General features: G+C 39.2%; 1 protein-coding gene across 1 annotated transcript; it reads left to right on the forward strand.

Annotated features, from left to right (window-relative positions):
• Nucleotides 1-3,883: 3,883 nt before the first annotated feature.
• On the forward strand, nt 3,884-40,818 carry KCNS3 (potassium voltage-gated channel modifier subfamily S member 3). Its single transcript, XM_058179133.1, has 4 exons — nt 3,884-4,015; nt 13,896-14,057; nt 15,584-17,106; nt 40,106-40,818. The coding sequence occupies exons 3-4, from the start codon at nt 15,633-15,635 to the stop codon at nt 40,141-40,143; spliced, it is 1,512 nt and encodes a 503-aa protein (XP_058035116.1). The 5' UTR covers nt 3,884-4,015; nt 13,896-14,057; nt 15,584-15,632; the 3' UTR covers nt 40,144-40,818.
• Nucleotides 40,819-72,089: the final 31,271 nt, after the last annotated feature.

The following is a 72,089-nucleotide window of genomic DNA, read 5'->3' on the forward strand; positions in this document are numbered from 1 at the left end:
ATTTTGTTGGAGAAGTCTCATTTGTCTCGTTTTCCCAGGGTACAAAGCCATAAATCAGAATTTACTATCACAACAGCTTGGTTTGCACATAAGTCATAATGTGGTTTATTTGGTTTTGGCTAAATGTACTATGTGAATCCAAATGTTGTTTGTAAATCATGATTTATGGCTCGGATTCTTGTATGACCCCAGCCAGTTGAAGTTTAGTCCATAAACCTTAGTTAAAGAAATTGTATCAATCCATCCAGACGGAATTGATTTCAGTACAGAATGAACCTAGAAAGGGTATCACCTAAATCTTTAGGCTCCTTTTAAATAGGAAATAAGGGAGAAATAAATTGACTCAGATGTCTAGGAAGCTGGGTTTTTTCCCCTCTACTGTGATCCAAATAACCTGTATGTGCTTCTAATTGTAAGCTATTATAACATAATCCAAATTGCCCTTTTCGTCTAACATTTTTATTAGCTGTATTTCCATATTTGTGCAATCTATTAATTTGTTTAAAAACAGATGTTTCAGATTTGAGTAGTATCAGTTCACAACATTGTTATTGAGACTTATAAAGGCATTATATTGGTGACACCCACGATACACAACAACAACAAAAGGAATAACTTGGAAGAAAATTTTAAAAAATTGGAAAAACATAGGAATAGAATGAAAGCCATGCCAGCTGAGTGAATTTGGGCAGGTCACTCTCTGTCAGTTCAACTATCTCGTAGGGTTGCTGTTGTGGGGAAAATAGGAGGAAAGGAGATTAGATATGTTTGTTGTGCCTTGCTTATAAAAATAATAAAGACTGGATATAAGTAAAAATACTCATAAAAGTAAATGAAAAAAAACCCTGAAGTACAAATAGTCCTTGACTTATAACCATTTGTTTGAAGTTATAATGAAAAGTGACTTATGACCATTTTTTTTTTTATTTACATTTATATCCCGCCCTTCTCCGAAGACTCAGGGCGGCTTTCACTCTTACAGCATCCTCATGATCACATCAAGAGTTGGATCCTTGACAACTGACTCATATTTAGGACGGATGCAGTGTCCTGGGGTCATGTGATCACTTTTTGCAACTTCTGACAATCAAAGTCAATGGGGAAGCCACATTCACTTAACAATCATGTTATTCACTTAACATCTGCAATGATTCAATTAACAATTGTGGAAAGAACAGCTGTAGAATGGGGCAAAATTCACTTAACTGTCTTGCTTAACAACAGAAAATTTTGCACTAAATTGTGGTCATAAGTCAAGGACTACCTGTATAACTTTGGATCCAGTTATCACAGTTGGGAGTACTCTGTCTGCAATAGCCAAATGACTACTAAATAATAATAAAAAAAAGAGATACTGGGAACTCTAACTCTACTGGTTGTCCAGATATATGGTCCTGCCATAGCTACTTCTAGGAATCAAACTGTTTTGTTATCTTTTTCAATGTTTTTTATTTTTATTTATTTATTTATTTTGTCAAGTACATATTATATATAAGTATAAGCATGAATTGAATACATAAAATGAATACAATTTAAAGGGAACATTAGGACAGGGACGGTAGGCATGCTGGTGCTCTTATGCACGCCCCTTGTTGTCCCTTCCTTGCAAGCTGAGGCTTGGTTTTTCATTTCATAAATCCATGCACACGGCAGATACTACAAAGTAGTTTGCAACCCTTCAGCCCACCCCATGACACTGAACAGAAGCAACACACAGTAGTCTGAACTTTCATTTTCATTTCATTTCATTTATTTGATTTTTATACCGCCCTTCTCCCGAAGGACTCAGGGCGGTGTACAGGCAAATAAAAACAAAACAAGACACTATATATAAAATGTAAATTAAAAAACTTATTATAGTTTGCCTAAAAATTTAAAAATATATAAAAACTAAAACCCCGTTTAAAATTAATAATAACTATAAAATCCATAAAAATTAACCCAGCTTCTACATCTCTGTCCAGGGAAATACACAGTACAGAACAACTGAGTTGACTTTGTGTGGCTCATTCTCTGCCTTTCTCCTAGATATGAAAGATGCATTCTGCCTGTTTCTCCCTGATAAGAAGAAAACAGGGGGAAACAGAAACTTCCATTATTTATGGAAGAAAGTAGCAAATCCATTAAAGAATCTTAGGATCCAAATACTTCACCCTCTCCCTAATCAACCCTATTTTCTAGAACATAGAAATATGAATTCCAGGTTTTCATCTTCTTAAACTTGGGAGTGTTCGAAAACCTGCAGACTCCAATCCCAATCCTGCCCTGGTGAACCTGGAGCACCGTATAGCAGCCCTTCAAAATTGCAATATTTAGAATAATCTTTCTGAAGACTCTTCGCTTCTAAAGCAGTAGCAGTTCCCAACCTTTTGAGCGCCAAGGACCGGTTCCCGCGGAGAGCGGTTTTTCCGGGAACCGGTATCGGGGAGGGCTTGTTTCGCGCTCTGCCTGCATCCCCGCGCGTGCGCGGATGGGGCTTAGCCGGCTTTGCGCGGCCCGAGGGTTGTGGGAACACCTGCTCTAAAGCAAAGAGAGGGAAATGAGCTCCGCTGGGCAACGTATTTCAGTCTTGGCAGTACAAAGCAGCTCTCCTGGACTTCATGCCCTCCAGAGCTGTTGGATAAGTTCCCATTCCACAGCACAGGGATAATAGGACGACGAAGTTGAAACACAGGGAGAGGTGCCAAGTTAAGGAAGAGTGGAATAGATTTCAAGAACTGTGGGAAAAGCCGGTTGGAATCTCTTGTACAATCTGATTCTTTTGGCAACCTGAACATTTCTGAGTGATGTTAATATTTTTAATCTGTTGGTTAAAAACAAATACTTGAGGCAGAAGCTGGGGATGTCCACACATTCCTTATCCCTCAAACAAAACCAAGTGCCTTAAAAGCATTTTTCTACAGGTGCCACATGATGGGAAAGGCCACTGGATCCCTCCCAAAGGTATCCTAACCCAAAGCTATTTACAAAGTTAGGCACCTTTGAGGGCATCAGGTTGGATAAATAATAAAAATCTAAAAAATCTAAATAAATAATAAATAATAATAATTTCTCAGCCCTACCTGCAGATGGCTGGGGAAGACTTTAACCCCTTCTACATTCAACCCCCATCTTCTCCCACTGAGCTACGTTGGGAGTTTCCAATGGGCACTCTCTAGTTCAGCCTTCTCTCAAAGGTGCTTTTTCAGGAGGCAACTGGACTTTTTTGTTTTTTTCTTTGAAGACCTTTCGCTTCTCATCCAAGCAGCTTCTTCAGCTCTTGACAGGATAGTGGGGCTCTGAAGAAGCTCCTTGGACGAGAAGCGAAACGTCTTCAAAGAAAAAAAACAAGAAAGTCCAGTTGCCTCCTGAAAAAGCACTTTTGGGACAACCATGACCTGGACGATTGAAAACCTCTCCAGACTCTTTAGCCCAGCGTTCGTTTTTGTATTGTTCCCAATCTGGCCCTTTGATTGCAGCAGAAAGGGATTGCACATATATCTTATTTATCATCTTTCCCGTTATTTTATTTCCTTGAATACTGGAGTCGGGTGTGTGTGTGAGAGAGAGAGAAAAAGAGAGAGAGAGAGAGAGAGGTGGAGGACATAACACAAACAAGTCGCCCTGCACCATTTTATATAGCAGCCTTTCCCACCAACCTGTTTAACACGCGTTGGACTTCAACTCCCATCATTCCCGGTCCGCAAACTTGTTAGCCGTGCTGGCGGAGGAGCGCTCCCATCCCCGTCGCGTTGCAAAAAAAAAAACACCGCCCGGGGAAAGGGAGTTCTCACCTGCGCTTCCCCGCAGGGACGACGGAGGGTGGGGAGGGGAACGCCACCCGAAGACGGCGGGAGGGAGGAGGCCCCGCGTTCCTCAAGCCCTGCCCTTTTCCTTGCTTCGCGCTCCTCCTCTCTCCCCCCCACTGCTGCACCGGGACGTCTTTCAAAGCTTCGGGACGCCCGTGTTGTTTAGGCTCTCCGCTGCGGCGCCCACCGAACCCTCTGCTCTGCTCGATTCCGTGGCGCTCTTGCAGGTATTTGCAACCCTCTGTCCCCAACGTCGGCCTGGAGAGGTTGCGCGCTCGGGCTCTTCTCCAAAACCCTCCGAGCTCTCGCTGCTGGGCATCCGCAAACCAACCCGGAGCCGATAGCGCCAAAGTTTCGGGCCACCGCTTCATCCCCCCCCCCACACTGCTCCCCACATCCCTTCTTCTATAGTCCCGGGGCAAAGGAAACTTCGCTCCGTGCGCTGCTGCTGCAGCTCGGCGCCCCCCTTCTTCGCGGCTTCTGGCGCTTCCAAGTTTCCCCGGCACCGGCGAGTGCGAAAGGAGCCTGGGTGTGATTTCTTTTTCCTCGGTTGGGACGTCCTTCTTTATACCCTGTCGCAAATCGGAGATCTCTTTATCGATGAAGGAGGAAGCAAGGAAAGTCGCGTCCGGTTTTTATACTAAGCTAGCAAATCGGAGCCTTGCCCGGACGGTGCATCTGGGGACGGGGATCTGAAATCTCCGCTGGGACGGCCTTGGATTTGGTTGGGACGTCGCCCCTTGGCGTTGCAAGTGTGCGCTGGGCTTACTAGAGGAGGCGCGGGCTGCAGGGTAGCCTACTCTTTTATCTAAACCCGTCGCTTCCCAAGGCTGAATTTGAGCTAAGTTATTCGTGTTTTGAAGGAGGGTTAAAAGGCGGCGCCGGAGGGGGAGGAGTGTCAGTTGGAGACGGACCTTTTCTTAAAAACCAGGCATTTAAAGTACCGTGCAGGCACGGTAGAATGGGGATGAAGAAAGTGTGTGTGTGTATGTGTGTGGTGTGTTTATGTGTGTGGAGGGAGATGCTTTCTTTTACTTTGAACAATGGTGGTCGCTTCCTTGCAAGATATTTACCTTCTAACTTGAAACTGCTCCAGCCAGAAACGTCTGTGGAATTGGACTGTTCCTATCTCTGGTTGGTGGAGAGAAATGTTTAGGATTCCCAGCAAGAGTATTGTGCTCCCTTCTGCTACGGTGTTGTAGCTCCTGAAAGGCTTGTTATTTTTTTCAAGGGAAGAAAGTCACGCTGCAGAGATCTATTGTATTTTTCCCAAATATATTTTTTATAGGAGTTTAGATTGATTTCCTTTAAAGCATTGTTTACAACTGCAACCATGCGCTGATCCTTAGCCTGTTGGCAGTAATAGTATTAGAACCCTAGACGCAGAATATCCTTTTCGGATCAAGAGTTGGTTTGCTTTTTAGAACATCTTACTTGAATTTTAAAAGTGTGTTTTGGAAGGGTTTAATGTTTTTTATGGTTCTTCCCAGAAGGGAGAGTTGATCAGTAATAAACACATCAGTGGTCAAAGTCTTATGTAAAGAGAAGTATGGGAACAAATTTCCACAAACAAAGGAATAAATAGAGCAGAAATTTCAGATGTATTAATTATAGACTATGGAATGAGCTTGCTGAACAATTTATATTTCTATAATGTGACCCATCAGTGAGAAATTGCAGTATCTGTTTCTGCAAACATTGACTCTTGTTCTGCCTCGCTGTGCTGAATCTTAGTCCAGTTTGTCAGCAAAACTGGAAAGTCATTAATTACAAGAGTACAGAAATATATTTCAATTCATTTCAGCAAGAGAAGAAACAAGGGGGAGGAGAGCTGGGTTGATGATTGCTGTGGATTTGTACCTGTGTCTCTGTGGTGGAATTGGGTATTATGGTAGATGTTTTATATGTCCATTTAAAAAAAATAATTAAACTGCAACTTATATGCTTTGTTGGTAAAAGCAAGTGTGGTAGAACTGGAGGGGATTTCTAAGACCCATATGCCTTGTTACAGTAGTAGTATATTGTTATGCCTTGTTAGTTCTTAAAAAGAGCAGTTGTGATGTGCATGTGTTCATTAGGAATCTGAAGCAATATTGTAGCCAAGAACATCATCAAAGGGCATTTTATGGGAAAACAACACAGGAGGGACGAATAAAATTTGTTCTCATCACACTGTGGTCCTAGTCTGGGTTCTTGCCCATTCCTACACTCTGGCTTCTTTTGGATAAGAAAGAACAAGCTGGATGTCCCCCTCTGTCTTCCTTTACAGATGTTGAGTTATAGTTTTGCCCAGCATCTGTGACTGGTTTCACTATCCAGACTAAAAGTCAAAGTTTGGGTCTTTTAGAAATTCCCAAGTGGCCAGCAGAGATATTTGTGAGTTTTTCACATGTGTCTGAAGTTTTAGTGGATTGCAGAAATTGTTGTGGAAAATTGACTTTGCAGGTAACTGCATAAGATGGCCTATTGCTGGCTGTCTTGCTGAACTTGCTTTCTGACCAGTGATGACAGGCTGAGAAATTTTTGCAAGCTCATCTGCAGAGTTATGCAACCTGCCAACCTCTGGGCCAAGGATCCAGAAACAATCAAACTTTGCAGCGAGACATTCCTTTCTACCTTTGTAAAAAATCGGAAATGGATTGTTTACATTTGGCTACAGAATGCATTTTTCTATGTATATCGAACCAGGATTTTATTCTACTCTCCCACCCACTCACCCTGGAACAAATTTAAGAGTCCTTATTCATTGCAAAGAAATCCAGTAATTCCAATTGTATACCTTGAGGTTTACTTCTAGACTGCTGCATGTAAATTTAAGACTCAGAATCCAATCACACATAGCTTAAGTCTGATTGCAAAACAGACAAATTTAAAGAGCGAAAGGTAGATGTATTGTTTATACCTGTTTAAGGGGTAGCCTTGTTATTTAAATGTGTAGATGTACCTTATGCAAAGGAAAACATTTTCACTTCCATTGCAACTGAAATTAAGAAATTTATACTTCACTTCAGAAAATAAATGTTTAATTGGCTCTTCCAGAGTATGCAGAATTAAGTGTATTCTCTTTAGAGTCTAGGGAGTGAAGCTGATAAGTGGGCCCCAAAACAAGTGCCAAGTTCTGAGTTGCATAATCTCATTGTATGTAGAAGCAGTGAGAAGCCAAGAATAATCTCAGCTCCTTCTAATTGAGTACTTAGATTTGTTTCATGGACATGTTTGGATACACACACTGAACTTTAAGTATACATTTACTATTTTTTTTAAAAAAAAAACAACATACATTGAACATCCTCCACAAGGTGTAAGTGATTTAATAATAACCAGAAAATGTGTGTAATGCTGGGCTGGAATTATTTCCTAAAATGAAAAGTAATATAATGATATAGTCCTGCTGAATGCATACTGTGTGGGGAGTAAGCTTCATTCAGCTCCACAGATTTCTTAGTAATAATGATGCGGAGCTTCATTTATTAATTTATTTATTTTTATTTATTTATTTTTGTCACAATAATATACACAAGCATCACACAAAATGATTATATAGTATATAAACATATATATGAGGAAATATAAGGAAGTATAAGCATATATATATATAAGAAAAAACAATAGGACAGGAACAGTAGGCACGTTTGTGCTCTTATGCACGCCCCTTATAGACAAACTTTGTAAAGAAAAAGAAAATCAACAATAGTGATCTGGTGTCAGGAATAAATTTTACTGAAAGGAGAAAAGGGAAAAGAGAAAAAGAGGAGTGAATGAATGAGCTGATAAGATGTTTAAAGAATTCCTTTCTGACTCTTTATTTCTTACTGTACTTTTCAATGTATAAAAATTTGAAATTGGAAGTAATAAAAGAATGGTAATGGACTATAAAACCAGGACTTTTCTTATAAATAGAAGGTGACCTTTAAAAAAGATGGGAACATCTGATTTGAATAGTTCTTTAGAGACAAAAAGTACACAGTGTAGATTAGTTTTTGCCCTGTCTTGACCCCCTGAGACACACAACTTTGAATCAGGAAACATTCCCACAATTAAAGTTCAAAACACAAGCCAGCATGGTCCAATTGAGGAAGATAGAGAAACTGAATGAATAACTGGCATTTGGCCCTCAGGGTAATCCTAATTATTTAATACACTCTCCCAGAGCAGTGAAAAGTCTTAATGTCCAAATCAATGTCACCTGGGAAGTGTAACCACGTGAAAGCTATTGGCTCCAATTCAGCTTTTGCTGAATCACTTTGCTCAAAGAGAGTCTCACTGCAGCGATCTGGAGGATTAGCTTGGTAACTGATGATATACAGTAATGGCTTTGCAAGTCCTCACAATGCTCCAAAGTGAAAGCTGGATTAGACATTTTACCTTTTCTCTGACAAAGCCTTTGCTCTACCAAGGATTGCCCCTCTTCCTTCAGTCTGTAACATATGGGTTCCACTGAGTCAGAAAGCTGTATGTATAATATCACCCATCATCCAATATCAAATCACTGAGTAGCCAGGCTAGAAATGACTATTGCCAAAGCTACATATAATTTCAATTGCTGTTTGGCTGCAAAGCATCTGTAGAGAGATTGATACCATTCAGGCTTCATCCTAGATGGGTTTATTTGCTTTTGCTATATGTTTTTTTCCCCCAGCAATTTAAACTGTCTGTGCCAAACTGCAGCTGCAAGAATGCTTTCTCCAGCCCGGTGGGATTGAACTTGTACAAATGATCTCCTTATTGTATTGCTGCAAATATGATCTACAAGATGGAAATTCTTAAGCAATATCATTCCACGTTCTTTTCTTTGATTTTGTAAGGCAGGGCAATAAAACAGGTTGAAGTAAATGTAAAATGCTTTTTTCTTCCTTTCTGAAAGGAAAAAACAATGATGCTCACATTTGAAAAGAAAACATTTTGCACAATTTGCTCACTGGTTTGCATAAACTGTTATTCTTAGGTAAGAATAGCAATAGCAATAGCACTTAGACTTATATACCGCTTTGCAGTGCTTTACAGCTCTCTCTAAGAGGTTTACAGAGTCAGCATATTGGCCCCAACAATCTGGGTCCTCATTTTACTGTCCTCGGAAAGATGGAAGGCTGAGTCAACCTTGAGCCTGGTGAGAATCAAACTGCTGGCAGCCAGCAGTCAGCAGAAGTAGCCTGCAGTACTACATTCTAACCGTCACCACGGCAAGAATAAAAAACTTTTCTAAATTGGAGAAAAAATACATTTAGATCAGTGATGAACCTAGAAGTCAGTTTAATCAAGGTTTCATTATGGCTCCGTGACACTTGTGAGGCAATTTCCCAAACCATCTTCCTTTTGCTTTGTTTTTCTCCTCTAAAACTGGGTTTATTATGGTTCTTTTGTTGACTGTGCTTTGTAAATTCTAATTAGAGTGGTATTCTTCCAACTGTATGTCAGCTCTCACTTGTGGAAATTTCAAAGTCTGGCCTTCTGGAAGTTTCAGAGTTTGGCTGACTGAGTGGAATAAGGATGGGGCCTGTCAGAATTTCTGCAAGGCAAAGATGGTGACCCATCATCTAAATAGCAGAGCAATGCTGATAAAGTTAAGAAGATGAAAGGAAAAAACAAATAACATATCTTTGGGATCACAGCCAATAGGAAAAATTCTAACTTCAACCTGAAGTCCAGAATGGGAGCAAAGAAGATGGGGGAGGTAATATTTGCAAAACATTCTGTGTGTAGAACTGCTCATGTCCAAACTGGGAAATTAAGCATGGGTTGAAGTACACTTGGTTTATGTATGGATTCAGAACACGTGCATCTGGCTCACGGGCAAACCTGGCGTAGAGATATTCTGATGTGGAAACAATAGGAAAAAAACCTGCTTGGCAAATCAGGGGCAGAGAGGTTGGATGGGGTTAGGGTTAGCTTGTAGGATTATGGGGATGAGGGCAGAGAAAAGAGGTTTGGAGAAGGTAATGAGAGTGCCACATGGGTTAAGCAAGTATATTGTAATCTTTTTATTCTAATTCCCAAGTCATTAGAACCTTCTAAGCTATTAAAACTTAGTGTTTTAAGAATTGTTGGCCTTGTTCTTCAAGAAGTAGACAAGAACTTTTGAAGAATGCTGAATATTTCATGAACCATTTAGGTCAGGGGTATCAAGGCCCTCGGGCTGCGCGCAGCCCTCCCAGGATACATTTTCTGCCACAACGGCCTCCTCCAGCTCTCTGCATGCAGCCCCCAAGCTCCATTTTCACTGGCAGAGGGCTGCAGGAGGGCTGTCGCAGTCAAAAATGGAGCTCGGGAGCCTGACAGAGTGCTTGGGCCACCACAGGCACCCTGACAAGTGATGTCAAGCTGGCCATGCCCCCCTAGCCACGCCTCCATCCCCCCCCAAGATCATACACAACCCTGATGTGGCCTTCGATGAAAACAAGTTTGACACCCCTGATTTAGGCCATTTAAATTTGAATGGTCCATTTAGTACTTTTGCTGAAAATGGCTACCTTAGAATTAGTGTCAGGTGCAAGCAATCGAAACCTCTCATGAATAGTCTAAAGTAGAAGTTTTATTGTTAGTCACCTATGTTACAGGAATCTTTCCAAACTCACTAATTTTTTTGGAAATGTTCAGATAAGGCTTCAGGGATTCTGGGGGGAGATAAGGCCTGTACCACATTCTGCAATGCAAGGTCTAAGTTTGGTACCTTCTTAACACCTCCTCCTAGTCCAGTGATGGCAAACCTATGGCACGGGTGCAAGAGGTGGCACAGAGACCTCTCTCTGGGCACGCGCACTGTCACCAGCTACTCTTCTGGCACTGGTCTTTGTGGGTGCCAGAGCGCCTGAAAATGGCCCAAAACCATCCTGAAAATGGCCCCCAAAACAGCCCCAAAACAACTGAAAACCGGCCTGAAAATGGCCCAAAAACCACCTTGAAAACAGCCTGAAAAAATGAAAGTAGGTACAAAACTGATTTTGGGACAAGTAGTCAAAGTTACTTAATCTTTTTTATTATTTAATGGTCCCAGCTTGCACTTTTCTGAAATGCCTGATCTGTAACTTGCAGAACTCCCAACTAGTCAAAGAACTACGTTTGATCATAGTGGCTGTCTTCAAGGCAACGGATGGAGAGGAGTCTAGCATTATAACCTACTAATTAGATGTGCTATGTTTTATTCAGGTGATATAAACTGTCAGGATTTATCTTTATTTAGATCAGAGTGCCTGAAGCTGTGTTGGCCCAAATAAAGCCAGGCTGTAGTTGAAGCAATACATATGTTTTGGGTGAATGAGCTTCATACAAAGAATCATAGTGAATATTTGTTTATGGTATATTCTAATGTTCCCTTTTTAAACTGACTGATTCATGTCTTGCAAATTCTCACGTTTCATATTTTGTGGAATCAGCGTTCTACTGTTGGAGGTTGAACAAAATGAAGCTAATGATCCATATATAAATACAGTGAACTGTCTTAAACAAGCTACTCCCACTATATTTTTCTTTTACTACTTAGCAGTCTATTAACCTTAATTAACCTTTTTTAAAACCTTTTTTTGCTATACCAAAGTCACTACAATGTGATGTTAATTTTTTTTTTGTGGGAGCAGCCCTCTCTGGGTGCTCACTAATCTCTTTATAGTATAGGTAGTCCTTGGCATATGACCACAGTTGGAACTTGAATCTCGAGCATTGAGTAGTCATTGAGACATCCATGTGTCCTTTTCAGGGTTTTATTTTTAACATCAAAATAGAACATTTTGGGTCATTGGGAATGGCATATGACATTTCTATAGGATTATTTATTTAGCATATGGCATATCATACACGGACTAGCAATATATATTAACATTTCTTCTAGAAGAGTAGAACACAACGAAATATAAATGTTAAAATGATCTATGTTCAAATACCAAGGCCTAGGTCATCTAACCATTGAAGCAAAGCATCGTTTATATTAAAAATAAATAAATCAATAAATAAATATTGGACTGGTAGATGCCTTCAGCTTACAGCCAGTCATGATGTGATCTACAGTTTGACATGTCATGCTGCGGTCACACTGAGGGGAGGACACTATGTCCCATTTATACAGAGCGCCCTGGCAGACGCCATGTTAGGTGCGAATTCTGTTCAGGATTGTCCATTGCTGATGTGGTAGTTCAAAGCCTGGCACCCTTTTTGTGGGGTCATTTATGTTACCTTTACTGTTTCAGATGATATTGTTTTTGACAAGTCAATGCTCTCTATCACTCCAACATACAGACACAAAATTATTATTATTATTATTATTATTATTATTATTATTATTATTATTATTATTATTATTATTATTATTATTATTATTATTATTATTATTATATTTCCCCCACTTCCCTTATTACTTTTATATGGAACTCAAGAGGGCAAACATACATGATATTCCTTTAAGTCACAACAAGACAAATTTCACTGTGTGGCATGATCATTTTCCTAACAGTAACACCATTTGGAAGGGAAAGTCAGTTACTCACAGAAATAGTGTTTGCTGAACATGACCAAGCAGACCTTAATAGTCATATATCACAAATACTTTAATCTGAATGACTGCATTGAGCAGAAAATTGGATTTAATAACCTCAGTGGCCGCTGCCAACACTCAGAATTCATGATGACTATCGACGTCTGTATTTTTGTGGAGGGATCTAGGTTGTAACATCAACTGCTATTGGTGTTTTATTTGCGTATCATTTATATCACAATAAATTAGAATTACAGAGTAAGAAAATTAAGAACAAGCTGCTACTGAAATTAAACTCCCATCATTGTTAAAGTTTAGAAAGGAACTTAAAACATATTTACCCAGAACTTTTCATGTTCCATCTTTATTTTAAGTTTCTTTTAAGCTTTTAATGTTATTGTCATCTAGGTTTTAGTAATTGTTAGGCTTCCATAGCCAATGAGAGATTGGACAGATTGTAAATTTTCTAAATAACATTTAATTGCAGTGATTATCCTGATATTTGTGGCACAGTGGTTAGAATGCAGTACTGCAGGCTACTTCTGATGACTGCCAGCAGTTTGGGTCTCACTGGCTCAAGGGTGACCCATCTTTCCATCCTTCCGAGGTAGATAAAATGAAGACCCAGATTGTTGGGGGCAATATGCTGACTCTGTAAACTGTTTAGAGAGGTCTGTAAAGCATATGAAGCAGTATATAAGACCAAGTGCTATTGCTAAGTTCTATTTTGAAGGTGCAATAAGTTAGATCTAGTTGTGGCTATAGGAAATTTAACTCCTGTAAAAGCCAATAACATATGTATGTATGGAATGTATATATTTGGGGGATGTGTGTGTGTGTTTGTGTATACACACACAAACACCACAAGAGTATCTTTCAGTTCCTTGGTGCTTTGTGCCTATAAAAATCTTTATAATCCTAGCTGTTTATTTTAAAAAAAAAAGTCCAGTGACATCATAGTTTCAAGTTGGGAATTTTTATTAAAATACAGCAACATACAAAATTTACCTGTAAATGAATAAAATATTTTTAAATTTTGCAACTTAATGGGTTTTCTAGTCCTTAGATAGGAATTAGGATTTTTGAGCCTTAGGTGAGAATTATGCTATGTAGAGAAAGAGCATTTGGAAGTATGAGTTAGCTAGTAAAACCACAGATTACATGAGGAAATCTGGAAGTAGAGGCAAACGCTTCTGACTTGCTCCATTTTGACTACAAAACCTCAACCATCAAATCACAGCTTCCAGAGAATCTGCATTGCAGATACATACAGTAGATGTGAGAACCTGTGGTTGAATTTGGATTTAGGCATTATTTTGGTTTGTTATTGCTATAATGGTTTCTCTGCTATGCTGTGACATTCCTGTCTGATTTGGTACTGGATCTTGTGACTGATAATTTTAAGTAATTTCAGCTTGCCCTTATGTGGGAATTGAGTTTTGGGAACAGCTCCACAGTTCATGGCCCTAATGGCAACCATGGATCAATTCAGAGGTCACGAAAACCTCTAACATAAATCTTTTGTAACCACATTTCTTGTATCTCTTTTTTCTTATCAACTTTGTTTTCATCACCACTTTTCATAAAAGTGTGTGGGTAATAAAATAATCATGACCTGTTTGTTTTGGGTTTTTTTTTGCCCTCAGGTATCTTTGAATGTTTTTGGACGTGCAGAATTTGGCAGCTTGAAAATTGTCTCAGTTCTGGTTTGGTTGCAGCACCTGAATGCTTACAGATACAATCTGCTATAGTAGGAAATGCTTCTAGAACTGGCAAATGCTTTAAGAAGAGACTTTTTATCTTTCCTGGTAAGTAGCAAAATAAGGATTGTCAGAAATTGAAGAGGAAAAAAAAAAGACAATCAGTTATTTCCCAACCGAATTAAAATGTCAATATTAAGTACTGTCCTAAATAATGTGCCTTTGCTTGTCTTATAGATATTAAACCGGACATGATCACATAACTAGTTTAATATCAAAAACAAATAATAGGAGAGATAAATGGATGCTAAAAACAAGCCTTTGCAGATTATAAAATCTTATCTATTATTTATACACCCACACACAAGTCACTGATGATGTTACCCGATTGGGTAATGAAAATCTGCAAGCAAGCAACCAAGCTCAGAGAGCACCAAGGACGCCACAGTTCAACCCTGAGATAGGTAGGTAGATAGGTAGGTAGGTAGGTAGGTAGATAGATAGATAGATAGATAGATAGATAGATAGATAGATAGATAGATAGATAGATAGATAGATAGATAGATAGATAGATTGATTCTCTTGTTTGGATCCTCTTCTTGGGACCCAAATCCTAAGCATGTTCACATGGGATAAATCAGTTCCATGTGCAGGAGGCAGTCCTGAAGATACCCGAAAGCCAAGCCTTCTAGCTTTTAAAGGTTAACTTCAGTCTTTTGGATTGTCCCTGAAATCCTACATGAAACTAATCCAGTGCCCACAAAACAAGCATTATATGTTTCTCACCTACCACCATGTGGGTATCTGCACTGGGCAGAAATGGCAGCTTCCAGGTCGATTTCCAAACAACCACACATAGAATGTGTTGCAGTAATACATTCTAGAGTGTGAGTTGTCAAGGCCGCTTGCTTCAGATATCCTGGCCATGGCATCCACCTGTCTATCTGTCAATAACTGGGAGTCTTCCAAATTGCAGATCTGCTCTTTCAAATAAAATGACATTTGTCCAGAATTAGAAGAGATCAGGAACCAAAACCCATTCTGGACTTTTTCCTAGTGAGAAAAGAAAAACAAGTTTGCCTGGAAAAAAAACTTTGAATTATCTGAAATATTAATATTAATTCAAGTGATGCAACTGTGAGAGCAATAAAATTACCATTTTGTATTTTTAGGTAGCTGGGTTGATGGAAAAGGTAAGAGAGTGTAAGGCATTCTTTATTGTATACAAACTTGCTACTTCTGATCTAATTAACTGTTTTTTTAAGTAATCTAACAGCATTTCATTGAAAACATTGAGTACTGCAAGATCCAATATGCGCCGGTCACCAGAACCAGAAATTTCATCTTTCGAGCTTTCAGACTCATGCTGGAGCCCATCCTGAGAGAACTTCTCTCTACTGGAATATGTTCTGCTAGAGAGAAGTTCTTTGAAGATAGGTCCAGCGTGAGTCTGAAAGCTCGGAAGACAAAACCCCTGGTTCAGGTGACTGACCTAGATTGGAACTTGCAACATTATTTGCCTTCATTCATGACATTTAGTATTGTTCATAATTTTCCTCCTTCCGTTTTAAATCGTTGCAATGAACACCAGACTAGATTGGATCACCTACCTATGTTTTGTGTTGCCTTTTTAGGTGCAGTGTAATATTATGTGCCTTGCAAGCAGAGCTCACAGTGATCAAAATGGTGTATGGTGAATTCTTCCACAGACCAGGACAAGATGAGGAGCTTGTCAATTTGAATGTTGGTGGTTTTAAACAGTCCATTGGTCAAAGTACATTGCTCAAATTTCCTCATACAAGGCTTGGGAAGCTACTCAGGTGCCATTCAGAAGAGGCTATTCTGGAACTTTGCGATGATTACAGTGTGGCAGACAAGGAATATTACTTTGACAGGAACCCTTCTTTGTTCAGATATGTGCTGAATTTTTATTATACAGGTAAACTCCATGTTATGGAAGAACTTTGTGTCTTCTCCTTTTGCCAGGAAATAGAGTACTGGGGGATCAACGAGCTCTTCATTGATACTTGTTGCAGTAGTTGGTACCAAGAAAGAAAAGAAGAATGTCCTGATAGAGAATGGGATCAAAGAAGCCCAGGTGCAAGTCTAGATTCTTCTGATGATGAGTCCTCTTCCATATTTGAGAAGGAGCTTGAGAAGTTTGATAAACAGTGGTTTGGAGAGTTGCGCAAGAAAATATGGATCAGAATGGAGAACCCTGCGTATTGTTTATCAGCCAAACTGATTGCTGTGTCTTCCTTAAGTGTGGTCCTAGCATCTATTGTGACTATGTGCATTCACAGCATGCCAGAGTTTCAGAAGGTGGGTGTCAATGACAAAGAGGTTGAAAACCCAATCCTGGATGTTGTGGAACTCATATGCATCATCTGGTTCACCTCTGAGCTCATGATCAGATTAGCTGCTGCTCCGAGTCAGAAGAAGTTCTGGAAGAACCCACTGAATATCATTGACTTTGTATCGATTGTTCCGTTTTACGCCACTTTGGCTGTTGACACCAAAGACGAAGAAAGCGAAGATATTGAAAACATGGGGAAGGTGGTTCAAATTCTACGCTTAATGAGGATATTCCGAATATTGAAACTAGCACGGCATTCTGTTGGATTGCGGTCTTTGGGTGCAACCTTAAGGCACAGCTATCATGAAGTTGGACTTCTGCTTTTGTTCTTGGCTGTTGGGATTTCTATTTTTTCTGTTCTGGTCTACTCAGTGGAAAAAGATAATGACACTTCAGAGCTGAATAATATCCCTATTTGCTGGTGGTGGGCCACAATCAGCATGACCACTGTCGGCTATGGGGATACCTTCCCTGTTACCCTTGGAGGAAAGATTATTGGCACAAGTTGCATTATCTGTGGAATATTGGTGGTAGCTCTTCCTATCACTATCATTTTCAACAAGTTTTCAAAATACTATCAGAAGCAGAAGGATATTGATACAGATCAGTGCAATAACACTCCCAAGGAAAAGACAAATGATCTTCCTTATTTTAACATTAGGGATATTTATGCAAAAAGGATGCACTCCTTTATTTCTAGCCTTTCTTCAGTAGGAATTGTAGCCAACGATCAAGATTCAACAGATGCTTCCAGTATTCAAGATATTGATGATGTTTATAACGCAACATCTTTGCAGAATGGTACAGGAAAATGAGTTGAATCTCTCTCTATTTCTTTATGGTTCCCTTCTAATATCAGCACAGCTTTTATAAAGACCACTTAATTCTCAGGGTATTTAACTCTCTGCCATATTAGGGCATTCTTTGCTCTGAAGATGTCGCACATTCTTTACTGTTTAGATGAGGCTTAAGGATAGACAGATGGCGGTTTAGCTTTTAACGTGACATAGGAAAAAGGCATTGACTGTTTGTTTCTGGACTTACATGTATTAAAGTATGGCTTGGATTGAGGTCTGCAGAGAAAGGGAGAATTGTTTGCAAGTAGGAAATGTGCCCCAGTGGAATTCTAAGATGTGGATATTCTTGGAAATGTATACAAGTTCAGATGAAAATCTGTTAATGTGGGTTACAGATGCTTTTAACGTCAGTCATGGGTGCCTGCTAGCACAGAAACTCCTGTTCCATAGAGAGGCTTCATTTCTCAGCCATACTTTCGTTAGTCCCAAAGGTGCTTTTTTCAAGAGGCAACTGGAATTTCCGATTTTTCTTTGAAGACGTTTCGCTTCTCATCCAAGGAGCTTCCTCAGCTCTGACTGGATGCTGGGGAATAAATCCTTCCAGAAAGTTCAGTTGCCTCTTGAAAAAGCTCCTGACCCGGATGATTGAAAATCTCCATAGACATACTTTTGTTAGGTTTCCTTAAACTTACAAAAGCCTCAGGTGTTAATCAGCAACCCCAACTGAAGAGATAAGTTTCATCTCTGCTTCCCATTTAGAAAGTGCAATGCTTCATATTTATCTTGCAACATATGGACATCAAACCTGCATGCCTGATCATAAGAGAGTAATACATTATATCTCCTAAGCCAGGGGTCTCCAACCTTGGCAACTTTAAGCCTGGTGGATTTCAACTCCCAGAATTCCCCAGCCAGCTTTGCTGGCTGGGGGATTCTGGGAGTTGAAGTCCACCAGGCTTAAAGTTGCCAAGGTTGGAGACCCCTGTCCTAAGTAGCCCCTTGGGCTTCTATTATGCTGCTTGAATCTGCTTTCTGAATCTTATAAATCAGATTGCGGTAACAATGGGAATGTCAGGTTGTCAGTTCACTGACTTTGAAATTTTCACATAAAATAGCTATAAGGATCCTCAAAGCCATAGTTTGTTTACCAACCCATGCAATCCAAATCAAAGTCTCATGGTTACGGAGAATAAACCACGTAGTATCCTTTGAATTAGCAGAGCAGAACTATGTAACAGAAAGTGGATTTCAGAACTCTCAACCGACCCACCTTAAAACCTCACCTTTCCATCCATTCGCATGACTTCCATGTCTATTTCTGCTTTCTGCTTTGACTACTGGGGAGAATGGAATAATACTTGGCAACCAAGAGGTTTGGCTTTGGTTACTCAGGAAGAATAATGAGCTCATGGAAGAGCTTCTGTGAAGTCAATATTTTCATTTCAGCACAATAATGACGCATTCCATTGTAGGTCCAAGTTCTGAGCTCCATATTTGCATGCTTCCTACTTCCTCCTAGTAATAGAGCTGCTGCAGTTGTCACTACTATACGTCACAATGCAGCCCATAAAAGCAAAGTTGCTTGTCAGGTTCTAGGTGGCCTCTTGCCTGCTGTTGATCAGGTATCACAAGTTGCTAGCTGTGGCTCCAGGGCCAGAAAAGTATGGAATGGTGGCAGCAGTATTTGCAGTACAATAGTGCCAATTACATGGGTAGTAGAGGCAGTTAATTCATACAGCCTTATTAAGAGTCCCACGGCCTAGCCCCATAGAATTGCTTCCCTTCTTATATGATAAGAAGAACCTGGGGAGAGGACAGGAGGCTGTAGAAATTTTGAGGCTGACCCAGGGGTGAAATGCTCCCAGTTCGGACCGGATCATGCGATCCAGTAGCGATTGGGGCAGGTAGTTCGGAGAACCGATAGCAAAAATCCCTGCCCCCTCCCCCAATGCCCACGCCTCGCTGTTCCTCTTCTCTGTCCCTGAAGCTCTCAGTGGTGATATAGCTGCAAATGGCCTTAAATGACTGCCCTTAAATGACTGCCGTGGCACTTCAAAGAGCCGCACTACAGCTGATCAGCGCTGTAGGCAGCTAGTAGACCAGTGCCACTATTTTTAAAGAAGGTAGACCGGTGCCTGCCAAAAAAAGGCACTTGGTAGACCGGTGCCTCTCAGTAAAAGGCAATTGGTAGACTGGGGTTTCTGAGTAAAAGGCAATTGGTAGACCGGGGCCTTTATTTTTAAAGAAGGTAAACCGGTGCCTCCCAAGTTTTGTATACTTTATTATTTTTATTATTTGTTATTATTGACCATGCCCATTCAGTCACCTGACCACCAAGCCACACCCACCAATTAAACCACGCCCACAGAACCGGTAGGGAAAATTTTTAAATTTCATCCCTGGGCTGACCGTTTTTCCTTCTTTATTAACTGAGCCCTAGTTGTGCCTCTTTTGCTACTCTGGCTCCAGGACTACTTGAGGGAATTTATTCCAGTATGATAAAATGTGATGATCCTTTTTTTCAGTTAGATTGGTTTCTGGTTTGGAAAAGCACAGCTCCCCCCTGCCTTTCCTTAGTGTGGTAGACTTTGTCGAATGGCTGAATAAAAAGTCTGGATGTCAAGTTGTGCCTTTGTGTTGTGGGGAGAGTTTTGTCTTCTCGCCTGTGTACTTTTATTTTGGTAATAGCGACAGGATCCAGGATGATCCAGGAAGAAGCTAGTTCATTTTTTTCTATACTGATAACATGGAAGGCATTCATTAGGAGCTTCTATAAATGGTACGGCCTTCATTATTTATGGAATTCATTCTGATAGATTGACATGAGCCAACCAGTGCCTAAAATCTTGGGGAATCCTTGAAAAATGTCAGATTACCAGATGAGGTCATAGCAAAAGCTTTTAAAGACAGATAACCTATTGCAATATACCTTCTGCAACAGAATGACCAGGTTCCAGTCTTGTATTTGTGGCAGCCAGAGTGTGTGACCAGCTCCCAGCAATTTAGCTAAATACTCTTCTTCTGGTCATTTTGTATCTCAGCCTGCCTGTGTCTGAAAAGGCCAGTAAGTGTTAAAGAGAAGAAACATTATTTATCATTTTAGTAGCAAGGATTAACTAGAAAAGTCAAGGTATTGTAATCTAGCTGAAAGCCCCCCTGCTCCAGTATTTGCAAAAATTACCCCAACTCACAAAACTAAAACAAAAGCAAAAAATAATAGTTACAACTCTATTATTGAATAATAATAAGAATAAGTGTGATGTTTTCTGACTTCCAGTGAAATACATATGTGTTTTCTTGTAAAGTCACCAGACTTAAAGGAAATTACTTTGTGGAAGTTAGAGGGATATTGTGATTATATTTCTCTAAACTGCAAAACAGTCTTCCCCAATCTCATTGGTCCTGTATTCTTGAATTCTAAATTAATAAAGTTAATACACATTGGCTACGGATATGGGGGTCAAAAGTTAACATAGCATAGCAGCACCTTTTGCCAGCTGCGGTTCTGCAAAAAAAATGACAGTGTTGGTGTCACCTTCTCCAGCTGCGTGTTAATAAAAAGAACAATCTTCCTTGGGCCTTGTAGAAACTAAAATGGAGACAATCCCCTTCCATTTTTTTTCATGAATGAATGGTGTTTCTTTACTAATGAGGATAGATATTGTCCCTTATCATGTTGCTACAAGCCTTTCCTTCTCCCTAGATTACAATGTTTAACTGCTGGGGTCACTAAAGATTAAATTTCAACTCAACCACAAAGTTTCCTTAATAACATTGGACCAATAAGGGTCTCTCAGTCATATCTACTTGCAACTTGTTATACTGTAATGGGGGTGGGAGGGGATAACCCTGAATCTTTCTAACTGAAAAGACAAATAATTCATACACATTGGCTCCACCGGCTCATGACATCCCATTGTTACTAAGTACATCTCCAAGGCCCCCAGGCAGAGCTCGGAAAAATTAACCATCTGGATTTGAAAGGGGAGGGGGAGAAAATCCTCTACCAAATTCCATGCCTGTTCTATCAGGAAACTCAAAAGAGTTTTTGGCTGAGCTGACTGAGCTCCCAGCATATCTGGAGGGCAGCAGGTTGAGAATAACTAATTTAGTTTCTTGGTTTTATTCATATTTCACATGTTTCCTTCAGTGATTCCCATATTCTCTCATCTGCACACTAAATGTATAGCTACATAATTGTGCTGGTTGTATTGGATCACTGACCTCTTTTAATTCAAATTACCTGAGCAATTAATATTCATGATACAGTCCACTTCTCAAAATGGTAATTTCTACAAGTGGAATAACATGTTCTGCTGTTTGAAGAGTCTTTCTATCTAGTCAGATTATGCTGGATTCAGTGATACACACATATTATTAATCACTAAAGTTGTCAAATCTTCAGCTGAATTCTGAAAGCTTTTCACCACTTGGCACAACAACACTGTTAATATGTCATAATTTTTAGGAAATATTCCCTAAAAATATTTCCCTTTCGTTCAACTGTCTCCTCCATTAATTTTACATGAATGTATCCACAAATACAAATCCTATCCTCTTGCATAATGTGAGGTTGGCCATTATGTGTAGCTGCTAGCAGGTTGCTCATTCTTGAGTTAGGAGAAGGGTGGTCTTGAGGCAGGATGAACAAGACGCAGGAAGAGCACATATATAGCCTAGCGACAGAACTCGCTTTTCTATAGGGAGTTGTTTAAAGGAGTTCTCACTTACAAAGGAGTAAGTATTATTCAACCATTAATAATAGAAGCAAGATTGAGACTGCCTTTTTGTGCTTTAGATTGTAATAATATGCTGCTGCAGGGACCTTTCCTGCTATTTTAGATACAAGCCTTGCTTTTGAAATGCAGGTGAAATAAGGGGTTCATTATATACATTTATTTTATGGATGTAACTTTTAAGGTTGTTTTGTACAGTATGAACAGATGGAAGTTGTAAATGGTTTACGGGGAATGGTTCAGTTTTTGAAAGCAGTTTGTCGCTTCCTAGGTAGAAGGAGGTTTGCTTTTTCTTCACTCAGCTGGTCTGTCAGTCTGAAAATGCAAAAACCTTCCTTGGTTTCCTTGGTGGTTGTTTTTTAAAGTGAGTTTGGGAAATTTGATTGAGAGAGGCGATGCAATAACTCTTGCTTCTTGAATGCAGCGATTCATTGGGCGTTTATTCCCGGCACTCATCCATAATCTCCTGTGCTTTCTGCAGCAGATGTTGGAAAAGACTGAAATCTATTAGAAATCTGGAGAAAGTTCTTTCAGAAGAATTGATAGCTTTTATAAAACCATTACCTCTTTTTTGATCCTCTTGTTCCCTGATGCTCTCTTTTTAAAAGGCCTAAGTAACCACATTCTGCAATTTGGGTAACTTAACAGGGTTTATAAAAATTCCTGTGGCTGATGTGAAAGGATCCGTTGGGTATGCCTCTTAGCATTATCAGTCATTTAATCGCAATGAAGTGAAAATCATTAAAAAGTCAGCTACATCCTGCATGGTGATCACTTTTCTAAGGTCTCTTTCTCTTTCTGTTGTCTTTGAACTTTTAGGATTAAAAGTCATTTCATCCAGTGGAATTCATACATCAGCAGTCTCCTGCAGTAATATTCATTGTAGAAGCATATAAATTTGAGAATACTTTTCAAAAGAGCCTGAGGAAAATGATTAAGTAAAATCATTAATTGTTGTATTTTAGGTTTGTTTATATTTTTATTACACTTTATTAATATTGTTGCTTAAACGATTCCTCATATGTGTAGGTATATTATTTTGAATAACTTCTGTCACATGCCAGGGAAATCAGGAGATCCAGGCAGTTCAAATGTATAAAGATTTATTGCAAGTATAAGCTCTCTACAAGAATATGAACTATCCAAGCGAATTAGTGGTAGATAAGGAATTCAAGGTGGGCTGGACTTGGATATCTTGTGGCATGAAGGGACTCATGACTGATGACTTGTTTGATTCCTCCCTCGGGCTCAATCTGGTCATCTCCTACAACTTTATCTGGGTCTGTGACTACCATAAAAAAAGTTGTTTTCATAGGAAGGTTTCAGATGTCCTTAAAGTAAAGGTAAAGGTTCCCCTCGCACATATGTGCTAGTCATTGCCAACTCTAGGGGGCGGTGCTCATCTCCGTTTCAAAGCGGAAGAGCCAGCGCTGTCCAAAGACATCTCTGTGGTCATGTGGCCAGCATGACTCAACCTCCTATTAATAAATTAATCCATTGCTAAATAGTGAAATACTTTTGCATTTTCATGGAAAGGATGGGGAATTTTCGGACAGACAAGGCTCCAATCTAGGATATTGCTACACTCAGCCTGTACTGTGATATTATTATCAAGTATTATTCACAATTCCTTGTCTTTTTATGGGGCATTTACGTGTCTTCTTTGAACCTGGAAGCTCTTGGAAAATTATGCATCTAAGTTAAGTGGCAACAGCAGTACGCCCCTGTTTGCTCCATAGTGCCCTGTTGCACTCTGTTGGCTCCTCCTGAACCTAACTGTATATTTTTCTATGGTTTGTGTGATTCCTATGAGCCCAGGAAGAGATTAAAGAGGTGTTGACAATATGGTCTGAACACCCAAACCTACCCTAAAGTATCTTTTCGGCTTCAAATTCAAAGCCAAAATTTAAAGTACATCCCTCTTTCAGATTTACCTTAAACAAATATTTAATGTTATCTTTTCCCTCTTTTCATTATCGTACTTGTTGAGTACTGCATAAGATTTGAAGTATCTTGATCTCTTTGGAGGTCCGCCATAGTGGGGCTTTATTTATTTAGGGTTTTAAGACTGCAATATAAGGTTTTGAGAGAATGGGAGATGATACCGCACTGGAAAGTATCCAAGAATACATTTTCCACCATTTTTAACCAGTGATAAGTAATTGCTTTGGGAATTTGGATACTCTAGTAAAAGTTATTTATCTTTTGAGCTCGGGCTAACTCACTCATTGAACAGAGCCACATTTATCTCATTAAACAATAGGGAAAAAAATACTTATGAGTAAATTATGATAGAATTGGTGCCTCATCTGCAATTATTTCTGTTCTGCTAGGCTTTCTTTTAAAGACACTGTTATCTCTGTAATTTGAAAGTAGGAAGGGAGTAAAGAATCTCTTTGAAGCTGAATGTCAGGAAAATAAGGTTTTATTATATGCAGTAAATGTTGCTATAATTTTTTTCTCTTTTCCTCTGCCCCACATGCACATACATGTACACACACACACACACATATTACCTTTTTGCTTCCGAGGTTCTAAGTTGTGTACACAACCAAACACAATACAAAACATAGATTTTTTTAAAAAAAAAATCTGGAAACAATAACAAACTATAACAGCACAAATTTACTCCAGCCTAATCACCAAAGATTGTCTGGAAAAGCCAGGTTGCACCTATTCTCCGGAAGGCTACAAGAGTCAGGGTCATTAACTGGTATACTAGACTCCCTCTCTGAGTGTAGCAGATAGTAGTAGTAGTAGCATAAACATCCGAACGTTTTTGCACCCCTGAGAGAAGCATATATCTGCTTCCCAGTTCAAGAGTTCTCTTTGATCGCCATTGGTAAACCCGATTTCCTTTTACATAGAGACTAAAATGACCTGTGGTGACACTCAGATGGCTTGTCATCATTTTAAAAAGTAAAGATACAGATTTTGATGCCAAGAACCCAAGAAGACAGAGGGGGGTTGTCAGCTTCAGTCTCCAGTTACCAACATTTCCCCATTTCTTGCATAGAAATTGTCCCGAACTCTTACATAGTTCCCTACTCTTTGTGGTTGCTTTCTATATATAGACTAGGGATAATTTTTCTTTGGTGTGGTGAGGTTGCATATGTACTGTAATTAATGGATCTGGTACTCTGTGGTCATGGAACCCTTTCAGCTCCCAGACTTGATACATTATGCAGTATCTTCATCTAGCCTTAAATTCTATGAAGAATGCGATGAAACCTGACACTGGGATGACTGACACCCAGACATTTTCTTCTAGGCAGAAGATCACCACCATCAAATCTCTGCTTAGATTTTAAGGACCTTTGTTCCTCTCTGCTCCTGAAGTAGAGATGATGGGCTGCTTATAAGGAGTTGAACCAGGGCTGAAATGCTCCCGAATCGGACCGGCTCGTGCGATCCGGTAGCAATGGCGGCTGCTGGTTCGGAGGACCAGTAGCAAAAATCCCTGGCCCCCCGCCTCTGCTGAGCCGCACCATCTGCAGAAGTTTTTTTTTTTACTTTTAAAAGCCGGTTTTGCTTCAGCCAAAACATGCCTTTAAAAGTTAAAAAAAGCCTTTGAGGATCCCGCTGCTCAGCTGAGATCAGCAGAGCCTTGAAACTTTTAAAAAAAATTTTTTAAAGTCTCCTCTGGCGATCTCAACTGAGTTCCTCATCAGCAGAACCTTACTTGTACTCTTACTTGTAGAAAACAAGTAAGAACATGTTTTCTATAAGTAAGGGTAGAGATTCTAAGGCACTTACCTGATTACTGATGAACGCATGGCTCTTTTTCCAGCCCAAAAGCAGTTTCACTTTCAGTCAGACAGAATCAATCACTTAGCTAATCTATTTCCTCCGTGATCAACTGGCTGGCTTTGCTGGCTGAGGAACTCTAGGATTTGAAGTCCACAATAAAATAAAATATAATAAAATAAACTATTTGTGCAGCTTTCTGAGATTTGGAGTGTTTCTGTAGTGTTTCACTCTAACTACACAAACACACAAAATCTCAGAAAGCTGTATGTGGCATTTTGTGTGTGTGTGTGTGTGTGTGTGTGTGTGTGTCAGTTGTGTGTGTGTAAAGTGTGAAAGTTGGTTGAGCTTTTTGTGGCTGTGTGAAGTGTGAAGTGCAGCTGCTTTTACATTGTGTGTGAGTCAGTTGTGTTTGTTGTGTGTGTGTAAAGTGTGAAAGTTGGTTTTTGGTACCTCTTATTGTTTTTTATACTTTGTTTATTATTTTTATTATTTATTGTTATTGGCCATGCCCACCCAGTCATCTGACCACCAAGCCATGCCCACCAATTAAGCCACGCCCACAGAACCGGTAGAGAAAATTTTTAGATTTCACCCATGAGTTGAACTGTGTTATTCTGCATTGTACAAATAGGGCAGGAAGCTCAAGGTTAACACGATGTCCCTACAGGAAGACACCCTTTATATTAGTGGAGGAAGGTGGAATTCCAGCTGCTTCTTAAAGTGCCACTGTTTTTATCCCCATAGCCACAGATGGCAAGTGCTCTGCCCCATGTGGCTTGTGTTATCCTACACATAGGTAGTCCTCGACTTAACAACAGTTCATTTAGGACTGTTCAAAGTTACAACGGCACTGAAAAAAATGACTTATGACCGTTTTTCACAGTTACAATCTTTGCAGCCTTTCCATGATCATGTGATTAAAATTCATATGCTTGCCAACTGATTCATTCTTACGACCCTTGCAGCATCCCGGGGTCCTATGATCCCCTTTTGCAAACTTCTGACAAGCAAAATCAATGGGGGACCCAGATTCACTTAACAACTCTGTTACTAACTTATCAACTGCAGTGATTCACTGAACTGTGGCAAGAAGTGTCATAAAATGGGGCAAAATTCACTTCACGAATGACTCACTTAACAACAGAAATTTTGGTCTTGATTGTGGTCATAAGTTGACGACTACCTGTGTATCAGTAGAACTCCATGTTTAGCATTGATAGCCTTATTCATTTTAATGGCGACAGGCGTTTATATCACCACTGCCTAAATCCTAAAAGCCTCTCTTGAACTGGGGTGCAACCAGATCTAAAAAGATCCCAGCATTTTCCTGTAGGGACCAACCAGGCAAGGAATCCTCCATTATTAAACATAACCTTTAAGCATCAAAAGCCTGAGAGAGCAGCTGAAAACCACAATTTTTGAGCCCTGTTTTTTTGTTTTTTTGCCATTGCACAGTAATCTCCGCAGATAACATCCCTTTGAGCTGACAAAGTTGTACTTTGTACTGTTCCATGCGTTAGTCCTATTCAGACTCTCCTTGCTATGAAATAACCACCTTTGTTTGGGCTGTGAGGAGCTCTGAAATTATACTGAGATAAATGCCTATTAAACGGCAGTCAGAAGTGTTTTCAGGAGACAGTCACTGATGGCTTGAAATGCTGAAAACAAGGACTAAAAATCACTGCACGCATTGCTGCAGGTTCTAAATTTAGAGGAAAGCAATGAATACATCTATGCTTAATTGTGCAAGATTTATCAGTTTTATCCTCATTGTGGCTGAAAGAAGATGGCAATTATATATGGACACACACAAGGTGTGTGTGCTATCTATCTTCTATCCATCCATCCATTTTAAAAGCCATTCCTAATCTACAGAGCTGAAGAAAAGCAAACCGCCTCCTTGGTTTCAACTCTAGGAGTGAAGTACCTTTTGCGATGTTGCTCAGTCACAATTTCCAGGACCTGTTAACATTGTTCATGATGGCCTAGGCCAGGGCTCAGCAACCCGCGGCTCTGGAGCCGCATGTGGCTCTTTCATCCCTCTGCTGCGGCTCCCTGTCGCTGGTTGGCTCCACAATTGATAGGACTTTTGGTTAGGACAGGTAGAGGAAAAAGTATGTCATGCTAGGAGGAGTCTCTATAGTGGGGGAGCTGGACTTCCAGTCAGCTCCAGACTTGAATGGGGAGGGTACTTCTGGTTAGGACCTTTGGGGCTCTTTGAGTGTTTAAGGTTGCCGACCCCTGGCCTAGGCTGCTGATCAGCAATATCAGGCGGGCCCCAAGTTAGTCATTCCTACTGGAGCCCCAAGGCTAATGCAGTGTCTAGCTGGAAAGAAAGATCTTTCCCTTTGCCTCTTCTCTGGTTAGCAGATGGCCATGTTGTTCTTCCTTGGAGGTAGGAAGTAACAACCTTCCAGGAACAGATTGTTTTATTTTGGGTCCAATCCCAGGCAATTGGAAACTAAAGGTTTTTTGTCATGATCGGTCAATTGCTAATAAGGTTTGCTTCAAGCAGAGGTGGGGAACTATGGCCCTTTTATGAAGATCTGTGAACTTCAACTCCCAGAATTCCTCAGTCATTCCTACCTCCAGTATAGCTGGCTGAGGAATTCTGAGAATTGGAAGTTCACAGATCTTGATAAAAGGGCTGTCGTTCCTCACCCCTTGCTTAAAGGATAATCTCAAATAATGATAAAACTACATTGGCAATTATAACAAATGCTAAAATTCATTGTTGCCCCCTCCCCACTTTCTGGGTTTTCTCCTTTCTAGACCAGGGGTCTCAGCCAGCAAAGCTGAGGAATTCTGGGAGTTGAAGTCCACAAGTCTTAAAGTTGCCAAGGTTGGAGACCCCTGGTCTAGACTACTACTGTGTGTTTGTGCATCTATTTGGTAATGCATGTCATGTTGCCTGCTGTTTTGAATAGATTCTGATTGGATAGCTGTTGTGTCGTCCTTGCTTCCTAGAAAAGTTGGTGCCTGAGTTAATGTCTGCTAACGTTGAAGTGCTGATCCGATCATCACATTAGAAAAATATGTGGTGCATTCAAAGCAGTTCATAATTAATTCAGATGTAAAACACTTGTTACAAGCAGAATAGGCATGTGTGGTTCCAGAAAAGGAATTTTGAAACTATTAAATGCAAGTGAAAGAAAACTGCCCCTATGTATAATTCTGATGAGACTGTTTTTTGAATGGTTATGACCCTATAAACTGAATACTGCACTTCAGTGTTTAGGCCTATTTGTGCAGTTTTAAGTAAGTGAGACAGAATTAACAATATGAAATCTTCAAAAGTCCTTCCTTGGGGGAGATAAGACAGTCTAGAAACACAAAATATAAATAAATGCATAAATAAAATATGCCAATTCCCTCCACAATTGAGAAGTTTCACTTAATGAGCCACAAATGGTGCAGGTCTGGGTTAGATTTACTGCAGAGATTTACCTGCATTATTGTCAGGTATATATTTAAACGCTCAGCTCCATTGGGTCGCCCTGACCCCACCCTGAAGCAAAGGATTACAGAGTCATTAAAAAGAAGAAAAAGTGGCAGGTATATATTCAGTCTGCACCCAGATTGGAGGTTTAACTATCTGCAGTTTTGGGTGATTTTTCTCCCCACCCCATTATCTCCAAAATGCAAATTTTAAACACTTTGTGAAAACTTTCAGAGTTACGCAACGCTAATCTCTAGAAATAACCAATTCTTTTAAAACTTTACTTGGACTTTGTTAACTACTTTGAGAATACTCTATTTTTAAGCTAAAGAAATAGAAATGTTTGGGCAGTAAGGATGAGGAGACATCTGCACAGAATTATTTTCAACAAAAATAATTACTTTTTCCTTTAGATTAGCTCTGTGTGACACTCCATTTGAAGTTCCTGATTTACTTTATCCCTGTTAGAGGGATTTTTTTCTGTTCTGATTGGTAATCATATGAGAATATAGTTGGGGCCGCCTCATCCCAGTTGTCACGTTCCTTTGCGCCCCAGGTAAGGAGAAACATCATCACAAAAGAAAACCATCTGTGTGCATGAAGGGTTTAAAATTCCTGATCATGTAGCGTTTAAATCATAGCAAAAGCCTGTGTGCATGGAATAGTCTTTGCTTAATTAATGTTTCTCTCTGCTGCAAGTACAGAGGTGCTCTAGGAATGCTAATGCCTTCAATACTTACCAGACTTCAAAATAGGACCAAAATGTTTAACCCTCCCCATTCCTGAAGGCCCTAAAGGGATCCTTAGGAGTTGCTTGCAACCCACTTAATCTTTTTCTACTTAAATTGAAGGGAGGAAGTCTGGTTCTTGAAGGCACCAGTAGGCTGTCAGACATTTTCCTTGATACCCACTGTTTAAACATGATTTTTCAATTAAAAAGATTATTTTAATTTTAAAATATACATTACATTATTGCATTAATTTATTTGATTTTTTAAATTAGTTTTTACTGTTTTTAAATGTGTTTTTTATATTCTGTAAGCCGCCTTGAGTCACCATGGGTGAATAGGCTGCAATATAAATTGAATGAATGAATGGATAAATAAATAAATAAATAAATATAGGTGAGTGTCATGCTGTAAGGCTAAATATGAATCTGTAGCATAGTACTTATTTGCAACAGAAATATTATCATAGTGGAATAATGAAATGCCTCTGAGGGTAGGACTAGTTTGACATGTAGTAAATTGGTATTTTTGTGTTTTAAAATGCCAGTCATTTTGTAAGTAGGTCTCTATGCTAGCCCTTTTCTCCATGAGCCAATCCGAAAATTCAAAGTGGGCTCATGGTCTCCCCAAAATGTCTACTTTAAGCTAAATGTTTGATTCTTCCTGCATATGCTAGTTGTTGGATAGAAGTTGGGTTAATAAAGTTAAAGACCCATGTATATCCACGAGTGGATTGAATATGAGTTTAGCTGACTGAATAACAGTCAATTATGTGTGGAAGTAGAACACACATGTGAAAGTGGAGGTGTGATAATAGATGCAAGGCCATTGGACTTATACTGCTTCCCCTCATAAACTGCATGAAAGAAAAAGTCTGGGTTGAGTTATATCACATATCATAATATAGCTATCATCTATCAGCTTTTCCCAATCAGACACTTCCTTGTTATGTACACAGGGCAAGTTCTTGTACAGTATTTGTAGCTTGGAATTCTAGAAGCTGAAGATTCTTCTCCTTCTTCCTCTTCTTCCTCCTCCTCCTCCTTCTTCCTCCTCCTTCTCCTCCTCCTCTTCCTCCTTCTCCCCCTCCCCCTTTCCTGCAGGTGGAGAATCCATTTCTTTTTTTTCCAATTCAGGTCCCTGAAATTTGTCCACACAAAGCAGCCACCATAATACTGGATTGTTCCACTATTCCAAACACTGTCTTGGAAGTAATTTGCATGAGTGGAGAGCATATTCTCCAGTTTTGCTGTAGGCAAGATAAAGTTTGTTGAGTAGAAAGGGAAAGAGTGAATAACATCATGTACATCTTGGAAATTTCCCACTGATGCAAAAACCTCTGATGCAGTCACATTTTCTGCTGATTGTGAGCTCTTGGTAAGAGAAATAATTTTGGAATCGATCTCATTTTGGTTGATGCCAAAATAGCCATTAGTATTGTTTCATTTTATCACTTAGGATGCATAGGGAACTTTTATTAATTGCCAACAAGATTCCTGCATTCTTTGTAAGCTTTAAAATGTTTAAGTCATGTTGCTATGTTTGATTTTTACACCATCATCAAAACAAAGGCATTGTGGGCTGCAGCTCAGCTCTAAAATGAAAAGAAAGAAAAAGAAGACAATATTTGCATATTTTTTCATCTAGACAAATATAAATGTGATGTCAGCCCAGAAAATCACATTAATTTAAATAAACTAATGCATACTGTATGAAGAATACTTATCTTATAAATTATCAAATATTCTAAATATTTGGGTTTCACAAGGAAAATAAACAATTGTAAATGATACATGCAATCCTCACTTAACTGCTGTCCTCTTTACCAACCATTCAGGATTATGACGGGGCTGATAACTTTACAACCAGCCCTCACATTTACAACAGTTGCAGGGTCCCAGCAGTTGTGTGATCGACACTTGTGGAGTTTCACAGCCAGGTTGTGATAGGCAGGAGCCAATGGAGAAGCCTGCAATAAAATTGAAAGTCATGGTCACAAGATGTCTTGCTTCACAACATTGGTTGATTCAGTTAACAATCACGGCAGAAGTTATGGTCGCAAACCCATTGCAATCACATGACGTCTTGTTTAATTGCTGAATAGTTTAGTTGCTGATTTGCTGGAGCCTATTGTGGTTATTAAGCGAGGACTACTCATGTATAAATGGTGAAAAACTAGACCAAGTGGATAATAATGTGCACCTTAGTACCTTCCTAAAGATGAGGAAATGGATATAGAAGCTTTAAGACATGCAAACATGGGTAAATAATAGTGATAGTATTTGATGTGTTGTAAGACAGGAATATTTGTTGAGTGAACATTATATTACCGGTTTCTGCCCATTTATTTTATATGGAATAAGAACTGGGTATGTCAGAAGCACCATAAAAATTGGAAGCAGTGGGAGTAGATACTCAATGTGTGTGGTAAAAAAAGAAGAGACAGAGTTAAGAATGAATGGATGCAGAATGGGTGAAATCCAGCAGGTTCTGGCAGGTTCTGGAGAACTGGTAGCAGAAATTTTGAGTAGTTCAGAGAAGTGGTAGCGGAAATTTTGAGTAGTTTGAAGAACCGGCAAATGCAACCTCTGGCTAGCCCCAGAGTGGGGTGGGAATGGAGATTTTGCACTATCCTTCCCCCAGGAGTGGAGAAGGAATGGGGCTTTTGCAGTATCCTTCTTCTGGAGTAGGGTGGGAATGGGGCTTTTGCAGTATCCTTCCCCTGCCACGCCCACCAAGCCACGCCCACAGAACTGGTAGTAAAAAAAATAGATTTCATCACTGATGCAGAATATATCTGGGCTGAATACAAAATAAAGTATCTGTCTGATAGATACATATTGAGGTGGTTTGGTCATAATGAGAGAATAACCAAAGATCAAAAACAAATACAGAAGAATGAATGGGTTAAGAGGAAGGAGGAGGTGAGAAGGTTGTAGCTGGAAGGAGTTGAGATTCTCTGAAAGAAGTGGGAAATCTAAGGAACAAAAGGCAATTCTTGACATTGTATATAGATGTGTGTTGAGAGCAATAGTTGGAACTTATTCCAAGGGTAGAAATGCATGGAGAAGTATAAATATATAGTATATTTATATACTAAACTATATAGGTGCAGAAGTTGTGAATGCTCCAACACTGGAAATTTTTAAGAAAATGTTGGATAACCATCTGACTGAGATGGTGTAGGGTTTCCTGCCTGGGCAGGGGGTTGGACTAGAAGGCCTCCAAGGTCCCTTCCAACTCTGTTGTTATGTTATGTTAAAGATAAATTATATTTCCTTAGTGTAGGTGGTCCTCGACTAACAACCACAACTGAGCCCAGAATTTCTGTTGCTAAATGAGACATTTGTTAAAGAGAGTTTTGCCCCATTCTTGCCACAGTTGTTAAGTGAATCACAGTGTTGTTAAGTTAGTAACACAGTTGTTAAGTGAATCTGGCTTCCCCATTGACTTTGCTTGTAAGAAGGTCGCAAAGCACTGCGTGCATGTGATGCGCACTTATGTGCACTTCCAAACCGGTAAGGAAGGCAAGTAGATTTCACCTCTGTGTCCAACCATTATTGTGGCATATTTTAAGTGGACACCAATCCTTGTATTTGCATTTCGTATAAAACAGACCATGTAACCATATATTTATTTAAACCCGCTAAGAGTCAACTCAATGGTATATATCACTTCTGTATGCAGGCGGCTGGATCACAGTATAACTGATTATCGGTCCCTGTCAGTCTATATTTATCAGTGCAAAACACTTAGAAAAGTGCTTTGACAAGCGTAGTAGTACAGCTGGAGCTTTGTCCTCCAAGCATTAAAGCAGCCAAGGTTTGCACAGCTGTCTCGAAGACCGAACACCGCCATTTTTCTCAGCATAGCAAAAAGATTCTGTATTCCTTTGCAGGTGAAAGCAGCTGTGAGCAGCTTTTGAAGCTGTGAACCTGGGAAAGGACACATTTGCACCAACAGTTTGAAAATTGGTATTTTATACATGCTGCCATGTATTAAAAATACGCATTGACCGAGAGGTTGAATGTAAGAGTAGAAGGGAAGTTGCCAATAGAAGAGAATATTTGTATCTTAGGGCTGAACTGTGGGGTCCTTAATGATCTCTGAGCTTGATGGTTTTCTTGCTGACGTTTCATTAGCAAACTAAGTAACATCCTCATGGCGATTACCCTCACCATGACCAAGGACCAGCGATGAAATGCACTTACCTGCGCTACCAGTTCAGGAGTCTGAGCGTGCGCATCTCTTCTGTGCATGCACAGAGGGTAAAAAATGGGACATACTGACGTCCTCGCGGGTGGGCGGAGCCTCCTGCCACTGGTGCTACCGGTTCGTGCGAGCCGGATAAATCCAACCAGATTTCACTGCTGCCAAGGACCCACGGAAGGCTTTCTAGTTAAGTGCCCTTCCTTCCAAAATGAATGACAGGAAATTAGATTGCACTTTCCCCTTTGAAATAAACATGTGAAGTGTTTTTTTTTCTAGTGGAGATTATGAGAATGAGGATGAGTTGGATTGCTTTATCCAAGGAACCTTCCTTAAAGTAGGGTGAAGATACTTATTAGTGGTTCTTCTGAGTATGCAAATATCTAATATATTTTCCATTTCCTGGAAATAAAATAATGATGTATCTTAAACTAAATCCTCAATTATTCATTCCCTCTTCCAGATGAATTAATATTTGTATTGTAATCTTAAAAAACCCATAGGAAATAACATGTACAAATTTCAAAAAGTTGATATACAAATATCTCATCCAACAGTTATGGGATATATATACATTCCTTTTAATTAGTTAAATTACTGCACCGAAAAGACAAAAATTCAAGTATGTGAAATGGATATAAATCCATTAAATCAATCAATCAATCAATATATAGATCTATCTATCTATCTATCTATCTATCTATCTATCTATCTATCTATCTATCTATCTAATAATTTATTTATTTATTATTTATTTATTTTGTCACACAGTATATATAAGCATAATTATTATATAATATATATAAGCATATATATGAGCATGTAATAACTATATTAATTGGATATAACGAAAGGAAACAATAGAACAGGAATGGTAGGTACGTTTGTGCTCTTATGCATGCCCCTTACAGACCTCTTAGGAAAGGGGTGAAGTCAATGGTAGAAAGTTTTTGGTTGAAGCTTTGGGGATTTTGGGAAGAGACCACAGAGTCAGGTAGTGTATTCCAAGCATTAACAACTCTGTTACTGAAGTCATATTTTTTGCAATCAAGATTGGAGCGGTTAACATTAAGCTTAAATCTATAGTGTGCTCGTGTATTGTTGCAATTGAAGCTGAAGTAATCTTTGACAGGAAGGACATTGTAATAGATGATTCTATGAGTTAAACTCAGGTCATGTCGAAGGCGGTGTAGTTCTAAATTTTCTAAACCCAGGATTTCAAATCTGATGGCATAAGGTATTTTGTTGTATTTGGAGGAGTGGAGAACTCTTCTTGTAAAATATTTCTGGACACATTCAGTTGTATTGATGTCAGAAATGTGGTATGGGTTCCAAACAGTCGAGCTGTATTCAAGAATTGGTCTAGCAAATGTTTTATATGCTCTGGTTAATAGTGTAGTGTTTTTGGAGAAAAAGCTACGCAAGATTAGGTTTACAACTTTTAAGGCCTTTTTTGCTATGTAGTTACAGTGGGCTTTGGCACTTAGATCATTTGATATGAAAACTCCAAGATCTTTAACAGGGTGGGGGTCATCAGTAAGGTAATGTCCATCAAACACCACTTAGTGTTTAGGTTCTTTTTTCCAATATGTAAGACTGAGCATTTGCTGGTTGAAATTTGGAGTTGCCAAGTTTTAGACCATTCAGATAAAAAGTCAAGGTCTTTGTGGAGGATAGCTGTATTGTTGGTGATGTTAAATAGTTTGACATCGTCAGCAAAGAGAACACAATTACTTGTAATACGGTCACAGAGATCATTAATGGATAATATGAAGAGTGTTGGTCCAAGACCGCTGCCTTGGGGAATGCCACTTTTAACAGGAACAGGATTTGATAGCGCATTGCCAATTTTGACCACTTGTCTGTTTGATAGAAAAGCTGTTATCCAATTGTGTAAGGGTCCTGAGATGCCATAGGATTTTAGTTTTAGGAGGAGTTTATCATGTAGTACTGAGTCGAAAGCTTTACAGAAGTCTATGTAGTTTGCATCTGTTACTTTGCCCTGATCAAGATTTGTAGTCCATATGTTTTTGCAGTGAAGAAATTGTAAATTACATGATAATTTTTTTCAGAAACCAAATTGTTTATTAGAGAGTAGGTTGTTGGTTTCTAGATGGAGGGTAATGGATTGGTTGATAATAGATTCCATTACTTTGCAGGTTTTTTTATTCCATTACTTTGCAGTGTTTTATGCATAAATTGATCAATTTATGCATAAAACTGTTCTTGTAAAATACAAAATCTCTGCCAAAGGGAAACAGTATATATTTTAAATTAGTAAAATAAAATAGCATTTTAAAAAGCTATGATTTTTTAAATCCTGTCTTTGTTATAAAGAGCAGTAATACTTTTCTAATTTCCAATATGTCTCTTGTGGTGCAAAACCCCAGAGAACCACTAGGTGGCAGGCAGTAAAGGATTATAATTTTTTTACCTCTTCGCTGCCATCTGGCGATCATTTAGAATTTTTATAGCTCGGTCTTGATAATCTTATTGAAAAGGGGGAAATGTGATTAGTGTGCTGTCCATTGCTTTCTTTTTAAATGAAAATTAATACACTTAGAAAGAAAATTGTAATGTCTCTAATGTCTGAAAGGCTGAAAATACCGCTTAAGGTGAGCAAAATATAATGAGCAAAAAATTATGTGTGATTAAATGCCTAAAGCTGCCTTTTCTCAATATTTTTCTTAACATTTATTTAGATTAAGTACCTTACATGTCTAAAAATTAATCAAGGCCATCATTCTGCATGAAAACTAATAGAGACAAACAGGGAAGAAAAATAAGCGACTGGCATTCCATAAATATTGCTGTAGGTTTTTAAAAGATGAGATTTATTTTTTAGACATTTATAGTTTCCGGAGGATTCTCTAATAAAAAGGTGGGATGTGGAAACTTAGACATATCGCCCTTCCTATGACTTTGAGAACTTAGTTTTAAATAAATGTCACACAGGATGTGCACTTTATGCAGTCTGTAAGGCTTTGACTGATAGCAGAGTTTTGCACTTGATTGAATCAGCACTTACAAGAGCCAAAATTGACCATTAGGATAAATTGGAAAATTGCTTTGAAATTCTCATGGCTGATGACAACTCTAAAATTAGGTCCCAATTTGTTCAGTGGGCTATGGTTATGGCCTAAATGGCTTTTTAAATTTGAAGTTCAAAAGCAGGGCACTCTGATTCATGTCTAAAACTAAGTAAGAGGACTTTCATCTTTGTCTCCCATGATGAACTGTGCTCTGCATTGGATATTTTCATTGAAGCGCTAAGTCACACATCATTGGAAGCTTTTCCAATGCAACCAGGAGGTGTAAGGAACGTTAAGACAGTGTAGAACCACAGCAGTAAACCGACAAACTGCGTGCCACTGTGGTGCATTAGCCTCTTGCATTTGCTGTTTGCTTTAAAACTTACAATGTAAGTAGTTTTTCACCAAATTCATTGGGGGTATTAGCCCAAGGAATATTGTTATGGTTTGTTGCATAGTTAGCCAGATGTTCGGATTTAACTTGGCATTTTTGTCTAGCTATTGAATCCTTCCCAATTATTATTGTCATTATTTTTATATGTCCATTTCATTTAACTTGGTTAAATCCTATTTTCAGTCTCTTAGTAGGTACATAAACATAGCCAGATATTACTTTGTCTATACTAAATGCATAGTTTTGGTTTTTTTAGCCCAGGACTTGAACAACAGCCCAAGATTAGCATTACATCACCCTAGAATGTTTAAACTAAAGGCAGATGTACACATCGCCCAGTCCAAGATTTTAAGGCACACACAGTTCTGTTCAATAGTCAAGTACCTGTGAATGAAGTAGTAAAGAACTCTCAGGTTGAAGTATCAAATGTCAAAGCTTCCAGATAGCTGGGTAAGCTTTGTAGATAAGACAGAGAAAATACAAGAGACTGGTTATGCCAGCATTTAAGTCGCAATGCAAAGGCTCAGATATTGGAAGTTTTAGGTTTGATCATAGCTGTGAAAGAAAGGCTACTCAAGAGCAATAATTTATATCCGGGTAGATCACGGCTTTTTCTTCCAAAAAGCTCTCCCTGCAGGTCTTTCTGTGGCAATGACATTGTAGGCAGTGGTGGGTTTCAAAAACTTTTACTACTGGTTCTGTGGGTGTGGCTTGGTGGGCATGACAGGGGAAGGATACTGTAAAATCTCCATTCTCTCACCATTCCTGGGGAAGGTTACTGCAAAATCCCCATTTTCTCCTGATCAGCTGGGACTCAGGAGGCAGAGAATAGATGGGGGCGGATCCAGTCAGAATTTTTACTACTGGTTCTCCGAACTACTCAAAATTTCCGCTACCAGTTCTCCAGAACTGGTCAGAACCTGCTGAAACCTACCTCTGATTGTAAGGATATTGTGCAGAATCAAGCCTGCCCAGGGATCCACCTGGCCATTGCTCATCTTGTTCATATGTAGCTCTGTCCCCCAAAGTCACTGGATAATTGGAAAGTCCATTAGTGAATTCACTTAAAAAAAAACAAAAAGCAGAAAGCCTATAAGATTCCTAATATTGTGCTGTAGCTGCAGTCAGTCAAGCAGGATGTTGCAGGTCAGGATAAAATATTGTAAAGTTCCATGAATTTCAGTGGGAACAATTAAGCCTCAGTTGAATTCTCCTCCTGAAATCAGTAGAATTTGAAAGCGTTTTCCAGCGTGAGAAGCAAAGATGATCACCCAGCATAGATCCAATTATTAAAGACCTTCAGATGGGGTTGCTTGACCAATGAAAGTCGTTTGGAAAAATGTGAAATCCTTAATATAAATACCACCCTGGACATGTTTCAAATGATCATGAATGAAACTGTCTAAATCTTCTCTATAGGATTCAGTGGCTCTCTGATTTCCTCCTCCAGACAGGCAATGTTAGGAGCATACTTCTTATTTATTTATTTATTTATTTATTTATTTATTTATTTATTTATTTATTTATTTATTTATTTATTGTTTATTGCAATTTGGCAAACAAAAATGAAAATGAGAATAAGAATAAAAACACAAAGACAGGGACGATGGCATGTTAGTGCACTTATGCACCCTTCCTCTACTGAGGGACTTAAGTATGAAGTCAGTCAATTTGTGACTGAAACTGTGAAAATTTGTAGCTGAGACAACTGAATCAGGTAGGGCATTCCAGACTTCGACAACTCCATTGCAGAAATCGTATTTTTTTACAGTCGTTTTTTAAAGTTTAGAACGATTTACATTGAGTTTAAAGCAGTTGTTCGCGTGCGTATTATTGCAATTAAAACAGAAAAAGTCATTTACCTTTACAGGTAAAACATTACTACGTATACTTGTTTTATAACTGTTGTGATAAAAGTCTACTCTTTTTCTATGTGTGTAGCAAATGTCTCACACACCCATCCCGAAAAAAGCAGAGCGTGCAGTGGAATGCTGCAACGTTATTTTTGTTAGAATAACGAAAGCAGCAAGCTTCTGCAAATGCCCCTTTATCTGACTTTGAACAGCATAATCTGATCTAATATTTCATAGTTGATTTTTTGGCTATATTGCATTATTTGGCAGGGAAAGTGAAAGGGAGCTGATCAGTGCTGAACAGTTTCATTATAATATTATACTAAAACAGCATTTTAGCTACTGTAGCCTCTCTGAATCGTTGTATTTTTAAGGAGGAAAAAAAAAACCTTGTGTAATCTCTAAAATCCAGGCATTCAATAACTAGAAGGAAGGAAGGAGGACTGTGGGATATTCCTATTCTTTAGGGACACAAGGAATGATTAGAACCCCATTAGAGCTGGGGTGGCGTAGTGGTTAGAATGCGGTATTATGGGCTAATTCTGCCAACTGCCAGCAGTTCGATCCTGACCGGCACAAGGTTGACTCATCCTTCCATCCTTCCATGGTCAGTAAAATGAGAACCCAGATTATTGGGGGGCAATATGCTAACTCTGTAAACCACTTAGAGAGGGCTATAAAGCACTGTGAAGCTGTATATAAGTCTAAGTGCTACTGCTATTAGCATGCTAGTGTATTGTTTGCAAGCACATCATTGACTTGTGTATAAAAAGTTGATTCTGAAGAAACCAAGCGTTAACGTTTATATATGTATATATACACATGTATATATGTGTTGTGTGTGTTTGTCTCCCTCATTTAGAACGTGCATCTCTAGTCTCTTCGAAGACCCATCTGTGACTGGACCTATCTGGTTACCTCGGGCACTAAGCACAGCCAAATGAATCCATGTATTGTTGAGGAGACGCTTCAGCAGCCCAACTAAATCAGGATGGTTAAAGGAGCTCTCCCTCACAGCACTAGGGGAGAAGCAGTAAGTGGCAAACACGAGGCACTATTAGCAAATTCCGCTACCGCTTACTGTGCATTTGCTGCTGCGGCTTCCTGCCAACCCCCATTTCACCCTAAGCAAGCCATATGTACCATTAATAGCCTCATTTTATAAGATTGGGCCAGGGAAAGAATTTATACAGAACCCAGCTCCCCCACACAACCTTCTTTTCATGTTCCCTCCTCTCCATGAATTAACAAAGCACCAGCTCTTCGGGACCCTTCAAACGCTTCCCCCCTCCCCCCCCATCATAACTGCTGCCATTGACTTTGGCTGCTGGATGACAATGACAATACTGAGAACTATGTATTTGCTTGCTGCTCTTCCGCTTTTTGTTGTTGCTGTTACCAATGTCAATAAAACCGAAACTTCAGCAGGGCAACTCTGCAAATATCTCACCCAACTTCTTTACAAGAAGGAAGGCTACCTCAACACTAATAAAGTTTTGACATGAACAATTTTCCTCGGCGAGTGTGAGTGTTTTTGCTTACATTTTGTACTGAGCGACGAGAATTTCTGTGGAGGTTTTAAAATGTATAATCTAGGACTATGCAAATGGCTGGATTAGCAGGCAGCCTGAAAAAATACAGAGAAATCTGGATTAATTGCTTTGTGGTACATTTATTTGTTTCTTGTCTGGCCGTGGTATTCTCTGCTGTCTTCTCTAACCCTTTAAAAGCGTCAATATTCTTTCTATCCTTAAAGGCCACTAATAAAAATTATTGTATTTGTGTGATGATGCCATGCACATTTCACCGGTCGCCTTCGCTGTAGATAACCAAGCTAAGTACAGATCGTCCTTGACTTAAAAATCACAATTGAGACTAACATTTCTGTTGCTAAGTGAGACATTTGTTAAGTGAATTTTGCCCCATTTAACCAACTTTCTTGCCACAGTTGTTAGGTGAATCCCACTGTAGTTAGTAAATTAGTAACATGGTTCTTAAGTGACTCTGGCTTTCCCCACTGACTTTGCTTGTCAGAAAGTTGTGATCACCTGACTCTGGGACACTGACCACCATAAAAACGAGTCAGTTGCCAAGCATGTGAATTTTGATCACATGATCACACAGTCACTTTTTAAACTTCGAACGGTCACTAAGTGAACTGCTGTAAGCAGAAAACTAGCTGTATGCCTTACATTGCTCATCCTTCCTAGGGATGCTGGGAATTGAAGATCAGCAATATCCATAGTGCCACTCTGTGAGGAGCTCAGACTTCAGCTGAGGAGAAATAGGTTCAAATCTTAACTGGAGAAGCTCATTTTGTGATTGAGAAAGCCAGCCTACCATAATAGGCATGTTTGTCTTGAGAGGCACAAAGTCAGCAGTTTTGCATATTCCTCTGGCTGTCTACCTTGAGAGGGCTAGCAACAAAATACTGTTAGGCTTCTCCGAAATAAGGCAGCTAGTGTTGTGACCCAGGCCCAAGTAGGTCGTAAGAAACTCAGTCAGTGAAAAAAAAAAACTTTATTTGAACAGCTGAGAATTACTTCATTCCCAGCATCGTTCAACTCAAAACAAATGCCTCCCAACACAAATTCCTCAGTTCTCTCGCAAACCTTGGTCCAATTAGGTAAACTGCCAAAGGCAAATATTCACAAGTCATAAAAATAAAGGCAAGACGTAGACGAAGCAGAAGATGAAGCTATCAATATCGTTTTCTGGCAAAGCTCAAACGCCATTGCTGGTCTGTTTTAAGCCTTATGGGGGTGGCAATAATCTCTTGGCCTTACTCCCGAGTTGTCCTCTGCTTGAGCTGCTCTTGCTCCTCCTGTTCCTCTGCCTCACTACTGTCAGCCCCTGGAGGCTATGGAGTCCGTACCTCACTTCCCAATGGCCCTGGTCTCACCTCAGCCTCATCGCTGCCTGACTCCGTTGCCAGCTCCGTAGGCTGTTGGCGGACCACAACAACTAGGAGATCTGGCAGTGCAACACAATTTTATGATAATGTAGGAAGAGCAAAAATCTCCAAATGTGTCCACAATATCCAGAAGATTCCAGTCATTTGGTGGTATCCAATTGAAGGGGAACAACTCTTCCCTCTGTAGTCAGTCCGTCTATGGGGTGGGGAGGTCCCTGGAAGAAACTTGGAAGAACAGTTGCTCCCCCATCCCATTCCACCAAGCAATCTCAATTCTGCAACGTTGTTTCTGCAACATTGGATTTAGCTCATTGTATGTCACAATGGGAAGTTCCTATTGTATCTTATTGGAATTTTATTTTCATATTACTTATCAAGTCACATACATCATAAAGAGCAGCCAAACAACATTTCAGTCTGATTAAAAAACATGGCCATGGGCAGATGGTGCATGACCACTTAATTGAAAATTGCCTTCTGTTTTTTAAATTTGCATAACGCTAGCGGATAAATAATTACAGCAGCTGGCTCACTTTGTGTTATATGCTGTTGCTTTTTGAAAAATCAGCTCCATTTTCTTTCTTTAATTGTTTTAATTCAATGATGTGTTCATTTCATGATTATTCTGTCTGTGCGTTGAAAAACCAAGATTATGTGCTATCAAAGTTTGCTTAATACTTCGTTAAACCAATGTTTTTAAATCTTGGCAACGTTAAGGTGCATTGACTTCAATTCCTATAATTCCTTGGCCAGCATGGTAGAGTTAAGGAATTCTGGGAATTAAAGTCTATACGTTAAAACAAATAGTCCCAAAAGTTCACACATTAAGCTGTAATTCCAAAATAGATATTGCAATAAATAAAGCTACCATAGGTCATAGGACATAATAGCCTTTCATAAAAGCATTTGATAAGGGTCATTACAGCTTCATAGTAGTTCTACAGTTATTGATTTGAAAGCTAATAGCTGCGTATGTGGGTGATTCCAATCAAAAGTTTTGGCTCTGTAGTGATGAAACTCATAATTAGTTCCTGCAGTTTAGGAACATCACATATTTATGATGACGCTCCAAATTAGTGGCATCTGAATATGTAAACTGGCTCTATTGCAAAATCAGAATTTGGACATCAGCAAATAATCAGTGGATCTTATTGTCAGGAAAACCTGTTTGTAGTGTACATGGCAGATTAAACTCAGAAAATCAGTTAATGCACATACCATCATTTTCTCTCACAAACTGCATTTAATCAAGGTTGGAGAAATGTACCATTTGAAATAGTTCCAGTTTGGGATTTGTGCAGACGTGGCTACAAATTTCCACTGTGTGTAAATCCATAATGTGATTGAAGTTTGGACAATAGGGTAAGTCTCAAACTGTTATTAAAACAGTGTCAAATAAGGAATAAAATTGTGATGTATTCCCTACAGAAGGGGTGTCAAACCCGATCACGTCACGTGACGTATTGTGACGGTTTTTGCCTTTGCAGAGCCGGGGTGGGCGTGGCCTGTGCGTGACGCAGTTTGAGACCCCTGCCCTACAGGGTTCTTTATTTTGTAAATAAAGTGCAAATAATCCCAAATGACATTTGGTCACTCACATGGATGACACTCACAATTACCCTTATAACTATTGCTAGGCAGAGAATTCAACCAATGATTTTCAGAGTCCTCCTTTCTTTCACTTATTTTGTGCATGAAGAGTTAAACTTCATTTTTGCAAATCTACCAATGTAAATTCTCATGGGATAAAAAAGCCAGTCATGAATACCTTCATGTATATTTTTCTTGTTTCTGCAAACTCAACATGACTTTATGTGCCTATCTCTTGTTCTCTTGCTTTCTGCTTTCCTCTCGCAAAAGGAATGCTTTACATTCCTCGTGGGAGAGATTGATCTTCTTCTGTCTCCATTCGTATGTGCATTGGCAGTAATATTTCATAGCACAGAACACCTCAGAATTCAGAAGCTTTAAACTTTTAAGTTCCTTCAAGGAAAACAAAAATATTTTTCTATCTGTAGAATAAAGAGGTAGAAACGTTAGAGAAAACTGGGTGGGCATGGGATCTGGAATCTTTCAAATAAAATCTGGAACCTGTCTTTGAATTAATACCATGCACATACAGGTAGTCCTTGACTTACGACCATTTTGTTTAGCAACCATTCAAAGTTATAATGGAACTAAAGAAGTGACATACGACAAACACTTGCACCGATGACTGTCACAGCATCGCCGCAGTCAAGCGATCAAAATTTGGGTGCTTGGCAACCGGCATGTATTTATAACAACCGCAGTGCTCCGGGGTCATGTGATCGCCATCTGTGATCTTCCCAACTGCCTTCTGATCAGCAGAGTCAATGGAGGAAGTTGGATTCGCTTAGCAACCATATGATTCACTTAGCAACTACAGTGGTTTGCTTAACAACCATGATGAAAGAGGTCATAAAATGGAGCACGACTTGACAGCTACCTTGCATATCAACTGAAATTCTGGTCCTAGTTGTGGTTGTAAGTCAAGGTCTATTGAGCCATGGTGGCACAGTGGTTAGAGTACAGTACTGCAGGCTACTTCTGCTGACTGCCGGCTGACTGCAATTTGGCAGTTTGAATTTCACCAGGTTCCAGGTTGACTCAGCCTTCCATCCTTCCGAGGTGGGTAAAAGAAGGACCCAGATTGTTGGGGGCAATAGGCTGACTCTGTAAACTGCTTAGAGAGCGCTGGAAAGCACTGTGAAGTGGTATATAAGTCTTAAGTGCTACTGCTATTGCTATCGGTAACTATCCTGAAGGAAAAGCAGTATAAAAAACTATTTTAATAAATGAAAGAGTAAAGATAGAAGAAAGTGGGAGAAAACACTACATTTCCTATTAAGGCCAAGAGCTTGACATATGGTTCAGTAATCAAATGAAATCACAGTGATAAGACAAATCAGTGTCATTCACATACACTGGACTCTAACTACAATCCCCACTCCTCCAAATATTCATGATTATAATGATGACTATGATGAGATTTATTTTTATTTATTTATTCAATTTGTATAGATGCCAACTATGGGCAGCTTACAACTGAAAAAAAATATATTAGTTAAAACACTAAAAACATTTAAAAACAATACAAAACAATATACTCGTTTTAGAACAACCGAGCTGAAACCATTTAGCTGCTTTTGTGCTTCGGAAACGCTAGCCACTTTTAGTGATTTGTGGCACTTGCCCGAAGACATCCACGTTTGCATTGATATGTTATTTATTGGCTGGCATCTTTTACCGTCGAGCTCAAATATTTTATTCTCATTCGTTTGTATTTCCACCCTCACCTTGCTGACAGAGGAGACGTGTGTGAGTTTTATTGAGGACAGAGTAATGTGCCGTCTATTGTGTCATAGACTTGAAGATTCGTAAAGGAAAGGTATGTGGTTTGTCGTAGCTGGTCAGCTTACAATAAATGGTAGCATATAAACCACAAAGGACAGAAATGGGGAAGAATGCAAATGTTTGATGAGTTGCTTTGTTTTTATCATTACTTCATTTGCAGTATTTGCAAATTTGGAAAAGTTATTTTCAGTGTGAATGAAGGTGGGAGCATGGGGAGGATGCAAATTGGCCCCGTTTCATATGGACTCAATGGAGAAATCAATGTTTTAAATTAGTTATGGCTGACTGAAATTCCATTGATTTCAGTGAAACTTCTAAATTACTCGCCTGAAATTTGGAACCAGCCGACTGACATGAGATAATATTTTAAATTTAAGGGATAAAATGGTTTCTTGAACTTTACTGAAATACAATAAACAGATAAACCCCTAGGATGGCACAGATAAACCCCCAAGTGGCCTCAACGGCTCTCAGAGAGAATGCTAACAACCAGATGATTGCAAAGAAATATAATCTCTCCACTCCTCCCAACATCCTGTCAGAAATAATTTTCCCCTCTCCCCAGCTCTATACAGCCAGAACTGATGAAGCTTCTTGGATAAGAAATGAAACATCTTCCTCCTCAAGGGAAAAAACAATCCAATTGCCTTTTGGAAAAGCACCTTTGAGACAACCATGACCTGAATGATTGAGAATCTCCGTAGACATATAGTACTTTAACACTTTTTTTTTTTAACAAAAGAAAGAAGGGAAAAGGGAGAAAGAGATGAGGGATCAAAAGAAATTGTGACATTTCGAATTATGATTATTTCAGTGCTTCAACTTGGGAATACATAGGAAATCTGAAGCTGGGGTCTTGACAGCTACATGAAGTTTCAATGGAATATATGCAGTTCAGGCAGGGGTAAAATCTACTTACCTTCCTTACTGGTCTGGGAGTGCACGTGCCACGCGCAATTGCTCGCTTTGCTCACTCATGTGCGCACGTCACATGCGCATGTGCAGAAAGTAAAAAACATATTACTTCCTGGTTAAAACCAGGAAGTAATGACAACCAGGCAGTGCTACCAAATCGCGGAACTACCAACCACGATGGCTACCGGATCGCATGATCTGGTCTGATCTGGGAGCATTTCACCCCTGAGTTCAGGGTTGAATTGTGGAGTCTTTAGTGTTCTCTAAGTTTGCTTATTGGCTTGCAGATTTCTCAAAATACATCCTCTCCAGATAAGCAGCAGACAATCAAGGAAAAAATAACTTCATCAAGAAACTAGTTAGAGAAAACCACAACCCACCAGCACTGGGAAGACACGGGAGCCACACTCCCTAACACTGATGATGTTACTTAGTCAGGTAATAAAAGGTGGGCAAGCAAGCAACCAAGCTCAGAGAGCAGCAAGAATCCACAGCTACAGGCAGCTTTGAGTCACAGGTTGTTGTTCTCAGCTCTGCTTAAGGTTGCATATTTATTTTTCTCTTGATGATAATCTAAACTGCATTAAGAGATCAGCTTCTCAAATAAATGTTCTAGCTTCGATTGATGCACTTGGCACATCACAAGTCAAAATAACTTTTTCAAAAGATCGCATTGACTGGGAGACTTATGCAAATAAATAAAGGAAAACCTATTTGCTTAGTTGCAAGCCATGACAAAATGAACAAAATGTACACAAAGACTTTAAGCCATTAAAAAAAAAACCTAGTAGTATATCAAAACATATATACTTAAATACAGTCCTGAAACTCAAATAATTTTGACACCCTCCCCAACTTTTTCCTAACCACCAAAGTTGCCGGAACATAGCTAACAGTTCACTGTATAAGAAGAATAATTTGATCCCGCAATAAATTATTTTATAAAATACTGTTATTTTATAATATATATGTGTGTTATTTTATAATATAAAATGTTATAATATATTATAATATAATATAATATTATATATATATATAATTATAATATAAAATATTATAATATAATATGTTATTTTATAATATAAAATATAAAATACTGTTATTTTTTATAAAATACTGTTATTGTTGTTATTAAATAAGCTTTGTAGAATTTAGACTTTCTATCTGGGTAATTCAACATTAGCAGTAGAAAAACTGCTACACTTATCCCTATAAAATCCACAGAACAATGGTTTATGGTCTGCTTCTCTGTGACCCGTGAGAGACATCGTGAGTTTTTCCTGTACTAGCTTTCTCAAACTTTCTCAAACCTCAGATGGAAAATGTCACATTTAGTCAAAAGAAAGAATTAATTTCATACAGTTTGGGGTTATCCAATTAAACAAAAAGTGATTATTTTTTAAAATGTATATGTGGTCCCTTAGTTCTTGCAAAATAGTTTTCATATTCAAAATATAGTATCATATGTTTTACTATATTCATACCACAAGGGATGAAATGTAAAATTTGTTACTACTGGTTCTGTGGGCGTGGCTTGGTAGGAGGTATGTATAATGTGACTAGGTCAGCTTGGCCAATTTTTTTTTCTTTTAAAAGCATTTTTTCTACAACCTCTTTGGCCGAAGAGATTGTAAAAAAATGCTTTTAAAAGCCTGTGATGATCAGGCAGCTCAGCTGGGATCACCAGAGGGAAAAAAAGCTTTTAAAGGGTTCTGACGATCCCAGCTGAGTTGCCTGATCGCCAGAACCTTTTAAAAGCATTTTTTCTACAACTTCTTGCTTTTAAAAGTAAAAAAACCCAACAACTCTGGGGATCGTGCGGCTCAGCTGGGGTGGAGGGGGGCAGGGACTTTTGCTACCGGTTCTCCGAACCACCCGCCACCATCGCAACCGGATTGAGCGATCCGGTCTGAACCGGGAGCCTTTCACCCCTGCATAGCACCCCACCCAAGCCCCCTCCCAATCTGTGCCAAGTTACCTGCACTTCCCCCGCATGCCTTCCCCAACCTGCACAGCACCTCTTGGGCACATCCACACAACCTTCCTGACCTGCTCCTCATGCTCTGTCCCTGATCTACACAGCACCTCTTATATACTCCCATACCTCCAGGCCCCCTTTCCAACCTACCCCACACCAGCAGTAGGTCTCTGGGCTCTACTCTAATTCTGTGTAGGTAGTTCTTGCTTAACATTGGTGATTGGGACCTGCAACTCTGTTGAGAAGTAATAAGATTGTAAAGCATACTAGCAATGGCACTTAGACTTATATACCGCTTTACGGTGGTTTCCATCCTTCTCCAAGTGGTTTACAGAGTCAGCATATTGCCTCCAACAATCTGGGTCCTCATTTTACTGACCTCGGATGGAAGGCTGAGTCAACCTTCAACTGGTCAGGATTGAATTGCTGGCAGTGGGCAGAATTAATCTGCAATACTGCATTCTAACCACTATGCCACATGAGTATGCTGACTTATGGCAGCATTTGCAGCAGTCCCACTTGCTATTGTTAGGTGAATCCCATACCTGAATTTTGATCATGTGATGATGGGGACACTCAACTGCAACAACAAGGAATTTCTCAGGTCAATTTCAGATAATCTATTTGTGTATCCTCCATTTCAAAAGTTTGTTATTTGGTTCATGGCATAGGCAGTCAGACGTTCAGACTGGATTTGGATTCATCTGTTGCACGGGTCATCAAACTTGCCATGTCATATTGCTGTCATGTGATGTTTCGTGATGTTTTCCCCATTTGCAGAGCTGGAGTGGGTGTGACCTGTGTGTGACGCATCCGGCCTGCGGGCTGCCAGTTTGACACCCCTGATCTATTGAGTCCTTCCCAAGGACTTGAGATAGACAGATGTTAGCATTTGATGGTGCCAGAAGTATCATTGCAGGATGTAAGCTTTTCAAGTAAAGCTGCCTTTTGCAATTGACTGGTGGTGATATTATCAATGCTAATAGTGTTCTAGTGGTGCTCCAGATGTTTTGAATGGCACCAAGGTGTCTATTACTTACTATTGGTACTCTCTATGAACTCTTTTCATCATCATCATTCTAGCCATTGTCTATCCATTGCAGGATGAAGATTTCTTCCGCATGTTTCCAACAGTGGTGAAATCCAAATTTTTTTACTACCGGTTCTGTGGGCGTGTCTTGGTGGGTATGATGTGGCTTGGTGGGTGTGACAGGGGAAGGATACTGCAAAATCTCCATTTCCACTCCACTCCAGGGGAAGGATACTGCAAAATCCTCATTCCTTCCTCACTCCTGGGGGAAAAATATTGCAAAATCTCCATTCCCACCCCACTCCGAGACCAACCAGAGGTGGTATTTGCCAGTTCTCTGAATTACTCAAAATTTCCACTACCGGTTTTCCAGAACCTATCAGAACCTGTTGGATTTCACCCCTGGTTTCCAACCAATACAATCTGAGCTTTCTTCTGCAAGTTGGGTCTGCAATACTTCCTGATCTCATTAATCCATCTTGGTTTAGGTCTCTTTCATAGATGCTTTTTATCAAGTGGGATCCATTCTATGTCTGCCTTGGTCCACCTGCCCTCAGTTCTTCTTGCTATGTGAACAGTTCATTTCCATGTCAATTCTTTTACTTTCTTGATGATATTGTATTTTTTCGTTTGTTCTCTAATTCATGTGCAGGTCTTTCTAGCTTGTCTTGTGATGCCAAGCATGCCAAGCATTAGAAAGAGTGCAGAGAAGAGCAACAAAGATGATTAGGGGACTGGAGGCTAAAACATATGAAGAACGGTTGCAGGAACTCGGAATGCCTAGTTTAATGAAAAGAAGGACTAGGGGAGACATGATAGTAGTGTTCCAATATCTCAGGGGCTGCCACAGAGAAGAGGGAGTCAAACTATTCTCTAAAGCACCTGAGGGTAGAACAAGCAGCAATGGGTGGAAACTAAGCAAGGAGAGAAGTAATTTAGAACTAAGGAGAAATTTCCTGACAGTTAGAACAATCAATAAGTGGAACAACTTGCCTCCAGAAGTTGTGAATGCTCCAACACTGGAAATTTTTAAGAAAATGTTGGATAGCCATTTGTCTGAAATGGTATAGGGTTTCTTGCCTGGGCAGGGGGTTGGACTAGAAGACCTCCAAGGTCCCTTCCAACTCTGATATTATTATTATTATTATTATGTATCTTTCTATGGCTCTTTGTGCCATTAGTAGCTTTTGTATCAGTTTTGAGGTTAGTGTCCATGCTTTCCTGGCATATGTTACAAAAAGTATCACACACTGATCAAAGACTTTTCAGGCATAGGGGGAAGTTTTTGAAAATTATGCTTAACTTGTGGAATGCCTGCCAACCACATTTAACACACTGTTCAATTTCCTTTCTCATATCACCTTCCATTGAGATCCATTAGCCAAGGTATATATAGTGGTCTTCTACGTCCAGTTCTTCTCCAGATATATATTTTTTTCTGTCTTTGGTGAATTTGTTAAATGTGAGCAGGCTCTTTTTCAGATTTATTTTTAAGTCAATGCTTTCCCTGTTTTGTGCAGCTCTTGTATGTGTCTGTGTAACTCTTCTGAGTCTTGTGAGAAGAGAACATCATCTGCAAATTTCTTAAGTGATTTAAATAGTCACTGTTGATTTTTATTCCATCTTTTGCCCAGTCTAGTTTGTGAAATACTTCTTCAAGGCTGGCTGAGAAAAGGATGGGTGATTTAGTGTCCCCTTGTCATACACCTCATTTTATGTTGAATTCCATGTTAAGATCATTAAGGCAAATTGTTCAGCAAAAACTATCCCTGAAGGAGAGGAACTTCGGCTTTCTTTTCCCACAGTCATTCAACTTTTTTTTTTAATTTTATTTTGTCACAACAGTATACACAAACATAATATATAAGCAAAAGTATGCAACAACTATATTAATTTGATATAATGAAAGGGAACAAGGGGACAGGAACGATAGGCACTTTTGTGCTCTTATGCACGCCCCTTATAGTCCTCTTAGGAATGGGGTGAGGTCAATAGTAGACAGTTTTTGGTTGAAGTTTTTGGGATTTTGAGAAGAGACCACGGAGTCAGGTAGTACGTTCCAAGCATTAACAACTCTGTTACAGAAGTCATATTTTCTGCAATCAAGATTGCTTCTATTTGCAAGGTCTGTTCTTTGGGATTTTTCTCCCTTTCTTTTCAATTCTGCCTTTGTATGCATTTGATCTCAAGCCCACCCAAAGATTTTATTTACTTCTCCTTTGTGAGCTCATCTACCTCTCAGCACCATTATGAAGCATCTCCTCACAAAGGAAAAGCAAAGCAAACTGATGGGCTGAATGAAGGCTACTCAGTGGGAATGAGAGGTAATGGATATCTGTTAAGCACCGTGATCGCATTCAATTTTCGATAATCACAACAGAGCCTCAGTTTCCCCAACTTTTTTTTAATTTATTTAATTTTGTAACAACAGAATATACAATCATCAACATTAACAATAATCCATCATGAGAGAGAAAAAAATATAAGTAAAAGTATGCAACAACTATGTTAATTCGATATAATGAAGGGAACAATAGGACAGGAATGGTAGGCACTTTGTGCTCTTATGCACGCCCCTTCTTTGTTTTGTTTTCTTGACAAACAGCACTGGGGCGGATAGTGGTGAGGCAGATGGACAGATAAAACCCCTAGCCAAGTTTTTAGCCAAAAAAGGCCTGCAACGCAGCCAGTTCAGGTTCTGAAATGGAATAGAGATGACCAACTGAGAATGGGGCATCAGGAAGCAAGTATCATAAGATCAGTGTGGGGACAATGTCGGTCCGCTTCCTTATCACTGCATACATCAGCATAGTCTGTCAGAGACTTGGGACTTGGGCGGTGCACACTTGCTGGGTGTGGTCGGCACATTGTCGGCTTGGGAAGACAATCAGGTTCTGAGACTAGTAAATGAGGAGATCATGAGCTCGAAGCCAATCCATGCCTAGGACTATGGGGAAATGCAAGTCAGATGTGAGATAGAATTGAATGGCCTCCTCGTGAGTGCTGATAGGCATCCGCAAAAGTTACGTGGCGGCCAGGATAGATCCAGACAACAGCAACCGGCCATAATGGTCTTCACTAGAAGAGGTGGAGACACTGGGTACTGCAGGATGGACCATTTGGCCACAAACGTGGTGTCCATGAAGTACGTGGTAGCACCCAAGTCGATCAAGACATGGACTGGAATCCAACGTGGACGGGCTGGCAAGAGCAGATGCGCAGCCAGGAACAAATGGCAGGGACCTTCCTGGGGATTAACTGGAGGATGCTGATCCGGTTGTGATGAGGCCCGGCCCACGATGCCCCCTAGTTCAGGCTCTATGTGTTTCCCAACAGCTCATTCGGGTAGAAGCTGTGGGCCCATACAATGACGTCCCTTGTTTCTTCTTGAGGCAGAAAGCCGCTATGTGTCCTGGCTCTCCACAGTTCAAACACAACCCCCCCCCACAATATAATCTGTTCCTCTCTTCTGCAGAAGGGTGAGGGTCTGGCGGCCCCTAACTTTTCCCACGGTGCAGGGGTCTCATGCCAGACTTTTCTGCTGCTGCAGCCACGTATCTATTTTGAGGCACAAATAGATTAGCTCAGTGAGGTTGGGAGGAATGTCGACACAGGCCAACTCATCAAGCAATTCCCCGACAAGCAATCCTGGAACACATTCATAAGCTTGGCCTCATTCCAAGTAGAGTCCACTCTGAGAAGACGGAACTCACTAACATACTCTTTCAAAGTCCACCACCCTGTTTCAGGGCCTTGGGGCATCGACTGGCCATCTGTTGCTGCTGACCCTGAATCCTCCTCCTCTGATCTGGTGCTGGAGGGGCCGGCGGCTGATAGCTTGACCTAGATACTGTAAAATAATAAACATGGTGTTACAACATTGATTTTATTTTTATTACCAAATGTTGCATGATAACTTTTCTACAGAATAAAAATATGCAATGTCTTAAAACTGCATCATTTACCTTTGGAACGCAATCAGGTGTTTCTTGGGACTCTTCTCTGGGAGAGACTGAAAAAATGTTAAAGAAATATTTTAGAACGAAGTAGAGAGTCATCAACTGAAACAACGGCTGTTTCTCTCCAAGGAGCGGAAGGACAAATCTTACCGTCTTGGGTTTCCCTCAGCTGATAGGGATACAAGATCAGCGCAGACGTCATCAATTGCCTGATCCCGAATCCTTGCCAGTTCTCTGTTCACTTCCATTGCTTGTAAGACCTCCTGTAAAAAGAAATTGGTGAAGTACAATCAAAATTAACTTTTTTAAAAAAAATATTTTAAATACAAATAATTCAAACGATACAAACATCGTACATATCTAAATACAAAAAAGGGAAAAAATACAAATATTACAGTGCACCCCCATCCCAGAGACCTTTTTTTTCCCTTTAATTTTTTCTTCTATAACAACTAAAAGATATACAATATATTCTAATTGTGCCCTTATTTCCTCCAAAGCAACATATATTCTACCAACACTGATTTTATAAAATCCCCCCATACTTCATTATAATTGTTCACTTTGATCATCCCATTTTAAAATTTAATTTCTGTTGTTAATTTATCATTTGTTACCATACTCCAAGTTTCATTATACCACTCATTTCTTTGAATATCCCAATTTCATCCCCAATATTTAGCCATCACTAATCTAGCTGCCATTATCAAATTTACAATCAATCCATTTTTGTTTCATTTATATCCTGTTTTTCCACCAGCAGCAGTAATACAATTCTCAGTGCCATATCTAAATTTACATTCAAAAGTTCTCTAATTTCTCTAAGCACCATGTCCCATATTTTTTGTGCACTATCACAATCGTACCATATATGTTTATATGTTCCAACCTCTTTCTTGCACCTCCAACAAATATTTGTATATTTACCATCTGTTTAATTTATGTGTTAGGTACCACCTCCATATCACTTTATATCCATTTTCCTTAACTCTAACTGACATATTCTTATATACTCTTTGATTCCAAATATTTTTCCATTCATTATCATTTATTTCTTCTATATCTGATTCCCAAATGAATTTTAAATCTTTGGCCTGCTCTTCTAATTCAATTAATATTCTATATATTTTCCCAGTTCTTCTTTTACCTATATATTCTTCATTAACCTCAAATTCTTTTATATTATTTTAAATATATTAACATAAACATATGTTATGTTTAAAACATTCTTTTTTCTTAACTGTCTATCTTTCTCCTCAAATCTTTCTTCCACTTTTATTCAGTTCTCTAATTCAACCAATTTAATTTACTATCTGCTAAAACGTTCTTTAGTTGTGTTTCATTCTTTATCTTGTTCTTCCAGTCTTCCCATTTATATATCTGCTTTTCTTTTGGTTTATTAATCCATTCTTTCAATTCAATCTTAGGGAATTTCTCCATTTCCGCCACCAGTGTTAAAGAGAAATTCCTGGCATTAGCCGATATCTCAATTTATTCCACAAATCTATCAAATTTTTTAAAAAGGGATTTTGAATCATCAAAATTAACTTTTAATGCATGATAAAATCTCACTTAAAGAGGTTGTTCTAATTTCTTACTATCATGTATGATACTTACGCTCTTTGCTCGTCTGATGGCTCTCTGGTACTTCTTGTGTTTCTCCTTTAGCACCTCGCAATCATCCTTATCTGTATCAGAATCTCCTGGCAAAAAAATAACAAAAGAATTAGAACTTGTACAGTCAAACTTAAGATGAAATAAATCACTTTTTCCCCCCGAATGAAAACAATTAAAATGTGAAGTTAAAATGATACTCACTTTCTAGATCATCTTTCATTTCCTTCTCCAGCTCTGCATTCTCCCTTATAAGAACAGCCACTTGGTTGGCTAAACGACGGTTCTCCTTTCTCAGCTAAGAGGCAGAAATTACAAGACAAGAAGCAAACATCAGTCATATAATATAAATATGTGGACAAAAACAGCATGGTAAAAGAAATGAATGACTTGTAGCTCTCTCTTTTTTTTAGACAAGTTTTATTAAATTTTTCTTTTACATACATATTTTATGAACAGAGTATTGACTGGGTCACATCTTTTACAACTTATAACATAATTATATATTGATTTTAACAATCTATTCCAATCTTCTTTTTTGCTTTTCCAGATACAATTTACATATTTCATTTTCTTCCATAATATTTTTTCTCTATTTTTTTATTTTATCTTAATCTCTTCTTAATACTTAATATATAAACAGTATCACCATCCGCCCTTCAAATCCTAATTTCTTAGCATTACTTCGATTAATTATCTTATTTCTCCATTTATAAAATATAGTTCTTATAATCCCCATCACATTTTTTGGTTATAAACAATAAACTTCATCTTATTCAATTTTTATATTGAAACTCTTTAACTTAATTGATCTTCCACATCTTATCTTATCTCTACTTAATACAAAATAAGCAGTATCATTCTCCGCCCTTAATTCCTGACTTCTATTATAACATCCATTAATTATTTTATTTCCTCATTTGCAACATATATTTCAAAATCCCCATCACTTTTTTTACATTTCAATTTTTTATCTTAATTTCAATTATTTTCATAAACCTAATTACCACTTCATATTTCATTTGCTGTTCCATTTTACAATACACAATAAACATCCTATTTATTTTTTACAATTACAATTACTATTATTAATACAGTTCTCTTAGATCTACTAATATATATCTTAATTCCCTTCCTCCTTTCCACTATTCTTCCTCTTTTAGCCATTTTGTCTTGGTCTCACCAGAATTCCACTTCTTAATGATTTTCTCCTTTTATTCCATTTTCTTACCTTCTTCTTCTTCTTCTTTTTTATATTTATTATACCTTTTCTCCTGAATCTTTCTCTAACTTTGAGTCCATCACTCGCATAATTAGGCCCCTGCTGTTACCCATTTTCCCCCCCCATTTCCTTCTCTTCCCTTAGATCAGCGGTCACCAACCAGTGGTCTGTGGACCATTGGTGGTCCGTGAGAAAATTTTGGTGGTCCACAGAAAAATTATTTGCATTTTTTATATTGCACTAAATGCTATTTATCTTTTTTAAAAAATCATATTAGTAGTCCGCGGGATTTAAAATTATGAATTTAGTGGTCCCTGAGGTCCGAAAGGTTGGTGACCCCTGCCTTAGATTGCCTTTTCTGGGGGGAAAATATTGCCCCCTGTCCATTCTTTTTTTGCCACTATAAATCCCAGTGTAATCATCTAACATTTTGCCTTCTTTTTCTTTCAATATCATTTTCTTGTTTCTCATTTATATTCTCTTTTTCCTGTTTTGTGTGCTCTAACAAAGTTTCTGACTTTTTATTTCCCTTTGTTGATTCACGCATGTTTTTAAGCATCTCAATTAATTCCTCACACATCCAAGCTGCCATATTATTAGTTTAAAAGACTATTAGTATTTCCACTTAGATTTAGTTAAAATTAAATTTTAGTCCATATGGTCTCTTTTTTATTTCTAGATAATATCCAGTACAAATGTTTGTCAATCCCCTCCAACTTAAAGCTTTATTATTGTCCACCTACTTTAGAAGTGAATGACTTACCGCTCTTATGGTGAGATCTTTCATGGCCAGCTCTTTTTCTTGCAGCGCAGCAAGTTCCTCTATGTGTTTAATTTCTGTATTTTTATGGAAAAAGACATGTGCTATTAAACAATATTCACAAAAGACATTACATATTAACAGGGGTGAAATCTAAAAATTTTCCCTACCGGTTCTGTGGGCGTGGCTTAATTGGTGGGTGTGGCTTGGTGTCAGATGACTGGGTGGGCGTGGCCAATAACAATAAATAATAAAAATAATAAACAAAGTATAAAAAACAATAAGAGGTACCAAAACCAACTTTCACACTTTACACACATACCACACCACAACACAACACAACTGACTCACACACAATGTAAAAGCAGCTGCACTTCACACTTCACACAGCCACAAAAAGCTCAAAAACCAACTTTCACACTTTACACACACACAACACAACTGACACACACACACACACACAAAATGTCACATACAGCTTTGTGAGATTTTGAGTGTTTGTGTAGTTAGAGTGAAACACTACAGAAACACACCAAATCTCAGAAAGCTGCACAAATATTTTATTTTATTATTTTATTTTATTTATATTTTTTTAGATCAGGGTTTGTGGACTTCAATTCCCAGAGTTCCTCAGCCAGCAAAGCAGTCAGTCAGTTGCTAGCAGATTCAGCAGATAGATTTTACATAGACATAATCAGTTGCTAGCTAATGCTTTGCCAGCCCGAAAGGAGCAGGATTAAGGTAAATGGGGAAGGGGCGGTTGGGTGGGCATGGGCTGTTGTAAGAGGCTGTTACAAATGATTTTAAAAGCCTGTGACGATGAGGCAACTCCTCTGGGATTGCCAGAGGAAAAAAAGTTTTTAAAAGGCTCCTCTGACGATCCCATGAGGCTTGCCTCGTGGCAGCCCAGAACCTCTTAAGAGGTTTTCTACAAGCTCTTCGGCTGAACAGCTTTTAGAAAACATGTTTTTTAAGGTTCTGCTGATAAGGAACTCAGGTGAGATTGCCAGAGGAGCCTTTTAAAACTTTTTTTTTAAAGGGTTTAAAGGCTCTGCCGATCTCAGCTGAGCAGCGGGATCCTCAAAGGCTTTTTTTTTACATTTAAAGGCATGTTTTCTTACTTTTAAAGGCATGTTTTCTTCTTCGGCTGAAGAAAAACTGCTTTTAAAAGTAAAAAAAAACAAACCCTCTGCTGATGGTGCAGCTCAGCAGAGGCAGGGGGGCGGGGCCAGGTATTTTTGCCACCGGTTCTCTGAACCAGCAGCCGCCATCGCTACCGGATCAAGCGAGCTGGTCCGAACCGGGAGTATTTCACCCCTGCATATTAATCCCAGAACAGCAATCCAACAAATAGGAAGGGTCAGGTGTGATGCAGAGGGAGGACTGCCTTTGTACCCCCACTCCTGCTACAGGTTTTCACACAAACAAAATAATTGGTTACTTACTTTGGTCTTTTTGGTATTGTTTATATTTCTTCAGACACACCTGCCAAAAGAAGACATTTTCAACCCCTGAGGACAAACTAACTGGAGGAGGCGAATTTACTAAATATTATAAATCATAGTCTTGATACAAACATACTGGCTGGAGTCTTATCTAGTTGCAATGTCCTTTGGTTGCACTCTGGCCATTTTTTCTAAAACAGTTTGCAGTAGTTCTGGCAAAATGCTTGCATCATAAAGCCACCTTTTGAAAAGCAAGGTAACTGCATCAATCTATTATCAATCTTACATTGTGGCATCTTCATGTTTTCAGTGGAATTTATATATGCCTCCACTAAGAAAAATGTTAACACTTGTAGTTGGGACAAAGTATGGTAGATTTAGTTTTTTAGCAGCAATTCTTAAACTGGCTGAGTAAAGATGAAGCTGCTGAGAATAATTATTTTGCCGACCTTCCCTCTACTTCTAAAAATCTGTAAGGAATCCTCTAGCTCTAAATGTGTGTGTGTGTGTGTGTGTGTGTGTTTCAGGGGTGAAATGCTACCGGTTCGCTCTTGTTCGGGCGAACCAGAAGTGATAAAAACTACCGGTTCAGGTGAAGTGGTAGTAAAAAAAAGCTACCAGTTCGGTTGAACTAGCAGTTTAAAAAGCTACCAGTTTGGGCAAACTGGTATTTCCAATGATCAGCTGTGCAGTGGGGTTTAGCTTTGCTAGAAAGCAGGAAATCCTGCTTTCTAGCAAAGCTAAATCATTCTCCACAGCTGATCTCCCCCTACACTGTTCTACTTACCTTCCCAAGCCTCCTTTTGGTGCGTTCTGCGCATGTGCACACGCGCAACACACACCAAAAGGAGGCTTGGGAAAGTGAGTAGAACAGGGGGGGGGATCAGTTGTGCAGTGCAGTTTAGCTTTGTTAGAAAGCAAAGCTAAATCACGCACCACAGCTGATCCCCCCCAGCTTGTACTTACCTTCCCAAGCCTCCTTTTGGCACATACTGCATATGCGCGCGTGTGCAGAGTATGCGTTTGGTTGCATTGCGCATGCATGCATGTGCAGAGTGTGCATTTGGTCATACTGCACATGCACTCATGTGCAGAGTGTGTGTTTGGTCGCACTGCACATGTGCACGCAACGCACAGTTGGCGCACAATGCGCATGCGCAGCCAGCGAACCGGTAATAAACCGGTTCGGATTTCACCACTGGTGTATTTGTGTGTGTGTATGTGTCTACACAATAGATTAAAAAATAGTACTGCAAGAATTTGTTTTCAATTTGCAATGCTGCATCAAGTGAAAATGGTGAGGCCCACATGTTATAGGATCAATGTCCTGGGATTAGGTTTCTTTGCTCTTTCTCCTCTCCCATTGCTTCACTTCCCTGGTCCTTGGGGCATGCATAAGCGCACCAGCGTGCCTACCATCCCTATCCTAATGTTTTCTTTTATTCCTATCCATTTCATGTATTTATAATTATGTTTACACTTGTATCTGCCTTAAAATACCTGCTTGACCAATAATACAAATCATCTTTGTTTACTTGCTTGCCATCTTTCCAAAAGTCAAAATCAACAGGATTCCTTATTTATGTTGAACAAAAAGTTTCTGATGTGAACATAGGAGGCTATTTTTGTATAACTGAACAAGGAGAAGTAGCGCTCCTCCTGCCTCTGGTCTGTACTTCTGAGGAAATACAAAACGTGCTCAGGCAGCTCAGTTTTCCAAAGTTGCGTCATGAGATGTTTGGCCTTGCGTCACTCTAAGTATACTCCCAATCCTATTTCTTTATTAACATCCACACTGCTGCTGAAAGTCACATCAGAAACATGCTTGAGCAGAAAGGACAATAATGAGAAATGAGGGGTCCTTGTTGCTGTCTGAGTCTTGCACAAAGGAACCAGAACTAGGTATTATCAGTGCTAGGAAGGAGTGTGGTTTGCTCTCAATTTATTTTCTACTAGCTTGCCCTGTCACTGTTGGAGGGAATGGTCTTGGAGATTTTTTTTGTTGCGCTATTTACATTAGCTTGTTTGGTACTTCCTTCATTGGGGTATTGTTTACTTCTTGATTGTTGGAAGGATATTAAGCTTAGTATTAGGGTTAGGGTTAAAGGTAAAGGAAAAGGTTCCCCTCGAACATACATGCTAGTCATTGCCGACTCTAGCGGGCGGTGCTCATCTCCGTTTCAAAGCCGAAGAGCCAGCTCTGTCCGAAAATGTCTCCGTGGTCATGTGGCCGGCATGACTCAATGCCAAAGGCACACGGAATGCTGTTACCTTCCCATCAAAGGTGGTCCCTATTTTTTCTACTTGCATTTTTACGTGCTTTCGAAACTGCTAGGTTGGCAGAAGCTGGGACAAGTAACGGGAGCTCAGCCAATTATACGGCAGCAGTAGGGATTCGAACCACTGAGCTGCAGACCTTTTGATCGACAAGCTCAATGTCCTAACCCCTGAGCTAACGCATCCCAGGATTAGGGTTAAGGTTATCTAAAAATTGATTCTGGTGGGGAAGTGTTTTGGTCTTTTTGTTCCCTTTTTGTCTTGTTGACTGTCTCTTTTGCATAGCATGTGGTTATTGTTTATGTCTATATATCTCTTGAGGGACAGTTTGTCAGAATGCTAGGCTTCCAGGAATTCTCTCCTGTCTTTGGCTTGGTCTAAGATGGTCAATAATCTAGATGCATAAAAACCAACTCTGTTCTGCCCAATAAGATTGTGCAAGATTTCTAGGGCAGAAAACTAGGCATTCTCTCATAATCTTTCTTTTTCTTATAAAAAAGAAAATCTCATAATTAACACCAAATTTAGCATCACTAGCTCAGTATTTCTCAACCTTGGCGGCCTGAAGATGTGTAGACTTCAACTCCCAGAATTCATGCCGGTGAGAAAATTCTGGGAGTTGAAATCCAGACATCTTCAAGAAGTCAAGGTTGAGATACATTGTCCTAGTTAGTGGAATTGAAGAGAGAGAGAGACTGAGACCGCCCCCTAGTGATTACATCCATGTTTTCATTAATTTTTGTGGCAGTACAGATCAATGGTTGGCAAATGTCTTCTTTCAGAATTTTTTTTAAAAACTGAGAAATATAATAATTCTGGAAATTATACCTTCAAGGCTTTTCTTCAGATGGTATTTTGCTATTATCATCAAAGCAAGTCAACTCAATTTTGAAAGAAAGGATTTTCAGACAGAAGGTCACTTGGACTTTTAGAAATACACATATGGTAGAACTTCCCAATTATGGAAAAAAGATTAATAGGAACAAAAGTTCCATTGGATCCCATATTTTAATCTTATTTAGAGAACTAGAGTGAATCAACTCAGCTAGTTCATCCTCATGTCCCTCTAACCGTAGCATGAAGACCCTCACTAACCATTATTAAGCAACAATCTGCGTGACATCATGAATTTCACCTCTAGCCAGCTACAGGGACAGCTGCAGCTGCCTTTAGTTGCTCTGCTGTTACAGCAATGTTTTAATGACACTCTTCTTCCAAGATAAACCTTGCTGTACAAACAATTGACAGGGCCTCCAAGTTAGTGTTGATGACAACATGGTCTGAAGCTAGGATTCTCCCATCTCTAGTTTAGTGTAAAGTGATTCTGGGCCTCATGACTACTAGTTGTATGGATTTTATGCAGTTGTTTGTAACTTGTCAAGAGTTCCTATGGAATCGGCAGTATAAAAATACTATGTATTATTAAATCATACAGCCCGAGCCAGCTTCTATCCATCGTTCCTCCAATACAGTTATCAGAGAAGACATTGCTACATCTACTGTTCTGGTTCCAGTGTTGCATATAGTTAAACTGACAACATAAGATTAAATCTCAGCTTCTTCATTTAGAGCAGGGATGTTAAGCCTGTGCCGTCACGGCAGCATCACGTGACGTATCAGGACTCTTCCCCCCTTCGCTAAATCGGGTGGGGGTGTGGCGAGCATGTGACGCATCCGGCCTGCAAGCTGCAAGTTTGACACTCCTGATTTAGAGCCTAACAGCCCCAAACGCTTGGTCAGGACTTTCACCATATCCATGGCACATCCCTGGGATATGCACTTGGTTTGCCTCAGTATATCAGTGATCCTGCATCCTTCCCTCAGCCGCTTCATATCCTCAAGTGAGCAGCCACTGGATAACTTCTCCTCTCCTCCCTCATTTCCAATAACTGTTACTACCCACTGAGGAAGTAGCAGAATCACTACAAGTTGCTCTCAAGTTCCTACCCTTGTAAGCAGCCCAGGATGTTTTGGTGAATAATACTGAAGCCCCTAGAAATATAAAAGAACTCAGAAAGGTGCACTTCCCCAACCATCCACCAGGGGCAACCAGTGCTGTTTCTGCCGAAGTCTTGAGCGCCACCACTTTTTCAACAATTTCCCTAAAGAAATGACCAAAGCAAAAAGAATTTCGAATCCTCAACTAATCCTAGAGTTACACATGCAAGTTGGGAAGTAAATTAAATAAAACAGAGAATCTCTTACCTGAAAGAGTATTTTTCCCGCATAATAGAGAAATGTTTCCATTTCTACTGCCCTGAACTTAACTACACTAATCCTAAACTAAATATATTAAATACAATAAATAAATATAAATATAATAAATGAATATAAGTACAATAAGTAAATATAATAAAGAAGTAAATAAATAAATATTGTGTGTAAAGTAATATAAGTAAACAAGTATATTAAATAAGATAAATAAGCAAACAGGCAAACAAATAAACACTGAAAGTCAAAGTTAAAGAAAATCAAAATCTGATCTACTCAACGCGCACACAGAGTAAAACTCGTCAGTGAGCAACTTTCATTCAGCCCACCCAAGGTTTTATTCACTTCCCCTTTGTGAGCTCATCAACCTCTCAGCACCATTATGAAGCATCACCTCACAAAGCAAACTGATGGGCTGAATGAAGGCTACTCAGCGTTTTACTTGTTTTTCAATATTTCAATATTTTTCAATATTGGTAAAAATGTCAGTACAAAATCCTGTTGATGAGTTGGGTGGAATCAGAGGATTAGCTAGCAACAAAAATGTCCTAGAACAATTAGTGCCACTGAAGAAAGCAGGAGGTTCTCTGGAAAGGTATGTACAATTTAGAAGGGAAAATGGTGCAGAGGAGAGAATTGGAGAGATTTCTGTGCTTGGCAGAGTCAACTACAGTATAGCTCTTGCTCCACCCTCCTGTATTTGTCTTTTACTCTTGGGAAAAGCAAAATTTCAAGACAAATACAGTATTCAAACTTAATTCAGCAACAGCCCTTTATTTTCTGCCTGAGCTGTTTGATATGTTGCATGGCCATTATTACTGTGATACAGTGCACTTTTCTTCCTGTTTTTCTGTCCACAGCAGAGCCTTTCGGATGATCAGAATAAGTGAGAGAACATCTCTTACATTTAGGGAGCATCTGTGTATTGAGCATTTAAACAGAAAGCACTCCTATGATAAGCTGAGTCATGATGATGTCATTATTTAATCCATACAACACAGAGAATCTTAATTACAGAGGGTGGGTTTATGCAATAATCTAGAACCTGTATTTATTAGCTAGTTTGAGGGACAAATGTGATATCTATTCATTATGGTGAGACCTCACAATAAAAATGCTGCCCAACCCACACCAAATTAGGGAAGTCTGGATGACCAACAATAGCCTGAACTGTTTTTAAAAAATTATTATTAACTGAATGCCAAAAACAAATGAAAATACACAAAATTTAAAAAGGTAAAATTGAAGAAGCAAACATACCAGATGTATATTTACAGACAATAAACTGATGCCATAATTCATTGCAATTTTTTGGAGTCATGTTTGCATTTCTACTGCTGAATTCAGTCCATCTTTTGATTCTATTTTCTTTGTCCAAAAGTAAAAGATAAAGTGCTACTTTCATTGCATCTCCAATAACAAATAAGATCATTTCAAAACCTCATTTGTTATTGAAAAGGCTGTAATCTAAAAAATTCAAACTGTTCATTTTTAAAAACAACAACACAATTCTATTATTGGTTAAGACATGCAAGGAATGCAAAGAAAATTGCATGTACGTATTGTAGAAAGTTAGCACCCACCCCTCTCCTAGAAGAATGAAATACTTTAGGCAATATTAAAAAAACAGAATATTTTTCCTAAAAGAGAAACAGAAATCTTAATGGAGACAGCTCCCTGCCCACAGCAGTTATTTGATGCCCATTGAGTTGGACTGGGCCAGCCTATCTACAAGAAAATTATACCTTCAGCTCCAGGGTGATGGGATTAAGACATGAACCTCCAGGTCATTATAGGATTATCTAGCAACAGGGCTCACTGCATTGCAAAATCACCTAGGGACCTTACATCAGCCCAAGGTTCAACCAAACTTGATTCAGACAAGCATGACTCCGTATGGGAGTCTGACTACAGCCAATAGAATACATATTCTTGCACAGGAACAGGAAGCTCAAGTTCAAAGCCCAAGAAAGGGTATAAATACCTCGCACTCTCCACTCCATGTATTCAGCTGCCCAGGACTTCAAACCCATGTGGTTCTGTCCCTCAATAAACCATCTTTTCAATCAGCCTCCACGATTCCAGTATCTTTCTCCCCACTTGGAACTGAACCAGATGAATATTTCTTCATATCTAAAGAATTTAAAAAAAAGAATTTTAAAATAAATAAAAAGAGTATTCTAGAAGCCACTTTTCCTTTCTCCAAACTCCTTTTTCCAGAGGTATTAATTGTTATTTGTGTATTTTAACCCTACTTTGGACAGTACTAAGTTATACCTGTTTGTATCACATTAATTGTTATTCTTACTACTGTAACATGTTCCCCTGTGCACTTTCCCATTGATACAGAATCATAATTGAAATCTGAGAATAAAGTATTTATTTATTTATTTATTTTATTAGATTTATAAATCGCCCTTCTCCCGAAGGACTCAGGGCGGTGTACAGCCAAAGTAAAAAAAGAAACAATGTACAGTTAAAAATAAATTAAAAAACTTATTATACAGTGTGGCCGAAATTAAAATAGTTAAAAATCTAAAAGACCCCAAATTAAAACTAAAAGAAATTTAAAATTTAAAACTAGACAATTTAAGAAAGCCCCGCACGAACAAACAGATATGTTTTCAGTTCGCGGCGAAAAGTCCGAAGGTCAGGTATTTGACGTAAACCAGGGGGAAGTTCATTCCAAAGAGTAGGAGCCCCCACAGAGAAGGATCTTCCCCTGGGGGCTGCCAGCCGACATTGTCTGGCGGACGGCACCCTGAGAAGACCCTCTCTGTGCGAGCGTACGGGTCGGTGGGAGGCATGAGGTAACAGCAGGCGGTCCCGTAAGTACCCAGGTCCCAAGCCATGGAGCGCTTTAAAGGTGGTAACCAAAACCTTGAAATGCACCCGAAAGTACATTTTCCCCAAACTTCTGCCATTATATCTTGACACAGCAGTAGCTTTCCTCTCTCCAACCCACTTCCAGACCAATTCTGGGCTACAAAAACCCAGAATTGTAACACAGCAATTAAATTCGCAGCATATTGTCAACAAAAACACCAGTGAGAGTTCTTGGTTTTGGTATTTTATTTCCTAAAAGTCATCTCCCATAATTCTCTGGTTTTCAGAGTACAAGGTATTGGTCTGCTTTTCCTCGAATTTGGGAAAGCCAAGCCTAAGAGAGATAGTAGCTAGTTGTTTCCAGGTCCTCCATTGCTTTGAAGGGGGAAAGTGCTGCCTCTGCTCTCTTCTACCTTTAACAGGGTTATTTTAGGTCTGCATTGAAAGGCATTGTCCATTGATTTAAGAAGAGCTTCTATACAATACAGTGGGAAGATTGGATTGGCTGTGCTATTCTACCTTGTTTTTTGGTCCAAGACAATAAAAAGGGTTGAAAGATGAGAAGTAAGCCCAGAATAGCCCATATAAGTTAGGAATGTTTGCTTTCCTTTCCCCTTTGCACTCCATTCTTTTCTGAGCTCATTCTGGCCTCAGTGATTTCTCTAACCTTCACCTACACTTGGATGTTGCCCTTTGGTCATGGCTGGTGCTGCTTCGTGGTACCGGCAGTCATTGGGACGTGGTTGCAGAATTTGTGTTGTGGAACAGTCAGGCTGTGGCGGATATGGAGTTTGGCACTTTGAAATATGATGTCATTGTCATAAGGTGGGGGCTTAAGTTGACCCTACAGACTATTCCCCCTGCTTAATATGGACATTCATAAATACATTTCATGAAAACACTTTGGTATCCATATTACTAGCTATTATTAGCTGTACACATATGACAATTACTGCAAGTTCAAGTCCCACCAGGCCCAAGGTTGACTCAGCCTTCCATCCTTTATAAGGTAGGTAAAATGAGGACCCAGATTGTTGGGGGCAATAAAGCTGACTTTGTATATAATATACAAATGGATGAAGATTATTGCTTAACACATTGTAAGCCGCCCTGAGTCTTCGGAGAAAGGCGGGATATAAATTAAAAAACAACAACTGAGTTACAATAGTGCCATTATTTAATTCCTATCACACACTGAATCTTAATTACACAGGGTGGATTCACTTCATGCAACAATCTAAGCTTATATTTCTTAGCTAGTTTGTGAGACAGCATCTAATACACAATCATTGTGGCGAGACCTCACAATAAAACTGCTGCCCAACCCACACCAAATTAAAGAAGTCTTGGGTGACCAATGATAGCCTGAACAGCTTTTAAAAAACTAACTGAATGCAAAGAAAGAAAGAAGAAAGAAAGAAAGAAAGAAAGAAAGAAAGAAAGAAAGAAAGAAAATATAAAAGAGAGAAAAAAGTAAGTGAACAAAAACACACAACATGCACATTTATAGACATGCAGTACATATTTCAATAAATGGATTATAACAGGGTAAACAGGTCATCAGCACTTTCCAAATGGCCAGCAAAGTTAAGGCTCATTTGGTCTCAGGTGTTCCAGAGGACAATATCTAAATCTTCTGAGGGCATAAACTGGCCTATGGTTTTGGCAGCAAATTTATCTTGGTCTTTGTTTTAAAACAGAAGATAGACCCACAGAGAGAGGGAGAGGGAGAAGAAAGAGAAGGAGAGAATATATATGAATTCAGTACATATCTGCTGACTTTCTGGTTTAACATAATTTTTTTCACAGATCTCCTGATGTGGATAAAATATATACATTTATCTCTTAGCTTTAAAATCAGGTTTAATGTCAACGGATTGAACAAAAAGTTGATGTGGTACAGAAAGACATCAGGCATAAAAGTTTATGCTACAATCCTGCAATGTGTAGCCTTGAGGGTTAAATTACATTTAACCTAGCTTTTTACTTTTATGAAAGAACATACGTATTATTACTTGTATGGTACCGAGCCTATCTTCTAGTTCTATAGTCTGCTTTTATTATTATTATTATTTTCTGTGTGTATGTGGTGTTCTAAATGGTAAAAATTAACAGAATAATCAGGTTATCAGAGTGACAACACCTGAAGATTTTGAATTCAGTTCTTTGCAAGCCAACTGCAGAGAAAAGTTGTGCATTTTTTATTCTAGTGACCTAATAGTGACCCATAGGGCACCTCTGGTGAACCCTCCATATACCCTTCTCAAGCCATACCACTTACTCAAGTGCGCTCCCCAACATAGGCAGTATTTCTTGCACACTGTTCCCAACTATCACTTCTATGTAATCTTTCATTCCCTGAACCATCAGGAAGCAGCCATTTTCCTTGCCTTGACCTTGCTCGTGCAACTTCCTGCTGGTTTCCTCACTGATTTTCTTCCTGCAAGCTTCCCTCAAGCAAAGTAAATGGGGAAGCCAACTGGAATTTGAGGAAGGAAAGAAGGAAGGAACAGAGACATACTGAGGAAATAAGAGAGGGAGTGTTGTGGTCCGCCAGCAGCTTGCGGATCTGGCAGTGGAGTCGGACAGTGAGGAGGCTGGGGAGGACAATGGGCCAGTCCTGGAGTCAAGGGAAGGCCTGGAAAAGGGCTCTGAGTCGGAGGCAAAGTTGGGGCCAGGGTCAACTGGGAGTGATGCTTCAACTCCAGAGCCTCCACAGGCGGACAGCAGAGAGGCAGAGGAACAGGAGGAGCCTGTTCCTAGTGCATACATGCGAAGAGCTGCCAGAAGGCAAGAGCAGCTGAAACAAAAAGGGCAACTCAAGGGTAAGGCCAGAAGATGATTGGCCCCTCCCATAAGGCTTAAAAGAGCAGCAACGAGCTGTTGGGTTCTTTGTAGAAAAGTAACGTTGATTCCATTGCTTCTTGTCAGCATCTCTTGAACTTTGTGGGGCTTTTGCCAAGAAAAGCCTTTGGCAGATTGCCAAAGACAACAAAGGTTGGTGATAAGGCTGAAGGACTGTTTATGAAGAATTTGTTTTGGACTAAGTTTTAATAAAATATGTTTGTTCAGGACTGAATTGTGTTTGGTAATCACTACTTGGGCCTTGGTCACAACAGGGAGGGCGGGAAGGAAGATGATTTCTGATGATCTCTCCCAGTTCCCCACAAGACAGCAGGAAGTCAAAAGTCACTCCCGCTCCATGGTCATTCTGCTTCTGTTCAGGTAAGGAAATATCTCTGATGTAATATCCCAACAGGACATTGGTTGTCCGGTATGAACTATAACTTTTCCTCTATAGTTAAAGATTCTGGGACCCGAGAAAAAGATGTCTTTAGTAATTAAAATTTTGGAAGTGATTGGCTTGAAAAACTTTAATTGTTGATACAAACACAACATATACAACATATTTACTCCAAGGCAGGAAAAAGAAAGATAGCTGCTTACATACTCTGTTTTCTTGGTGGCATATTTCCTACATATTTCATTTGAGCCTGAAGCCTGATGTATTACAAGTTTTTGAAACAATCTGCTGCATACATTTTTCTTCATTCCATTCCTGGCCCTTCCCACTTTTAGTAAAAAAATAATTATCTTGCTGTTTTTGCGCTTAATTACCAGGGGTTGCTTCTTGAAGTAGGTCACCAATTATCTAAACAAGCTTCTTAAACTTGCTCCACTTACATGGAGCAAGAGTTATCGCCTCATTAGCATATTGCAATAATGGTACAGCTTTATCTCGCACCCTTGAATAGCCTCAGGTTTATGAGCAACAAAGCCATCCAGCTTTTAATTTCTCCCTTGCCCAAAACTCCTGAAACATAAAATATCAAGCGCTCTGATGTTCAAAAAATATTTTAAAAAGTTTAAACATAAAAAACTAGTTTCTCACCTTCTTTCCTGACTGCCTAGCTATGCTCCAGGAGAATGGAGAGGAGCTGATCACGTCAACCCACCCAACAGTTGGATTCTGAATCTGAATCAAGCTTCTTATACCATGTTTTTATATCTTGTTTAATAATCCTCCTCGATGGCTTCCCACAGTTGTAATCTGCATCTGGGGATGAGATGGTGTAGGGGGTGGGAAAATATGATTATACCAATCTAAGGGGATCAAGGACACAGAGAAATTGTAAGTACAGGTAGTCTTCTACTTACAACAGTTCATTTAGTGACCGTTCAAGGTTTCAACTACACTGAAAAATGTGACCTATGACCCACTGTAAGGGGCGTGCATAAGTACACCTGCGTGCCTAATATTCCATTTTACTTACTCTTTTCATTATCCAAATTATGTTTATACTTTTTACCTGTCATCATATATATGATTGACAAATAAATAAATAAATAATTTTTTCACACTTGCAACTGTTGCAGGACCTCCATGGTCACGTGATCAAAATTCAGATGCTTGGCAAGTGGTTCATATTTAGGATAGTTGTAGTGTCCTGTCCCAGGATCACGTGATCGCCTTTTGCAACCTTCTGACAAGCAAAATCAATGGGGAATCCCAATTCACTTAACAACCGTGTGACTAACTTAACAAGTGCAGTGATTCACTTAACAACTCTGGCAAGAAAAGTCATAAAATGGGGCAAACTCACTTAACAAATATTTCCCTTAGCAACATAAATGTTGGGCTCAATTGTAGTCGTAACTCGAGGCCTACCTGTATTGAACATTTTCTGGGGATTCAATGGGATATAATGCCATCTTCCTTCAACATTTGTTCTCAAGAGGAATCTCAACACCCATATTATTTCCTCGCATATCGTAAACCTCCATTTTCCTATCCAGGTATACCAAAGAGGACTTCAACTTGCACTTTGCACAATTCATAATGTTCAGTTGCCCATTCCTCATATTGGAAAAAAAAAAGAATTTTCTTCCTGGTATTACATTACTCCTCATCATAATGAAAGATTTATAGCTAGCATGGACAAATTGTGACAGACCTCCTCATCCATTTCAGGAGAACTCTTAAATTCTGAAATGATTTTCAAGCATCTGTGCGGAATCTGAAATGCAATATTTCATTGAAGGTTTTAATTATTAATCTGAAGATTTCCATTCTGGAAACTACTCATCTCGTAAAGGAAAGATTGCAAACAACAGAGGACTGCTGCAGAATCAGACTTTATACATTTTTTTTTTCAGGAGAAAGATTGCTTTGACAAATATCTATCTTATTCCTTATAATGCCTTTTAATCTTAAACAGCTCCCACAGTGCTTTAGCTTACAGTACTTATTTTTCTAACCACAGCTCTAACGGTTTGTTTAAATAATTCCACCTTTCCTTCCAAGCAAACCAATTTGCAAAAATGATCCTGTCAGCTGTGGGATCAATGACGGAACATTAATCCTCCATCAGTATTTGTATCTCCAAGTCTAATCATCTGACACCCCCCCTTTTTTTGCCCTCCATAGTTAATAGGGGTGCATACAGTGATGGGATTCAGTTGGTTCGCACCGGTTCGAGTGAACCAATTGTTAAATTACCCCTCAGATATTTTTGTCTCCTGTTAGGCAAGGAAGCACTGGAATACTTCCATAGGGGCCTGCATGGTAATGGCACTTCACCCTGAAGTTCATGACTTTTAATGCCTCATACATTTATTTAGGATTTCGTAGGTTAAACCAGTGTTTCTTAAAATTGGCGTCTTTAAGGTGAGCTTCAACTCCTAGAATTCCCCAGCCAGTATGACCCAACATCATACTAATCTCTTACAAACACTACTTATAAGGCATGAATAGCTGTCTTATACAGGCAAATTCTGTGACGGCCATTTGCAGTTTGTGCCGGAGACACAGTCACAAGCAGCTCACACCCAATCACAACAGAGTCAGTTACTGCATCGTCCTAATAATGGAATTTAGATTGCCTTCCAGGTCCATTTTTAATCCTAGATGATACAGTCAAGATCACTATCTGATTTTTCCTGAGACTGTGTTTCAGAAAATTTCCTAACGCTAAAGGGCATTAGAACATCTGCTGTCAATGAGTCAAATACATTCACAATATGCTCAACTCTAAAGAAGTGGCAAGATCTGTGATTTTGTTTTAAACACCTAGGTTTGGGTTTTTTTTTAACCTAGAGACCTTTAATTTCTGGATTACAGGACTGGTTGATAAATTATTTAGAAAAAATATCATATTTTTGAGGGGGTGGTATGGTGTGGCATGCAGGCATAGGCATGACCCTTTCTGATACTCAGTGGACATCAGCAATCTATCTGACCTATTCTTATTCACCATCAAGGATCTATCTTAAAGACTGGGCATCGGTGGTACTTAACTCCTGTGAATTTATATCCAGCT

The sequence above is a fragment of the Ahaetulla prasina genome, chromosome 1 (genome assembly GCF_028640845.1).
Source record: "Ahaetulla prasina isolate Xishuangbanna chromosome 1, ASM2864084v1, whole genome shotgun sequence".
Taxonomy (NCBI): Eukaryota; Metazoa; Chordata; class Lepidosauria; order Squamata; family Colubridae; genus Ahaetulla; species Ahaetulla prasina.

Excerpts from the sequence above, each read along its gene's own strand:
- KCNS3 (XM_058179133.1), top strand. The coding sequence starts at position 15,633 with ATGGTGTATGGTGAATTCTTCCACAGACCAGGACAAGATGAGGAGCTT. Across the intron at positions 17,107-40,105 it reads CGCAACATCTTTGCAGAATG|AACGTGCATCTCTAGTCTCT; the intron begins GTACAGGAAAAT and ends TCCCTCATTTAG.